The 72,089-nt window shown below is 42.0% G+C and overlaps 1 protein-coding gene across 1 annotated transcript; it reads left to right on the top strand.

Moving 5' to 3' along the window:
* Positions 1 to 17,339: 17,339 nt before the first annotated feature.
* LOC139220170 (heparan sulfate glucosamine 3-O-sulfotransferase 3A1-like) lies at positions 17,340 to 45,603 on the top strand. The gene is made up of 2 exons (XM_070852239.1): positions 17,340 to 17,872; positions 44,982 to 45,603. The coding sequence occupies exons 1-2, from the start codon at positions 17,340 to 17,342 to the stop codon at positions 45,601 to 45,603; spliced, it is 1,155 nt and encodes a 384-aa protein (XP_070708340.1).
* Positions 45,604 to 72,089: the final 26,486 nt, after the last annotated feature.

Genomic DNA, 72,089 nt, shown 5'->3' with positions numbered 1-72,089 from the left:
CACTGAGGAAAAGAATAAAGAAGAGTTCCTCGGCCCGCTGACTTACTACTCGACTTTAATTGGGTTGTAAAATCAAATCCAGGAATGCCAAAATGTGATTCCTTGGCTTGTTTACAAGAGGAGCCCAGCAGTCAAGGACACAGAGAGATAGTGAGAGAGAGAAAGTAAGATAGTCAGGGAGGAGGAGGCAAATTGATTGTGGGAAAGCAGGGAAGATAAAGGGCTTGTTAAAAGAGAGGGAGCAGGCAAAAGAATGGAGACAGATGGAGAAGAAGGGAGAGGAGAGGACAAAGTTGAACTAAGTTTGGCCCATCATTTATAGGCCTAGCCTGTACTGCTTCACTCTGATTAAAACCACCTGTGATTTATTTCAACCGATCTGCGCTGCCATGAAACAAGCAGCGCTTCTGATGTGTGAGACAGAGGAAGACTGACACAGACACCAGTAAAGCAGCGTGCAGCCATTGTCCAGGCTCAGCTGCAGGATACATGCACAAGTAGCAAAACATACGCACAGTCAGCTACAAGAACTGATGTTTTACTTGGAATTAAAAGCCTAGAGAAGAGGGTTTACAGTCCAAACGTTGCGGGCCCTTAACACATCCACAAACACAAACAGTGCATATTTTCCTCCCATGTAGTGAAAATAAATGATGATGGTGAGGCAGAGTTTTCCAGCGACACTCACTCAAGTTGTGTTCGCGGCTGGATGTGGCAATAGAAGCCGAAGGGATTTGAGGATTTTATCGGCGACGAGGGGCTAATTTGCACATGATTAAGAAAACACACAGTGTAAAGTCTCTCAGCGACACAAGAGATTCAGAGGGGAGTCCGGGCACTGGAGAGGCTGACACTGGAAATGAATAGGGGAGAGAGAAGGGGGGCGGACATGGAGACAACGGACCTGCTCTAAAAGACTTAAAGTACGTTAAAGCAACCATTACTTACATTCATTATGGGCGATTACCGTGATGGAGACACTCACAGAGGCCCCACAGTTCTTAGGAATTTGTGTCTGATTTCTGTTAACATGGAGAAATAGATTAAGGTAAATATTTATCTTCATCTAATCCTAGAATCATTAAAATGCCATTTGACAAGAATACAGTATTGGAAATCAATAGGAAAGCCATTGTTCATCTGGATTGGTAGATGCAGTGTAAGCACACAGACGTCTTTATTTTCTAATGCTCCTGCTGAACTACTGAACCCACTTTATCCATTCTCAGTCCAAAATATCATTCTTCCCCCTGATCATTTACATATGCATGAGACTGTTATTATTTCCATTATGATTATGAGACCCCTGCCTCACATCCGTTCCAAAGACCACTTAGGGGTAATTAAGTGTAAAGTTTTGCAGAAGAAATGCCTTATATGGAGTGATACTCATTTGACTTCTCAGTATTACACGTGGTTGCATGTTACTGCGGTTTACTCCCGACCCCTCCTCATCACTTTCTGTGTCCGTCTCCATTTCTCTGTAGGGTCTTACCCCTCTCTCGTTATTCCTCAGTCATTGAGAAAGAACAATGCATTTCACTGCGCATGCTGATTTAACCTGCCCCGAGTGACTCCTTTTAATATCCCTCTCCAACGTACACAGGCTCGGAGATATGAGAGGAGAGGCGGCGGAACAGGAGACAGAATGAGTGATTGAGACAGAGACAAAGAAAGAGAGGAGAAAGAAGTTTGGCATGAGAGAGCGAAGAAAATGGTCACTACAAGACTGGAAAAAACACACATCTCTCTGAGGGGTAGGAAATACTCTGCTGTATTAGATACAACTGAAAGTCTATGCAACACCCATCTCTGATGTCTCTTAATCAGCCTTTGCAGCATGATGGAGGGTGAAATACCCTAATCTACTGTACACCACTAATCTTTACACTATTCAACATGCTAGGAGAATAGCAGTACACAAACTAAATAAAGCCATAAAAGGACAACAACCTCCCTTTGCTGTAAAAGTTAAAGTAGGCCAACCATAAGTCCTAATGTCTCCACACTTACAGTATAGCAAAAAAAAAAAAACCCTGGTACTCCGAGCTGACACTGAGGCTCTGTGATGTGCTACAAAACAGTTTACATTAGAAACATGGCGTTTCATTTAGCCAGATAAGCTCGGTTCAGAGGTCTTTGCGTAGGGCTCAGCCTGCCTTTGCTGTCAGTACAAAGCCAAGCTCAGAGGAGGAGAAGAGGAGGAGAGAAGGGGAGGAAAAAAGGGTAAGACAGCCTCTAATTAGCTATGCAAATCCTATGCACTGGTGGATTGAGTTTTGAAATGAAATTGGTCCTTTGGATCTTCTCAGCGTCTTTTTTTTTTTTTTTTAATCTCTGCCAATGTGACCAGTTAAGCAGGGGTGGCTTGAAATGGTGAACAGAAAGGATGGAGAGGTTTGTTATTAGACTCAGTCCTTCTCAGTCTGGATATAAGACCCCAGTGAGCAGTTATTCATACACACTACATGCACACATACACATACACACACACCCTTTACACAACATAGGCCTAAACACTGGGCTGTCAAGGAATAGAGGTTTCATCAGTTTTCTGTCCATTACAGCTCAGTGTTCCCATGGGGCTCCTAACCAGAGGTCTGAAACTGTTGCTGCGTGCTTCTGCAGAAGAACACAAAGACATCGAGGTGTGCATGGCACAGATTTGCACGGTCTGGTGAAGCAATCTAAGCACACCGATACTACAATATAACAATATGTGGTAGACGTAGCATTTCATATTCTAGGTTGAATGTGGAGGCTATTGCTGATATCATTTTTCAACAGTAGACTGATCACATAACCGATGATTTTTCTTTAAGCTCACCGAAGCATAACCTCAAGTATTCTGCAACACAATGCATAATTCCGTTATGCAGGACGTATCTAACAACTTAATTTCACAGTCAAAACTGTTCTCTTTGCCAAGACATCATTAACCTCAAACAGCATGACTGAAATCCTAGCAGTGGCTGTGGTGGGTTTTTAGGGTCCTTATGGGCCAGGGGTTAGAATTAAACCATGTAACAAGCCAAAATATGGCTGTACATTAATAAAAACTGGCCAACTCAATTTTCCCCCCTTACGCCTAATCCTTAATACTTTAGGGTCCTGTCTAAGAAACAAGCCTCACTTTGTATTAAAAAAAGCTTAAATCCCGGTGGTTTTGAAAGAGCACGTTGTTGCCCTCTCATAAAAGCTTGAATGTAATTGGACCAGTGCATGTCCTAACCCCAACAGATCAAAGGTTAGCAAAGCAGGTACTCATTTAGCATGTCAGGGATTAGTTGGCTCACTACACTGGTTTGGCACAGAATATGTGTCTGGATCAAAGTTATGTCCTAATACATGACTGTAATAAGGTTTCTGAGAGGAGAGGAGGAGGAGAGAAGAGGAGAGGAGAGGCATTTCGGGTTGACATTGATGAGTTAGAGCTGTGCATGACACAAGGCAGCCCCAGTGGAAAGCCTTCAGGTTTGTTTAGGGAGAGCTGACATCCCTCGAAGTTGCCATATTGCAGCATTTGGAGATGTTCCATCTGCCTGCAACGCTGCACATTCATGCAAGTAATAAAGATTGATTTAAGTGTAATATAAACTGTGAGATGGCGAGGGCACAATGTAAACCTCAGCTAAAAAGAAAATATATCCATAGCGTACACAGCATATCTCAACCATAACATAACTGTGCACTACAACACATGCTCTGCCTCTGAAGATGCTCCTCCCCTAACATGCCTGTTTTATCATGTGGTGTCAGAAAGGCCATCTAATTCTATTATACATGACTGTTGCTCAAATGAAATGTTGGTAGTTTGTGCCCTACGCAGTCAGAATGATTTGGCGTAAACTCATTTAAACCAATCGTGTATGAGAACTGTCCATATGTTAATTAAATGACTACTGCAGTTAATTACAATATATTTTCATGCTTTTGATTTGATTTTTCTATTTGGTAATAAAGACCCTTTATTCACCAAGTTAATTGAGGTCTGAGAACATGGCATCATTAATAAAAAGAAGTCCAACAGGGCAATAAACATTACAGTTAGAAGATCAGCCATGCCTAAAAACAAACCCCCAAACTTATTTTGAGGGGAATATGAGGGTGAACTGTAAAATTACTCCCCAGACTTTCAGCTGTAAATATCCATTAGTGTTTGCACTTTGTGTTGACTTAGTTCAACTTAGCCTGATCTACCATACTTGTTGTAGTTGTGCACATTTCAGTGTAATCTCCAGAAAAAGTATTTATGGTTCTAGTAATCTGTCCAAACTGTGTTCGTTACTAATGAGACTTCAGATGATAAGTTTTAGTAAACTGGAATTATCCTTTAAATTGTTGTGTTTTATACACCCTCACTCCCTTTTTTAATATATTTATTCTTATGCAACAGTCAGAAAGATGCACCTTCAGTTCATTGCATTATAGAGGACATGGAAAATTTATGTTCCACACTATAAGTATATCAAGCGTTTTGTACCACTAAACAAGACTGACTCTCCAAGTCGGAACCTCAATAAAGCTGCTCAGTGGAGGTTTGACTTAAATGCTAACATCAGCATGTTTGCATGTTTACATGCTGATGTTTAACTAGCGCTAAACACAAAGTACAGCTGCTTGGAAGTGTTTGTTCACCAACCAAACGAGTTGAAGAGCCAGAGGATCACCAAAGTTGGCAAAATTCATCCTGTCGGTAACAAATACAGCAAACCATCCAATAGTTTTCGAGACACCATGTCTAAAAAGGCTAATTTAACAAAATATTTAACAAATCATTCCCTAATTGGACAGCTATGGAGTTGGGAGCACATTTAATATTACAAAGCAATTCCACAACCACTGCATGTGAGGCAGAATATTGTGTTTTACTGTCGCTGTTCCTACTTGAATGAATGTGTTGTCAAAACAAGTTCTAATCCAAGCTAAAAGCATCTCCTAAGTGGAACAAGTTTGAACTGCAAAATGTAGTCAGAATGGCTTCATATGTCAAAATAATATGCACCACTTTGTCTTCAATAATAGCACAGCAAACAGCACAAATAGTGCACCCTCACCAGAGAATATAGCATGAAGTAATTAGATGTTATGGTGCATCACTACCGCAGTTAAGAGTTATTTCTACACTCATTTTTACAATCAGAGGTGATACACAACCATCCTAAAACAAAGCCTTACCCTTCCTCTGCCCTGCTCAGTAAGTATATGGCATTTTCAAAGGCAAGACGGTAAATCAGCTGTGAGGACCGTGACAAGTGAGGTGGTGTGTGTGTGTGTGTGTGTGTGTGTGTGTCAAGAGCGGACTGGGTGTGGCCTCTAAGGCCTTCAGACGAGACAGGGATTCATCCTGTCTGACTGCAGCTTATCACTGGACTGGCTGTCACCTAATGAGATATCAGCAACCCTGCATTTAAAATGTGGAGGACAGAAAACATGTGCATAGACAGAAGAAAGACTCTTGACTAAGTAATGGCTTGTCTAGACAAGTTCAAAGTCTGTCCATAACAATGATTAAGTTGTGACTGCCTCACGGTTTCCTTGCTGATTTGTAAGAAAAACACATAGACATGCATATTGGCTGTGTTGTTCTGTGCTTTACTGCCTTATTTGCTTCAGATTTAGCATTTTTATTGTCACTGCTTGCATCAAGAAACAGCTGAGATCTGTCATGGGGAGACTACTCTGAGCTCACTCCGAGTTCAGTCATTACAAAAGAGAGGAAGCAGGACTACAAACGTTTGGAGTCCAATGAGCCATGTCCTAACACTGATCTTTCTAATGCCACCAATGCCCACACCACAGTGACAATGAGCGACAGTCCACATTCAGAGGATCATCTCCATTAGCCCTCATTCCGTCCGTATCCATCTCCACATTCCTCTGTAGGCCGGGTGTCAAGGGATGATAGGCTATGCTAAATGTGATGTATTAGGTGCCAGCGGGTAAACAGAGGCTACCAAAAATGTTATTAGTGCCCTCCACAACAGGATTTCATGGAGATCCAAATAAAGAATAAAGGCTACAGCATGTGTGTTGCAGTTTTTGGATTACTGACGTTGAGGGGCATTCTTTCCAAAGACGAGGAGACTAAAAGAGGGACACCGCCAACTGCAGTGAGATCCCACTTGATTCAAAACGCCTTAAAGAGTGAAGAGACCTAATCTGTGTTAAAGAACGGAAAAATGTGTGTGTGTGTGTGTGTGTTTGTGTGTGTGTGAAGCTGATGTTTTTCCAGCCCATATGGAGCCGTCATAGTCCTGTCTGTTGACCTCTGTCGTGAAACGGGCGGCTGTCTGCAACTGCGGTGCAATGACAGCAGCCGTTACGTTTGACTGACAAGGTGAAGTGGAAGCCGGGGCATGAAATAACACAGTCTTCAACTTTGGATCACACTATGTGAGTATTTATGGGATGAATAAATAAATAGCTCAGCAATTTATTGGATATTTCAAAGAAGAATGAATCTATTCTGAATACAAAGTATTTTAGGGGAATTTCGAGACTGATGTCAGTTTCGCTGTGAGATAATCAGTTTATAATATAATCGGTTTATTTTGGTGTTATTAATGACAATTCAGACTGCCTTGTCTCCCTCTAAAATCCATACGCCCACCCATCGCCCCCATTAATCATGGCTAGCAAGCATTAAGCTGTCCCCAAAGCACTGGGCATACAAGACGCCTGTGAAAAGCCTCATCCAAACAGACTCTGACATAAACGCCATGATTTCCCAGGTGTTTGGGAGGCATGACATCACGTTGCGTCCGTCTGAACACAATGAGGACTTTGAGAGGTGCCGGAGAGAACAGTCAGCAAAACAAGCTCAGCACCATACATCAACAAAAAGGCCCCTTCTAAATAATATGGAAAGTGGAGATGAGAGCCAAAGCAGTTCACAAGCAGCTGAATCCAGTTAACGCCTGGAAAAAATTATAGAAACATTTGACGGGGGAGCGGGGAGCGGAGGGAACACACCAATGTCTGACAATTTGGAGGGGCGTGTGTGTGTGATGACAGCTGAGGGGGGTATGCATATTCAGAGAAACAACATTCTTTCTCACAGCGTGACTGTGTAGACACGGACTCCTACCTTGTCTATTTTTTGATTCTGGGACTCTGGAAACAACTGGGAGTTTGTGTGCGAGCCGTAAGCTGTCAGCTTTACCTTATTAAAATGTCATTGACTCTTAAACTGCATATTTATGCAGTGTTAACCAGCGCCTGATGGCAGAGCTCGCATATAGTTTCGTTGTGGCTGGCAGGCTGAGTCAGACAGACTGTGTCACCCAGAGATAAGCTTTATTACACAATGTATGCACAGGGCCTGTTTGATTGATGCTCCGCCATTATTATTATGTTCTGGCAAGGTAATGTATTCCGGGCTTCCATAAAAGACCAGTTCTAAATTAGTTGTGTCAAATTGTGGCGGCAGAAGTGTTGGCCCTATCTCTCCTATCTGTACATCGAAATGAGGTTGCGCTGACATTGTGGTGGGGGGCAGAGGCGATGTTCAGTGCAGTAGCAGCAGCAGGAAGCTCAGCAACCCTTCGTTTCTTTCCCTTAAAATGATAGCGTTTTCAGTCTCCATGTAAAATAGACCTTCACTCCTCACAGTTGTAGGGTATCAATTAAAAAGAGCGGGGGAAGCAACCCTCTGCCTTGTCTGTTGGATTCCTCAGTGGCTGCTCATGTGTGTGAGGCTAATCTAGAAGAAGAATTACTTGAAACATCCTTGTTATCCCTTTCACTCCATGTTTCTTGGTGCTAAGTGTCTAAATCATCCCAATAATATCCAATTTTCAAAGCCATGAGACTGGTTCCTCTCATGCATCTGCATTCCCTGTCCTCATTATGTGTGAAAGGGAGTTGACGCAACCTTGGCCAGACTTTCATTTTATCTCTAGCTTTAGCTCTCTGTCATCCTATGAGTGGCAAAAGTGATATGAAAGGTTGTGTTACGACACCATGCTTTATTCTCATTTTCCCCCCTTTGGCAGCTCATCGGAGTGAGAAGGGGTTACCTCTTTGTCGGTCAGCTGTGTGGTAAGGCCTGTGGATGGACTGGAACACTTTGACCAGGTTGAGAATTGGATGAAAATCGATAAAGTATCGCATCTACACACATACATACACACCACATTGGTGCTGCGTCTTTAGCCTGTGTGGGTGGAGAGAGCAATACGTTTGGGGTATCGAGGGAAATACTCCTGGGAAACATCCACATACCTAACTATTAGCCCAGATGTGGTTCTTTTTCTATTGTCAGAGCAGTCACATCTGTCTCGGCTGTGCGATCGGTGTGTGTGGGTGTCTCCATGTGGATAACTGTGTATAAATATGTCCATGTGTGTCAGTTTCCCAGCATATGTGGCTGTGTATATGTGTCTGTCTGTGTGTACACATTTGTCTGCATCCTCACTGGTGCTGATGGATCTCTGTTAATGTTCTGCAGCACAGGGACTCTCATCCCTTAATAGCTTTAGCAGTTTCACCCAGTGCAGGGTCTCCCCTGACTTCAGCCAGGCCTGGGGTAGTTACAATTCCAACAGTTGAGCAACATTTATGGCTTTGATGACTTTACTTACTCTGCAGTGATTAACTTTAAGTGACTTTGTTGTAAAGATAGACATTTAAGACACAATTCCACAGTTGAAGGCTGGCTGCGCTCAAATGCAGACTGAATATAGAGCTTTGGTTGATCAGTGTGTTTGAAGTTTGCACACTGGCCACAGGCATCCTCAAACCCATAACTTTATGGAATTACAATACTAAATCCTTGATGTGAACCTCTCTCACAAAGATTTAAAAGACTGTAATTTTGAAGTTTATTATGAATTGAAAAGGAAAATATAATTCAGATTAGCACTCACTTTTGCATGTAGAGGATTTTTCTAGGTTGACTGATGATTCTTCACTGTCTTGGTGGTGTCTTCTTAACACACTTTGGATTCAGCAGCTCTATTTGAAGATTTTTTCTGGGGTCTTTGGTTTTATGCGTTGTGTGCAAATGTGTAATTTCTTGTGAGTTGGGAAAACGGCACGTTTGCAGGAATGTAAATGACAATGCTGAGTCAAGTAGCTTCTTGAGTCTCTCATTCTAACCTTGCAACTGAAGACTGAGGCAGCTAATTGGCACCTCATTTAAGACACTGTATGGAAGCTTTACCGCAAACCCGTTTTTAGGTGAATCAGTTGTCCTGATGCACGGTGAAATCACATCGTCTTAAACAGGAACAGTTAGAGTTTTCATATCCAGCATAACTGAAGGGCTGATGTGTTAGGAGCTACTTTCAGCTGCAATACTTTGATAGTAATTCAACAGACAACAATCGCTATATTTTTCATGCCAAAACAATCATTTTGAGGCAGTGACAGTAAAAAGGCTAGAAAAAGACACACAGTGGCAGCCATATGCAACCAAATCCTTGCCAATGCCTTTTGATAATGTACCGCAGCTAACAAGGTATCATCCACACATCGGCTGTTATCAATGAGTCATCTGAGGCAGAAATTTAATTAGACTTCTGAGGTGCCTGAAAAAAAAAAAGTCGGTAAATCGCCCGGGGCTCCGATTATTTCAAGAGGCACCACCATGCCAGACGCTGACATTAACAAATAGTCTTCATTACATATTTTCCATGTGATCAGGCGAGATCCTCTCTGATGTAAATATTGCCCTGCTGGGGCGAGAGGTTAGCTCCTCACCTCGGCATGAGGGATGGAAAAAGCAACCTTATCGGCAGTGAGAGATGGAAAGTTCATTGTCCGATTGACAAAGAAAAATCACCTCAGAACATCATTTCCTACCCATCAGCCCTGCTCAGAAGTGTAATTTAAAAAGAAAGTTTGTACCTACATGAAATATCTGCGTATATTTACCTCCCTAACTTATGTAATCAGATCTAATGTGGCATAATGATTAAATAACTACCGGATTACTGGATTATTTCAGCCATTAACCCTTTCATGCATGAATTATGATAACCTCAGTCAGGATTTTTTTACTAAGTGTTTTTATTCATCTTTAGGTTTAAAAACAAGGTTTGAACTTTTGTTTTTTTCAACCCATATTTTATAAATATATATTTGCATGTCCAGTAGTTGAAATATAGCAAGTGATGCATGATGTACAATTCAGTGGACATGTGATTAATCATAATTTAGCAATTGCATGACTCCTTATTTGTTACTTGATGTCACTATATTTTTCTTACCGGCAAGGGTTTCTTTTTATAGAACAGGAAAAAAATGAGCAACTGTTTCTGGCTGTCTGTCAACCATCTTAGTTTCACTCTTCTCACTTGCAGTGGCTTGCCACTGGGCAGCAGTGTATGAGATGATGCAGTAGCTTCCACTGCAGTGGCTGATGTGCAACTATGCCATCAAAACTCATGCATATACAAGAAAACAGCTTTTGAACAGCTGTACACTGTAGTGACCTCTATGCATGAAAGGGTTAAGATAGAACTTTTGAATACAACCAGGGAATTACTTTGTTGCCTGTTGCTTGTACTTATCAGCACTGCTAACAAATTGCTTAGTGTATTGATATTCCTCATGCCCCTCAGGATGTCTGGTGGTGACATCAGATGTAACAAGATCCGTTTAAACATCACCCCAAACATACTCACAGACACATTCTCTCCGCCAGTCAGCCCAGTGTGGTTTCCAGCATGGTTGCACCTGAGTAGGAAAAATATCTTGAATTTGACAGCCATAAAAGGTTTGAGTTAATGTCAAGGCACACCTCATAGATGGTCCAGGAAAAGATGGAATGCTTGTGGGGTGCAACGTAAGTAGATCAGTCACTCCAACCATCCATTTGTCATTAGCAATGGAGCCCTCTCCAGAGGTAAGGCAATATCCGCCACATCCAGCACCACAGTCTTGTCTATCGCTGCATCTCTGCTCATAAACCCTTTGGGGAGTTCATTAATGGGTATGAGGGTGGACTAGGATCTCCAAAAACAGCCTCTCTCCATACATCATGCTGCACACCGTCAAGTTTCCCGACTCTGACAGCAGCTGCTGCCTTCATCCTCAGCTTTGCTTTCACTGAGAATTATTCTAAGTATGCACAATAATCACACAAACTGAGGGGCTTGTTTGTCTTGGACGACGTTCTGGCTCTCACATGTCCATCACTGCAGAAGCCGGGCCTGACTCTCACCTCAATGTGGGCTGAAGACCACACAGAGCTCATTTAAAGGAAGGAGGTTTGAGGTGTCATGCCTGGGACTGATATCGCTTTCAAAGAAAACAGGTGAGAGGGACACCATGATATTGCTGTTGTGTGTGTGAGGCGTACTAACTGTGCAACATCGCAGTCTGAAAGGTTGCTTTAAATGGGTCTGATTGCTATGATATCATCAAAGAAGCGATTTCAATCCCAGTTGTGGTTGTGCAACATGCCTTAAAACCACAACATCACTATTCAGTGTTATAGCTAATATAATTTCCACATGGTCTGTGATACTGTATTATGTCAGTGATTTGACATGAAACATGGTCATTTGCCAAAACAAAGACTGTCGTTGCTCTGCATGTACTGTACTACATCAGGCCATGGCTATTCAGTGGAACACTAGCACCACAGAAACGTCATACTGCTATTGCAGCCAAGCAGAAAAACACCTGATTCAACAAATGATTGCTTTAATTGATTCTGCTTGGCTTCCATCATCTCATTACGACAGCAAACAGCACGAGGAGATCCTGGCCTAACCCCCAGTCCCACACAATCGCAGGCTCAGTTAGCAACATGCTTAATTCAAACTCACAGTTGGAGGATCTTTGTGAATACCCTGCTCTGTGGTGGCTAGAACAACCCACAGCCTAGCTGTCTTTTGTAGATGTATGAGCAGATACTTATCTGCAGGAAATGGCAGATCAGACCTCCACATATTGCTTTTTAATGAACACTGCACGCTGCTGTCCAGCAGGGCTCTAATTGGCTCACATGTGATGCATCATCTGCGCTGGTCATTTGGACGCCAATATCAGTCCCATATCACCCGACACCATCGCCACATTTTAGCCACGTCCCAGGCATGGAACAGGGTCAAGAGGTCAACACGGTGTGTGCCTTCGCTGCTAGACTTTGTGACTCTTTGTGTAAAGATGCTATCATCTCTAGCTTGGCTATAGAGGGCTATAATGAGGGATGAGATTCTTTTTAGATGTTTTCAGGATTTTCATGAATACAATTTTCTTCAGTTTTAGTTATTCTTACATGAGGGAGATTTCTGTATTTGTGTTTATGTCCTTGCTCTTCTCACTGAAGTGGACAAAACTGACACTGTGCACCAATCAGAAAGTGTCTATATGTGAATCAGAATTGGATGTTAAGGTTGTTTGCTTAGTTTCAAAGCCACTGCCACACCCATACATTCCTGCTGAAGCAGATCAGCTGAGTTTTTAAGTGCTAAACTCTTCATAAATCATACATCATGAAAATTGAATGTAATGGAGAAATACTTACCAACTTTCCAGAGGCTTTAAGGATTAAGTACTGCCAAAACAATGGTAAATGTCTTGTGTGGAGTAAGTAAGTCACTATATTACAATGCCAAGTTCATCTGGAGATTAATTTGGAGAATTGTTCTCCCCTTTATGATAGAGCATTGCCAGACACATGTGCCATTAACCTCTTTGTACCCACACCAGCTTGTCATTAAACTGGATTACTGGCCTACAGAGATGGACACACAGTCACACAGCCTTCTCACTCAAACAGCGCCTCCCTCCCCATCCAGCCAGCCTCTCTTATAATCAGCTGCAACCTGCTGCCTCTTGGAGGAAGGAATGCGACACAAAATGTAAGACACACACACACACACACACACACAATCTGCTGTTAGACTCATTTCCGATACAACAGCACAAGCTTTGGCAACTAGTACTCTACAAAAAAAGGTTGTTTAATTTTGAATCTATTCACCTCCATGTGTCCTTAAATTAATTCTGCGTTTGTTTAGAAGCATAATCAATGTCATCGTATCTTGTAGTAATATAAAACTGTGTTTCAAAGTAAAAGCTTTGCCTTGAAAATAATGTAGCATAAACTATTTATAAACTAAACCATAAAGGCCACACATTTTTTTAAAAATTAGGAAAAAAATCCTTTGTGAATTATGTGTCATCTCTTCCTCATCTGCTTGTAGCAAACATCAGCAGACAAAAATCTCAAGATAAAGCATTGATGAATGGAGTGTAATTGCTTGTGTGCTTAATTCAAATTGGTTGTATGTTGACATTTTGGGACTATTTAGAGAAACAGCCCACTTCAGATGAGCATTAATCTGATTAAGAGCACAATTTATTTGGGTTTCCGTGCTCAATAGAGACCCTTCCTGTTCAGCGCACAGCCTGCCAATGAGGCAGAAGAACCCAACCTCTGTGAATGGCCAACAGCTGTGTATATAGAACGAGTACATTTCCTCGCACAGTGAAAAAAAAAACAGCCTGTTTCAGTAAAACATTGAGTCATTGCTCACACACCATGTACATATGTGCAAGTACAGTGTTTGAGATTTGCCTGTATTCTGTGGCATCACACACAGGTTTTGTCCCAAGAGGGAGTTTTCATCTTTTTCTATATAATCATTGGATCTAAATGTATTTTTAAAATCTCTCACTGAATATTCGACATGTCTGAATTATATCACAGCCATCTGGGTGGTAGGTATTGTTCTTTTTTCTTTGGTTTTCTCAAGTTCTTACCAACATGCTGAACTGAGGTCTTAAGTGGGAAATGCCATTTCAATTTTACTCAAAATGAGATGGTTTTAGGAGATTAACTTATGGAGCCAAGGAGCAGCTCGGCCTGTGTGGAAATATGTGATGCTGATCTTAGTTCATTCATGGAACATGTCGTAAATTACATTCATGCAATTTCCATGTGTAAATCTTTCTTTTACTAGCTGCATCTGTTTCTAACCATGCTTGCCCCATGGAGCATTGTGCCCTTTTTTTTTTGACAATTATTCAATATCCAGCATAAATTTTTGCAATCATTGAATTTATATGCCACTAAAACAGGCTGGGTGTCTGAAGCTAAAGATGAATATTGTCCTGAAAATGAAAAAATATAGAATTTTATCACCACGGATTTCAGGTCGAGAAACGTAAAGCAATAATATTGGCAGTAAAGATGTCTCCTCTAAACTGACAGCTCCCAAACCTCAGTTCATAAACCTGTCTAGAGATTATGTGCATGGCTGAGACACGCAGTCTAACTACTTGGCAAGCTCGGCAATGGAAACAGTTTCTGCATGACTATATTCTCGTTGTTGACGGTGCATTTGAGAGAGCTAATGCACAAGCCTAGGTATGGTTTATACATTTCTATGCAACAACAATCAGATTCAAATAATTCAGCCGTGCCTTATTTGGTTTCGACTTGGCACATGTTTGCTTTCCCATGGCATGCCCTGAGAATTTATTCAATATTCAAAGTAAATGCATGATTATATTCAAAGGATAATAAACAGTTTGTGTTTGTACTCCCTTTAAACTTAAAACCCTAACTCTGCATCCAAGATTCCAAAAAGGCTGCGTCAGTGTAACCATAGTGGTGCAATTTGGATAAACGGTGAAGATGAAAGCCGAATTACGTTTTTACATGCCTTCTAGACTGCTTGCACATTTTTCTAAAAGCACCAATGTCTGGGTGTGTAATTACATACTAAATACTGTTTTTTTAAAGGAAGTATGTGTCGCTGCACAAACATTAAACCTGACTGAAAATGGGTACATTGCACAAGGCGCGCCTCAGATTTAGAGCACCTACTCAGACGCCACTGATGAGAACAGTACCATTAGACTAATCAATGGTTTTTATCAGCGGTCCCTCGTCACAGATGTAATGTCTGTGAGTCGTCAGCCACAGCGTTTCCTTTCTTGTGTTTCGCTTAAATTATTCGGAGAGGCCTTCATGGTATATAGTCAGTAACTATATCCATTTAGTCAAGTGTCTCAGTACTACAGCATTTCCATGTTTTGCTCTTTAAACTTCTCCACTAAACTAAACTATAGTCACTTTGCAGATTAAAACTTTTTAGTCAAAATGGTGATGATGATACATTGCTTAGAGATTAAAGTACTGAATAGGCAACAAAATAGTTAAAAGTGGCTCTACCTTGACCAACTACATTAAAATGCTGCTTACATCAACATTGGCACATCAATACTAATAATCCAATAATATAACAAATAATTGTTAAACACTCGCAGTGGCCATTTTTCTGCTGTAAGAGTCCTTTTCCTTTACAAACTTTGAGTACATGTTGCAGGTAATATGTATACTTTTGCTTTTATTACATTTTAAATGTAGTATTTATACTTAATGTGAGGAAAGGAATGGAAGCTGAATACTTCCTCCAACATAATGAATGAAGAAAATTATCCAATAATATAATATGTTCTAAACTGAAACACTCAAAAGTGGCCATTCTAAATAATGAAAACTTTAATTGGCTCCTTTTTACTTGTTATATTTTGGATGCAAGACTTTTATTTGTAACTGCTTATTTTTATACTGTGACATTAAAGTTTGTACTTAAGTAAAGGATGTGAGCACTTCATCCACCACAGGGTAAAACTAGCCACAGGTTCACTAAACAAGAATGACCAGCAAAGTCAGAAAAACAAACATTAATTTGTGTGGAAGAATTTTGTTTTGGATTCTCTCTTCTCCCATCAAACGTGTACTACGACCTCTTAAAGGGCTCCAGGCCAACAGACTACATCCGGGTAAATTCATACGTACATACATGAATAATTAAATAAATGAATAGATAAATAAAGTTCTTGAAACTTTCACCATTCAATTTGTTGTAAAAAGAAAGAGATGTTAATTTTTTAGGCATCATCACTTTACCCCGTATTCGTCTATAGGATGTGTGGAGTGTGAAGCCATTTGACCTCTGTGAGGGAATGCTGCATCACAGTCGGTTTGAGGGGGTTGAACATCTCTCCAGTGTCAGGGAGACAGAGAAAAGACACGGGGTGTGATTTGTTAAATGCGGGACACCCCCTTGTATTGTTTCGACAACATGGGGGGACATCTGGCACTGGCAATACAGCCCAGTGTTGAGGTCTCCATCCTCTTTCTCAAGCAGTGAGCTGTGCAGCATTGAAGCACTGCCTGCATATTCTCATGCTAATACCCAAAAGGCAGGAGCAGATGTGAAACATTTGGTTCTGTTCTTGTTCACTTGTAAAGAAATAATGTGCCCCGTTATCATTATTTTACTTTTTTGTTCTTCTGTGTGTCATAAAAGAAAAAAAAAAAGAGTTCGGGGTGGAGGCCATCTTCTTTGGTGGCCTGACTTCAGCTGCATGCGGCCGCTGTCAGTGACAGAGAAATGGTCTCTGGAGTGTTTTTTCGAAGATCTGAGGAGTAAAATTGGCATCTCGAAACATGCTGCTACAGTGGAAAATTTGGGGATGATGCACTAAACAAACATATCCATAAAATTACCCCTGCTGGCATGAAAACAGCTTCTGTCTGTTTGTTTGTACACTGAGGTGGTGTGTGTTTGTGTGTGTGTGTGTGTGTGTGTGTGTGTGTGTTTATATATTTGGTTTTTAGCATTTGAGCACTGAGAGTTATTTCATTTTATTTTATTCTATTTTATGTATTACATCGTATCCTGCTGTGAAAATTATCGATGCTTATACTTATATGTTCATTCTTGTGCTCAGGTTTTGAAAAATAGATGTTGATCTCAAGAAGAATACAATTTAAATAAAGTAAAGAGAGCACTTTAAAATGTGCATATTTACCTCTGTGTCATGTCTCTTTGTACATTATTGAAGTGTTTATTTCAGTGTGTCTGTGCAGCATTTTTTTTAATTAAATATATATTGTGTAGCTGAACATTTGCTCAAATTTAGCTGATGTGCTCCGTGGATCTGTGGCCCCTCCCACCTGGAATATGATTGGCTCCTGTCGGCTTCTCTCAGCATCTCATTGGCCAGGGAGGTGCCCGTCAAGGAGTCTGACTGGCGAGACAAGTTTACAACTCTATACACGTGTGGCTGGTACATCAGGGCTGGTGGTGGCATCGTACACAAAGCGGGGACAGAGGACACTTCTTTACCTGGGTGCACACACCGATGCACCCCGGCTGGAAGCACCTGTGGCCTGGGTTTTCAGTCACTTTGAGCTTCCTCACCTGCAGGTACCATTTGGCACTTTTTTTCCGGAGGAGACAGGTGTTATCCTCATCACACTGTGGATGAAGACTCACTCCTCGCTCTCTTAATGGCAAGAAGACTCAGTAATGTGTGCCTAGCATGGCTGTGGCTCCTGTGCCGAGCACCCAGGGACCGGTATGGCTTTTAGCCGCATCAGGACACTGGACCCCCCGTCCCGAGGCATCTCCAGGAGAGCGGCGGTCATGCTGGGCTCCCTCCTCACCTCCCTCCTCCTGCTGCACTGCCTCACCGACCGCTGCAGCACCACCTCGCCGGTCAAAGCGTCCTCCAGCCGGGCTGCGGGGCTCTTCGAGGACTTGAGGTGGCAGAGGACTAAAAGACTGGTGTACGAGTGGCCCGCCGGGTCGGAGCCGGTGGGCAGCGGGGCGGCCCGGCGCTCCTCTCGGGTCCCCGCGGATGAGCTCCTGGAGCAGGCTGTCATGCTGCCGCCTCCGGACTTGGTCGCTTCCGGAAAGGTGTCTCCGAGGTTTGCAGGTAAACTCAGCCCGCTCGGGGAGGGGAGCAAGAAGCTGCCCCAGGCTCTCATCATCGGGGTGAAGAAAGGAGGGACCCGGGCTCTGCTGGAGTTCCTGCGGGTTCATCCGGACATCAGAGCCGTGGGAGCGGAGCCGCACTTCTTCGACCGCAACTACGAGAACGGACTGGAGTGGTACAGGTGAATATCTGATCACTTTAATTATGGAGGGAGAAGAAACATGCCGAAACTCAGAGTGCCAACTATTTTTTTTTCTTTAGCATTAATTAATCAAAGCCACTGGAGTCAGGATTATATCCTTTCTGTGTATTAGTCACTAAATTACCGTGATGATAAAGTGTGTTTATGCAACTTTTTTATTTCGCCTACTACATCACTGATACAGAGTAGACTGCAGAGCCCAGAAATCTTTATTTAACATCTCATCGTGTCCAGAAGTGGCCTAATAGCTGCTGGATGAAGAGGCACCGTGGACAGCCTGTTGATTTATTAGGCCACATTAGGCCTGCTTTCATTAGATGTTATCAGGCTGCTCATTTTGTTGCACATTTTAAGGTTGACTGCTTTTAAGCTGCTGTGGTCAGGGCCATAGTAGAATCAAGGTTTACAGCTTAATGAGGCTGGGAAATAAGACAAGGATATAAAAAAAAAAAAGAAAAAATACGTATTTAAATTTTAACAAGCTGTAATTGATATTTTCTATTTTGAAGTAGTAATGTCTCATATTACAACATCTGCTTGTGAAACTTTAAACAAGTTTCTATTCGTTTAACTTTATTTGCTGTGATGAGTATTTATCGAGTAAACACACATTTTACATTCCACATAACTTTTCCAGAAGTTTTTACGAGATTTATTTTCTTAAATTAATTAAATTAAGACCAAAGACCAAATGTAGAAATGTATTTTTTAACATAGTTTATCTACACGTGCAAATCATAAACATTTTCTTCTGTTTTTCTTCTGATCTAAACAGTAAAACTTAATACTTCCCTTTTAGGAAAGAGCAAAAGACTTAACCATAAAAAGTTGAAACAAGAATTTTTTAACTTTCAAATCTAATGTAATAATATAGATGTGTTTTACGGTGTAAAGAGTGAAATGTATTGAAATCATAATTTAGTACATAAACTTTTTATATCGCTTCACAAAGTGTGTTTTTCTGACAAACCTGAACAGTGAAAACAAAAAAAAAGCTCACAGTCTTGTCGACCCTTTATAGCCTGAGTCTGAATTTGCTTTTACAGAATCAGTTTCAGTCTTGCCTGACAAAAGTGAAACTCTGTTCCCACATAAACACACATTTACTCTCCTCCAGCGTCTCTGTCTCCTCATGGAGGAGTATGCCGCGTTTGCCTCATTCACAGTCGAATTTGTGATTGATTTCATCTGTCACTGCGAGTGTGTGTGAGTGAGTGCTGTGTGTTCACATTTCCACAGGCCTGTGGGGAATAATGGCTCTCCCTCTCAGTGGTTCTCTGTCTAATGGGGCATTGCCGACATTGCAGCTCTGTTATTAAGAAGGATTAGGGCCATAATGAAAGGTTACCTGAGTGTCTCAGGAGGTATAATTCACCTTTTGATTGAGTTAACACTACACACAGCACCCTCTAAAAGCCTGGAGACAAAACTTTTACTCTCCCTCACCGACAACTCCCTCCAGACCCTTCTCGCTCACCCCCTCTCCTCCCCCAAACGCTCTGGCTCTCTCCCATCTCCCACTCACACACCTCCCTCTTTGTGCCTCTCTGAGAGTGAACATTCTCTTTTCGCCATCACTCTTTCACACCCTTCTGTTTACCTATTCATCCATTGTGGGGTTTTATATCCATGAGGGTCCCATCTATCCCGAGGAGTTGCCAAGATTCTCTGGAATTTGGACCGTGCCTCCAAGGACAGACCTTAGTGCTGGTTCCCCTTAATGCTGTCCATTTAAAACAGAAGAACCCTTGAATTGAAAAGAGGAATAAATAACTGTTACAGCGGCGTGGCCCACTCTGCGGGAGTTCATCATGTCAGCTCTCCTCGACAACGCCTGAGAGTCCTCTCCTTGATAGCCTTTGTGTTTTTGTGGGGGCTTTTGATTGAGTCGCATCTAAAGTCGTCGGCTTGCAGTCATATCGTGGTGTTTTTGTGCACTTCAAACGAGATTGTTTAAAGCAGGAAATCAGTCTGATTGCATCGCTAAACTTAACGGTGCCACAGTTACTGTACTGGTGTTTTAAGGACTTCAAGGCACCGAGAATTTTGAAGGCTGATGCGTCGAGGCTCAGGAGCAAACTTAAGAAGCAGCTCCACGCATGTCCACTACACGTTAAATGCTCACATTCCTTTAAAATAAAGCAGAAAATTGAAAAAAAAAAAACTATCTGCTGTTTTTGCAAAACAAGGCCAGATTTTCTGTGACTAATCACTGTGTCCAATTTGCTTGAATTATGTGATTCCTTTCATTAGTAACAGTGAACACTAAGAACATAGAGGCTTCCGTCTCAGGAGACTCTTTGTTTATTGTCAAGGCTGATATGCGTCCTCACCGTGAATCACTCGTCTCTGTCCCTATGGGAATGTGTGGAACATACTTTAACACCTCTAAGCTCTTAATGTGACGTGGCAACAGCCTCCCTCTCCAGCTCGCTCAGAATTATACTCGTCTGGCTCGTTATGGGAATTTCCATCAACTGCCCTGAAAAGTCAGTCGCACACCCAAAGCCATGATGCAAAAATCTGTAATTTATTGAGAAGGATAAAAGTTGCCGTCTTGACAACACGGCTGTCACAGCATGAAACATTGGTAGCTTTAAACTTTTAACTTCACTTTTATGTGTCCAAAGACTCCAAAGAGTTGGGCTATGTTCTGCTCACCATCTGCATTTATTCAAATCTTGGTCAGGACTTTATATATTTATTTTTTACGTTTCACTGAGATTCTTTGGGGTGTGGCACTTGCAACTAAACGCATGAATTTAGCTTTTTGAATTAAATGTCAGTCTCGCTTTTGTGCACTTTTTGTTTGGAGACTTTCAGTAAATTCAGGCCTTTTGTTAAACAGGAAACCAACACCCGACCCAATCACCCGGCCAGTCAGTGTTACATTTCACTACACATTTCTCAGCGGTGTATCCGTATAATCACATACAACCTGTTAGGCTTTTGTTGTGGAAATGGACACTTGGAGTGAACAAGGAGGTCAAGCACAAACACTCTGAACTAAAGCAGAGGTCCATGCTACAGAGTAGGCAGTATTATGTGTTTTGGCCTACTTGGGTTACTGAACACCCAGCGCTCACCTGTCTAGACCCAACCGCAAGTTCCTGTTTGATGTCTGCAGACTGGTCGGATTAGCCTTCACCAGATCCCTTAATGGGTTAATTACCCTTCATATAAACATGTGTGACCCGTTAAACACAAGGGCAAAGTGCCACCAACTATGCCACACACATATTCATCTAGAGAGAAAGACAGCCATGCTGAGTGCAGGAAAACACACACTCTTTCTCTTTTATGTAAGAATACATGCACACACACACACACACACACACAGAACTAGGATGTTTATGTGCCAAACAGTCCTCTCAGTTTAAAAAGAGACCTGAAAAGCAAATAAATATCAAAGGAGTAAAACGGTGTATGGCTGCTTATGCATCAGTAAATCTTTTAAATAAAGTTGATCAGACTTAGTGTGTCCAATTTAGCCTCTCCTGAAATATCTTTCTTCATGTATGCAGTTCTTAAAACCATGTGAAAGCAAATGAAAAGGGCACGCTCAGCTAGAAAAGATGATAAATCACATTAAATTAGGGGGTTCCCTCTTCATAAAACTGGCCCAATTTGAAAGGACGTTCTGTAATAAAAAAAAAAAAAAGGAGTCTTGATCATAAAAGCGGTGACCCAGTGGGGATTTATGTCAGAACGCGGCGGTGTTGATCCGATCTGTATTTCTGTGCCGTACAGTGGTCTGCGTGGTCAGACAGCTTCAGATGTGAATATACACAGAACAAGATTTTTGTTTCTCTTATTCAGATAGAAATCAAGATCCAGATGTAAATGTGTGTAATGATAATATGTGCCTTGCGTGTGTGTGTTTAAATTCCACGAATGCCAGTTTTTTTCTTCATTAGTGATTAGCATTTTACTGGTTGGGTTTGTTGACACAACTCCATTAAGAAAAGAGGAAAAAAACATAAAGAAAATAAAGTCACATTTGTCAAATGCTGACAGTGAAAAGCTGTTGAATTCCCAGCTTTTGAAATGGGGCCGACTTCCAAGTTTCTCATATGTTGGCTGTGTTTAGAGTGGGTGTCAATTAATTGGGTGGCAGAGTTTAAACTCTGGCCTTGTTTGCTGCTGCCTGGCATTTCACTTGTCATTTTAAGTGTGGCAAGGTTTAGAGGACCAGTGGAAAGCATGACTCCAAATGGGAGAGGCTAGATGTCACTAGTGAAGAAATAACTCTTCAGCTGTGTGTCTTATAGGACAGGAAAGTTGTTGTAGCAGTCGCTGTAAAGCCGCCAGTCCTATATACAGCTAAACCCTGGAAATGTGGAAATTGGCTGAAAACTGCACAACATGCGAAAGAAGTTGTAACATGCTTGTGTACATTGTTTATTCTGTGGCTGAACGATGTTGTCATGACGAAACCACACACCAGCTGAAACAAGATGCAAAATTTTACAGTGTGTACGTGTGTCTGTGTATACTACGTGTTCATATTCATGTCAGCATGCAAACTCTAAGTAACTCCGGCATACATTTGGCACTCGCTGCTGCCCTTGGATGTAACCCGGCCAGGAATAAAATGACGTGTTCCTCAGACTTTTAAAATACGGCAATTGAGTTGAAAATAGTTTGATCTTCACCACCCACTCTCTTTACACCACACTGTATACATACCTCACTTGTCTATTTGCATTTACATAAAAATATCTGCCAAAAATATAAGGAACATTTTTTTTTTGCTGGTGTTATGTGTCTGTGAGCAAACCCTTAAAACTGTATCTGTGGGGTCTCTTTAGTCACAATTTGAAAGGAGCCATTTGTTTTAGCATTTATCCAAGGCATAGTTGAGATATTTAAAACAGATTGAATCTATTTCCCTAAAGAAATCCCACGATTTATTTAACTTGTTGGAAAATAGTGAGGAAAAATGGAGTAATCTTAAAGCTCCCTAGAAATAGTTGAGGATGGTAATGTTCTAATGTGGTTAGACATGTTTTGTCATGAAACAGGATGTTGGAATGGGACTCATTTCGGAAAGGAGAGGTTTTGCATACTAGGAGGAGATTCCCAGTATATAAAACCTGCAGGTCTACCTTCAAGCTTTACGTGTAGTCCTCTCCAAAATAAACCATCCTCTTTAAATGTGCACTTCTTTAAATGTGCACTTGGCTAAAAATTGTCAGTGCTTCACAAGAGAAGAATGTCAATGTAAAAGTGAACTAAAATTATAGTTTTTTGCACAAATGACAAAAAAAAAGAACAGTTTTTACAGAATTAGGCACTGAGTGGCTCAATTATTCAGTTGTACAACTACATCTGCTAACATGGGAGCAGGTTTGCGGATGGCAGGTGGAGCAGAGAGGACTATCGGGTGGGTGGAGGGGTCACAGTTGGGGTTGTAGAGGGCACACACACAGCGGACGTAACGTGATCACCAGAGACCTCCTGAGCATGAGCTCTGAGCTGCCTTTGGATTGTGAAAGTGATTATCGGAGAGTATAATTGTAAAACCGGGACGCTCACCTCTTGCTGAAGGCATGCAACCCACCCATGACTGTCGTCCCCCCTCCTTGCCAACTCCTTGACCTCCGCCACCCCCTCCGACATCTTTGCATGCCCTTAGCAGCTGACCCTTGGAGGCCCCATGCAGGGGAGGTAGATAGAAGCAAGGGGACTATCCAAAGTAGTGCCTGTCAGCAGCTGCCCTCTGGCATCCTGGGAATCTGCCCCACGATGGGTGAGTGAGGACAGGCAGCAGGTGCAGGGGGCTGTGCAGACACCACCTGGATCTCCACCAGACGCTCACACCTGATGTATTCACCTGACACACCTAAAATAAGAGTTGTTAGTTGACTTCTTGAAACCTAGCAATAAACAAAGCGAACTGGTTACTTTCATACAAATATTTCGGGCCTCAGGGATCAAGAACTCCTGGAGCTTTGATGAACATGTGTGGAAAGGGAGTGTGATTGATCACGGTCAGGAGGGTCACTTAGTGGGCTGCCATAAAAAATGTGCCACCCTCAGAGTTCACAATGCAGCAGATGGTACTGTAACATTAAGATCAGGTTACATTGTTTCTAGGATTCAATTGTTTATTCACTTTTGGGTTTCTGTGTACACTAGTCAGCAACCTGTTTAACCCCGTTGTACCTCGGGCCCGTTCAGCCAAGCAGCTGTTGGTGTTTTTCTGAGGTATTAACCCATACGTTATGAAACATTTATTCTGGGATTCATATTTCAAAAAGAGCACTTGCAGTCACTTTTTTATTGTCCTTGAATGAACAAAAATACATTAATCTGTAAGGCTACAATGCACTGCAGTAGTTTCTATCGTCTCATCGTTGATGTTGAGATGTTTGACCTTTTCAAGACATTAGTTTTAGGTCTGTAGCTCTGTTCAGTTTTCAGGTAATATACCTCAGTCCCTTTACTAGTTTAGTTTTTTTTTTTTTTCAAGCAATGCCCACGAATGTCAGTGATGTTTATTTTCGTTAAACTCCATGGAAACCTACCAGGCAATGTTTTCTAACATCACAGCGGTTCTGCCTTGAGGCGCTTTACAAGCAGTATGGCTGAAATGAAAGAAAAAAGGCAGAATCATGTTTGCAATTTTCTTCCTGTACTATATTTCTGTTCCTCTATGTTTTAGTTTTTTCTTCTTGGCAGGCCAAGGTTGATGGAAGTTAAGTGTTATCCTTCCACAAACAAAGAGAGACTGTAACCCTATCATTTGGCACTCGAGACTCAAGGGGCTTTAGGCTACACTGTTTCGGCTCTCTTCGTAGAAGAGAACTAAACAAACCACAAAACAACCTCCAGAATTCATGCATATCAAGACTTTCAGAGGACTTGTGCTTTAGGATTCTAGAAACGTGCAGCCAAACCCATGTTATTTGGGCACACTAGGACTTGGTAAATGATGTATGGATGGAGCATGTACGCGTTACAGCCCTCAGTGGTGCGGATTGGCAGGGCAAACCAACGCCTTAGTGTGATAGATCTCTCTTTCCCATCTCACAGGCAACAGCTTTATCACAGGACAGGGAGCCCTCCATATTTTCCACCAGAGAGAAAAAGACAGAGACAGACAGAAGGAGAGGGAGAACCAGAGCTATGGAAAGCCTGGGAACCAATAAAAAGAAGGAAGCCCTCTTCTCTCGGGTCCTCCATTTTTCCGTTCCAGCCGTAGTGTTTTCTTTAAAATACTTTTGCCACATTTAATTTTTTCTGGCACATGTCTCTGTCATGTATTTCTATTCCCTGTAATTTTGCAAAACATCTAAGTGTTTACTACTCAAGGAAGCTGGACGTTCATCATTCCAGCCGTTTACTTCCTTTCACTCAGCAGGAAGGTCTTTCACTCTCTTCAAGGGCCTTTTTTGAGCTTACTGGCCAAACATGGGATTGTTTTCCTCTCTGCTTCTGTGCTTAAAGGCATGGACCCTGCCACCCTTGCCATGTGTGCTATCTGCAGCTGCCTGTGTGGTGATAGGATGGCACCAACATCCTTTTTGCCTTGCTCCATTGGGTCATGGCCAGTGCCAGTCGCCTTGGCAAAGTTCAAACTACAGACATGGGCCGAGGCTATGCCAGACGGCACCTCAGGCACAACCTCTATTTGACTGCCCAACCTCTGTCTCCGTGCAAAACACAGACTTGTGCTGTAGCTGAGCTTTAGGCGAAAGTGTGTGTGTGTGTGTGTGTGTGTGTGTGTGTGTGTGTGTGTGTGTGTGTGTGTGTGTGTGTGTGTGTGTGTGGCTCTTGGAGTCTATCTGAAATGAGGGATTGGCAGTTTTTTGGCATGGCTGACAAAGAGGCCAACACATTATTTCCTTCAGATGTTATTTCGAGCTTTCAGCACTTCTGCATCCAGTGTATTCTGTATATTCCTGCTAGATGATGAACAAAGAGTTGCATGGTAGTGATGAGGGAAATAAAACATGCTGAAGATTAGGGTTTGGCAGTACTATAGACCATGACCAGAAATCCTGCACAATTTTTAAAATAGCTAATAATGGAGGTGGTGAATGGAGAGAGAATGACAGAGTGGCATTTAATCTGCCTTGAGAGCTATTTTATTCAAACAGAAGCACCGCAGATCCGTTGCATGTGTGGTTTTGAAAAGCTACCTGGTTCCTCAAGTACAAATCCAGCTGTTCAAACACGTGCTTTACATAAAGTGTATTGTATTCTGAATTTGAACGATTGCATGGCACAAAAGAGCCATTCATGGTAGTCTATAATGAGATTTCTCTTTACAAACTATCAATTAAGATGTATCACAAATACTTCATGAACTCATACAGAGCGCAGGTTAACCTTCTATTTCTCATTCACAAAGTCAGTCAAGAGTCGTTAACCATCCCAGCTGCTCTATTTTTAAATTTCTCTAACATTTTATTCATTTGCAGAAAAGATGGTGGACATCTCTGAATGCCAGGCTGCTTGATTAAGGAGAGGAATGTGTAAGAAAATTAGTTTGCCACCCCAGACCCGTTTATTGATAGATGGAGTGCAACAGCACAGCCTGCGTCTTTTTACATAAAGATGGAAGAGGGTGATAAAGGGTCTGTGCAGTGCACAGGCCGTGATTGATATGCCCACAGAGGAGTGCAAGGAAGCCATCCAGTAATTCAATTAATCTTAACCTGAAGACTAGTAATTGCTACTGTAACTAGGTCTGACTGTACATTAGACAGGAGGGAGATTGCTGTCAAAGGAACATGTCCAGCTAATAGAGGTAGGAAGGAACATCCTCAATGCTCTGGAGTTGCACAAAAGGGCTTCCTTTTCTCACTGTTATCCTTTTTCCTACAGATGAGGATTTGCATGTTAATGAGAGGAGCAGGGAACAGATTTCCTCAGTTATGGACCAGTGTGAGAGATGTGAGAGATGAATCATGGCAGGGAAATTATGGATGCAAAAAGTGGGGGAAGCTTTTTACTGCCGTTCACAGGACACATTCCTGCAATAAAGTTATGTAATTATCTGGAAAAATGCAAATTCCCAGGAATAGTCCTACATTTTGTCAAATATGCTTATTCCCTTTCATGCCAAGAATGGGATGAGGAGATCCATACCACGCTAATAGCTGTCTGTTAATTTTGAAGCTACAGCCAGCAGCTGGTTATCTTAGCTTTGCATTAACAGTGGAAATACTGGGAAACAGCAAGCCTGGCTCTCTCCAGAGGTAACAGAATCTACCAACCAGCACGTTTCAAGCTCACTAATTAGCACATTTTATCCCATCTGTAAAATTTGCACACATTCAAAGGTGTTTTTCAATCTTAATGCTAAGATAGGCTAACATTCCCTGGTTGTTGCTTCAGATAGAGGTGTATCGATCTTCACATCGAACTCTCAAGAAAGCATATAAGTAGATTTAGTGAAATGTTTAACTATTCCTTTAAGGCTATAACTGCACTAAGGTACAGGTTTTGTGCTCATCAGTGCAAATCAGAGCTGAAAGCATTTCAAAATTGTCGGCTTCATGTTGTGCCTGTCTACGCTGCTTTTCATCAAACAAACACAGGTGTTGGCTTTATTGGCTTCAATGATCAGACCAGAGTCATTGTTTTTCTCTTCTTTTGTGTCTAGCACCTATTGAACTCTATAACAAATGGTTTGGGATTGTCAGAAATCCTTTGAACACACCCGAGATATTGATCCTATTGTTCCTTCAAGAGTGCGACAGTGTTTTGAAGGTGTTGACCCAGGAAGACAAGCCTTCTTTATAGGCCGGTTTTATGCATTCTCTGGGAACTGGACACCTCGAGAACAGCAGATAAATCAAGTTTACAGTAAAATCTATTTTTCTTACCCTCCTATGTCCCATTCTTTTGCCACACCTATTTCTTCTCATCAGCCTGTGTCATGCCCACCCAACACATCCCGCAACATTAGTTCCTGTCACTGAGTTCGAGCTGGATCACCAGCTCCATATCCAATGCCAAGCATTTGTAAAAACTAACCTTGTTATATCAGTACCTTATGTTTAATTTCTGCATTATTGCAGTTATTTTATTTACGCAGCTGGCTAGTTCTGGGTCAGCTACGGTCAAGTTTGGACTAAGGGTGGAACAACATTGTGGAGCCTGTGGGACTTGACATGAGCCCAAGTCATTTTAACCGTCAAACATGTGGTGGGGCCGGGACTCATTATATCATTATGTTGTCAGGACGATTGTTTATTCTGACATCTTCGTCTCACACAGTCACATCCTCCCCTGCAGTCATATCATCAATAGGAGGAGGAAGCGGGTTATTTCGAGCCAACCACCAGCATAGACAGATGTACGAGATACAGCATTCAAAGTCTTCTCTAACAAGACGGTTCCATGTTCTTTATCCACTGCAGCTCCCACCGCCCCCGCCTTAAACACGCCCCCATCAATTATTAATCCAGCCAATTAGAAGGGCTGCATTATTCACCAGGAAGCTGTGATCACATCCATTACCGGCGCTGCCTCGCCTCAGTGTGGCTCTCCCATGCGGCACTCACGGAACATATTTGACCACCAAATTGGGTTTTCAGCATATTATGTAGTGTTTCGTGATTATTTTCCTCTTAATTTTTCTGATATAGTAACATTAGCAATACCGGAGTTAATACTTTCATCATGAAGCCATTCAAATGAACACCACTGAATAATAATTCATAATTCCCCTAAATGTTCGTTAAACTTGACGACAGTAGCCTCAAAATGCTTGGAAGACATAAGAATTAAGACGTTACTGACTGAAATGACTTGATTAAAACTAAACAAAAACTTAAATTTGTCTAAAACTAATATTCATTTTTGACAAAAGACTATGACCAAAACTAAATCAAAATCAAATGCCCAAATTGGCATCATATCATTACTCACGAATAAAAATCTAAGAATGATTATGCCCTCCATCTTTAGCTCTGAAGAGGAAGTAATGTTTTCGCTGTCCTCCCACTGTTTCCCAGGGCTCTGCAGTGATCCTTATTGCTTGTCACTGGGATTTATGGACCCTCAAATCTCTGAACAAAATCACTTCCTGTTTTTCCTGTGTTTACCGGACACACAGGCGGGCGGCCGCACATTTGATAAAAAGTGATTTATTTTCATTTGCTTATCTGCTTAATTGATGTCCCCCAGGCCTCCCTGACAGCCATAATTTCATTATACAAACAATTTAGAGAAGTTTGATTAACACAAATGAGAGTTCAGGGCCTCCACCGGTTTACATGGTGCTCCTACACATTTGGAGTCACGCTTTTCTTCACATTGACTTACTGTCTGGCTCAGCTCTTGTACTAGTCATTAATAACCACTCCCTATCACAATAGACAGTGGCATGAAAAAGATTTTAATTATTATTCTATTTATCTCAATGAAATGTTGCTGTGCCATTTCACTTTGATAACCAAGCTGCTTCTTGTTAGAATTACACATTCAAAATGTCACAATGCTGTTTTGTTTTAATCATCGTACTGTAATTTAATGTGTTTCACACTTTACTGAGCTTTAGGTCACCAGAATGAGCCAATATGTGGGTAATCTAAAATCCTTGCCTTCAACCAGATTCTCATTATGGCCATTGAGACGCAACTGTATTGATTTTGTTGTTCAGGATTCACCACGAGCATTGATTTATGGCCCTCCTGAGACAACTGTGTGTAATTAGGCTCATATCGTCAAGGGTTCACCCACTATCGCCTCAGCTGTAGTGGTCCTCATTGATGATTCTGTGCTTTGTTTGCTCTACCAAATGTTATATGAGCGCTAATGGAGAAGCTTTAACACACACACACACACACACACACACACACACACACACACACACACATGCACTGGAATGCATATATGCGTTCACATGCACATACATGCACACACAGACCCAGTGGCTGTCAGGGGCAGGTCTGTTTCTGACATACATTTATTACATCATATTATTTTCCACTAAGCCCAGCAGCAGTGAATATTCCCTCTCACCGCCCTGTTTTTGCTCTTATGTTTCTTCTCCCTTTCTTGCATCCAACTGGCTTTTAAACAGGGTCGGGTCTGGCAAGGCGTAAATCCAGCAGGAGGGATTTCCCCCTCACCCACAAAGCTTTTACTTCTGGCAATCGAATGCGAGTGTGCCTTTCTAGTGCTCCCCGATGAACTCATGGATGTACATTATAACAAAGATTGCCCTTTAGAAGAGCTCTTTTGAGTCTCTAGGTGAATGTGCAGACTTGAGCATGGTGACAGACACACTAAAGAAGACAGACCATTACAAACACACGTTTGTTCTTAGCATATACCAAACTTTCCCTGACAAACATGCACACATAGACAGGTATTCACTCGAGCGAGTTCTCTTATGAAGTGTTGTATTAAACCCATGCTAGCTGTGTGCAACACATTTCACTTTTTCATTACCACCATTTATTCTATAGGTTTACTATTGCATTACAGGCCTGTAATGTAAATGCAAATGTGATTGAAAGTGGTTCATAATGACTTCCATTCAACTGTCATGAATATGAATGGCACTAATATACATTTCGTTTTGGTTTGCTTCTTTCCTCCGTAAATGTGCTCTCTTAAATGATCGTGCACAGCCGGCCCCCTCCTCATCATTGTCTTTACACTCTATTTATTTGTTTTCTAATTGTGATTTGGACGGACCGTATTTATTCATGCCACGGCCTCTCTCTGCATGTAAGGCACATCCGTCATTCAAGCCTGGCAGAATTTGACTCAATAACAGCGCAAATATCCAGCCATTATCTCTCTGCGGAGCACTCCCTCAATGTTAATGTGTTTTTAGGACGATTACATCAATGTGAAATATTGAAAAATATCCCTCTGATTGATAACATGAATCATCAAGCCTGTGTCCCCTCCCCCTTTCACACCTCATTTACCATCTCCAGGGCAACGTCGTGGGGAACTGCGTACATGCATCACCTGCTTACATGAGATCGGGGTATGTTGTAGGCTTAGTAATCAGACGAGCTTGGGCGAGAATTGGAGCGCTGGTTGTCGGGCTGATGCTGGCAAACAGCTGCACGGGCCACGTCTCTGTAATGCCGTACATAAATACGGATCCAGACCTGCTCGTAAAAGAACGAAGTGCAACATCGCTCTTGAGGATAACTGTTAATCTATAGCTGATCAAGTGTAAGAGCCAGTTTTCTAGCTCAGCTCCAAGGCATCAGTTCTTCAAAATAACCAATTCAACCGGATGCCATAGCGGTAGGAAAAATATCTGGCTTAAAACCGTTAGTGTGCCATGGTTTCTCTCTCTTCTTTCCTGTCACTCATGATTAGGGCTGAGCAATATGGTTGAAATCCTTGTTACGGTATTAATAAGTGTATTTTCTGATATCAATACACATCAAGATGTGGCTAATGTATGCAAAATTATGTATAAAATAATCAAACTGACATCCAAAGAACTGTATTTTATGCATGACATCAAACTCTTCAAGAAAAAAACTCAGCCAGGACCCTTAGTCACAGTTTGTAGAACAAAAATATGTTTTAAAAAAAGTATATAATGATATAACATAATATAATCTTGCTACAATATGAAAATTGTAGAATTTATCAGATTAATCAATTAGCTAATCTGCAAAAATAAGCAAAAGCAATAAGAGGAATCACAACCTTGTTGGTACACCAGCACTGGTTGGTCAAGGTACCTGCATGGAAGGATAGGGCAACTATCACTATTACTGTCAAGAGAAATTGGCAGGACAAGGACTGTGGTACCAAGAATTCCCCCAAAACATAATTAAGAATACAAAAGAGAGTACTTCATTAAGGTGAATGAACCAAATGCGATGTTTTAAATTATTTTAAAAAGACAGAACGTACATTGATGGTTTGTGTCAGTTTTGTCTCTTTGTGTAAACTCTTTGTTAGCAGGGAGGAAAAAGAAACCTTCACTACACTATAAGCATTGTACTAACCCCGACAATGAGGTTCTGCCCTGTAATTACGTTCTATTTCTAAAACCATCCATCTTTGCTCACAGAGAGCTGACAGGCTAAAACATTAGCACGTTGTCAGCGGCTCCTCAGACGCCACAGTTCTCCATTACACTTCATATTATCTTCCACCCTCTATCCAGCTTCCCAGATGGGGTTACCTCTCGGCAGTCTGGGGAGGAAGAGGAGGTGTTTTCCTGCTGTACGGCCAGCTTAGCTCAGCCGTAGTGGGGCCTCCTGGATCTCACTGGGGGTCTGTTGAATTCTGGGTCACAGCCCAGCCCCAGGCAACCGCTGGCTCCGCTTTAACCATTCTGTGTCGTTTTAGCCCCTGTGACATTCTGCAGTGGGTGATTTTTCACCTTTTCTTTCAGCGACAACCTGTTCTCCATCCTGCTCCATCTCACTGGCCCTGCATACAATCACTATGAGCTTGTGCAACTGGTACTGATAGCATGGCGATCTTACGCAGCTCAACATCACCTGTTCGTCATGCACGACACTGCTGCCTCGACAGAAACGAGCTGCACGAAGTTCCATTTTCCCCGGGCTATTTATTTAATGGATAATGCAAGCGACGCAAAATGGAAATCATGCATTCGACCATGTCTTTAACCCTGGCTCCTCCCTGCCTGCCTGTCCAAACTGCATTCATTCTTATCCCCGGTGAGCATAAATCATTTTGGTAACTTGTTATTACTAAGCTCATTATTTATTCTCCAGGATATTTAAGGAGAAGCAAAAAAAATCCTATCAAATATTTAAAACTTCTAGATGTGTGTAAAGGAACATAATCTTCACCTGCCTCTGTCCATATCTTTCTGGCACTACAGTCTCAGAAAAAAAAAACCCAGAGAGATTGAGCGAGCCTGTTAGTAATGGGTTTATGTCAAAAGAAGCGATAAGAGGGAGCAGTCATACATGCTAATCTCTGCCCCCCTCTGCTTTCTCTGTGGTGGCAGGACTGTGCAGAGGGTGCGAGCTCGCTGGTGCGCTCTGCTGTGGCTTGGCACAAAGATGAGGAAAGCGATGTGATGGTGCCAGGCGCTTTGTATTCTGAGCCTGGGAGTAGAAGGATGGAGGAAGGGAGGGAGGGAGGGAGGGAGGACGGAGAAAATGAAATAGGAACAGGCAGTAGACAGAGAGGAAGAGAGCACGGAGACAGTGTAATCACTTTTACACTCCCCGATACTGCTGTCTGCCTGATGCTTGACTCTTATCCCTACCCCTCTCTGCACTCCCCTCTCCCAATATCTCACACTGTCTGTCTACTTTCCCTTTTTACTCTGTGTACGCACAAACTTGAGCTCTCAGGTTCACAGCACTGTTGCTATCCTGTTATACTTTTTGTTCAACGAGGTAAGCGTAGACTCCTGACTTCATGTGCTCCTAAAACAGGTTAAAGTTAAGTGTCAAATATTTGGCTTTCATTATGTTACAGCTATCGAGTTTCATGTGGAAATGATGTTTTATTGCCCCCCCGTCCTCCGCTGCCTATAGGTCCTGAGACAAAGTACTGTAAGAGAGTAAAAACTGTAATGCGGTCCAGCATGATGGCAGCTGAAACTGACACAGAGCTCTCTGCTCTGAGGTACTCCACAATGTCTGAGAATAAAATACAATGATGTTCTGAGCTCACAGTGAGAAGATCTGCCAGCCCGTCTACTCCAGTCCTGTTGGCTCAGATACTACCTGACTAATTTTGGCTTCTCTATATGCTTGCATTTGAACAGGACAATGACTCCTTTTCAGAAGTTGTTCTATTTTAGAAAATCCCAGGCGGGTTACAGTCAGAGCTCTCAGAAGTGTGCCAGAAGACTCAGACTTGGGCTTTCAGCCTGTCAAGTTCTTACATTAATTGTGTGTGTGTGTGTGGTACAGTACAGTATGATTTTGAGTGCAATTATGCCACTGTGCTATTATCAGGACACTGATATGCTTACCTGTGCTGTGGGTATGAGATGGGAGTAATGCTAAAGATTAAAGCAGACATTCTGAAGATTTGGGTTTTGAAGATGCACATGACATCATCTCAACAAGGCTGATGTTTACATTTATAATGCAGCAGCAACCACACACACACATATTAGTCATGCCACCGCACCCAGCTCTTCCTCACTCGTTCCTTTAGTCCTGCCTTTTTTCGCTCCCCTGAATGGAAAACTGAGAGACTTGTTTTTTTGTTTTCTAGAAATTAACTTCTGTCTTCACCTCAAGGCTGTAAATATTAACATACGGTTTCTGTGCTGTCAACAAATACCATGAAAAAAACAAATTTATCCCACAAAAAAGTATTGTCTGTGTAGCTAAAGCCTGATATAGTGTGTGCATTTGTGCTGCAGACCTCTATTGTTCATAAGAACCTATAAAAACATCTCTATAAGCCACACATTACATAGGATGACATGTTCCTGCATTGAGATGGAGACGTATCTGGAATCAACCTCACGTACACTGTCCTATTGCTCTATTTCCTCCAGTAACTTTTGCTAAAAACTACAGCAATCATCTGTTTTAGGACATTGCTGAGCGTTTTTAACTGACCATATTTGTGATTCGTTTTCAAAGATTTATGTCTTCAATAGAAACCAATGGCCTTGGGGCCCATTGCACCACAGACAGGATGAGAGAACGCACGCAGAGATGGACTAACATGTTGTTGGTTTTAGTCTTTTCATGGGATTTGCTGACAAAAAAAAAAAAGAATATTTGCAGCTATAACTTTACTTTAACGGTACACAACATGGAAAACCTCTTAAATGCTTCTTTCTTTAGATAACCATGACACTCATTCACTCATTTTTACAGAAGCTCCCCACTGGATGCTAGTCGGCTGTTCTGGTGAAACACAAGCCATAGCAAGTCCTAATGCTATGCCTCTTACAGTGTAATGGGAAACAGATGCAGGCAAAAACTGCCCAGGATTCAATGTGGCTCAGAATTGTTGGTTGTACATTTGAATTTGAAATTAAAAGCTGCAATATGTCATTGTCCCCACTGTCTCAGGGAGTTTATAGAAGGATAGGTTAATGGAGCAACATTTCATAAGGACATACACAGGTTTTAAAGGGGCAGTTTACCCAGAAATCAAAAACTGAGCTTTGGAGATATCAGCCACAGAGATGTCCGGCTTCTCTCGAATACAATGGAACTGCATGGAAAAAACTGAACAGCAATGTCTCTTTCCAGAAATCATGACCCGAATACTCAAGATAATCCACAGCCTGTGTCGTGAGCAGATTCATGTAAGAAATATTTTCAACAGAACTACATTACCAACGAGAGGCTCGTGCTCATGATAGCACAGGATGTAATACTAGCCAGCTCCTGCACTGTCAAAAGCATAAGGGGAAAAATAGGTATTGAAAGAGAAATGTGTAGTTTTGATTTTGGGGTGAACTGTTCTTGGTGCACTAGATGCATTTCCTAGCTGTGGGTATATTTTTTTTAACAAACTACTGCTTGGTGCAAACAATAGCATTCCTGAGAGTTTAATGGCCAAATCTCTTTTGAGTATACTGTATGAGATGTCTTTTTGAATATGCACTGATAATTATAATAAAAACCTCAGCTCTGGTTTTACAAGGAATGCATATTAGATCACAGAGGAAGGGCACAGCTGACAGCTTTCCTCCAAACAACGTAGTGGAATAGAAGAGAACCTCTAAAAAAGCACCATCATGTCCTTGCGGAGCTGTTCCTTGTTTGAGGAACACAAAAAATCTTTAAGAAGAAAAATAAAAGTACAGTAGACCAACATATACAGCAGGCTGATCATTTGGGAGGTTTCAACCCAATAAAAAGAGAAAATGTGAAATGGTTTGCTGGTGAAATCAATATCACCAAACTGAACTGAGGATGTTCAGGAATGCTAGTGCCAGTGGCTCTCAGTCTACAAAAGGAGAAGGCAGAAGGGATTGTCTTTCTGCCAGACCATCATTTTGTGTTTGTAGAAGGATCTGAAACTGGGCTTTAGTTATCAGACTTTAGCCGTCATATTTTTTAAATCACAAGCTTTAATGTCTTTTTTTCTGAGCTCTAATATTTGAGTTGCTGCTTCGCTCAACAACCAGAGCAGCAGCAGCAGTGGAGGCACGCAGGCGGGACATGTGCCAGCAGAAATGTGGCTCATAACAGATATCTTTTTAGTGAGAGTCTATGTGGCATATTCAACAGACTGAAATGTTTATATTGAATTTTTCAGCAGCTTGAAAATCACCATGGTAATGGTCCCAAAGACAAAAGCCCTAGCCTTTTGTCATGGGTAATTATCGCAGAGCAGTACCCTCAAAGCCTTCCATTTGGCTCTGAACAAATTCACATTTAATTTTGCACTCATGCATTTGACACAGAGCTTTTTATTTTTTGTATTCAAATCAGGCTTAAATGTAGAATTTAAATACCCATTGAAATGGTTTCCATTTGAGGCAAGTGGTTCTTTTCTTTCCTCAGATTATTCCAATACTAGAAACTATAGTGAAAGGATAAGAAGGGCTGCGGAAAGACCACTTGAAATTTCCTAATGAAGCCACCTTCAGTATATGAGTGAACATTCAAAAAACACAATACCTTGAAAATGAGCTTTGGTATTAAACCCAAGTTTAAGTGTCTTATCTCCCACAAGCCGTTGAGACCCTAAAAACTGACTTGGCAGAAAGAAAAATAGCATTGAGCTGTTAGCAAAGCCGATCCCACTGAAGTGTCATCCCCATTTGCTCTGTCTCAAACTCCATCTAACTCTGAACAAGTGGGTCAGAGAAATATGAAAAAGTAATGTGAGCACTGTGTCTGAGAATCCAGTCAAAGATACTGTACATACACCCCATGCGATTATGTTAGATACAATGCAGAAGCGGGGGTTATATTTAGTGGTTAGGTCTAATAATTTGGTTTAATGGAACATGAATCACTGAATGTAAAATATAGTTTCATCTCTGCTGGCTAGATTTCAGTTTGTGTGGGTTTTTCAGACTCTCCAGGCAATAATCTGCATCGGTTCCGCATCTTAGCTATTTCAAACACAGGGTTTTACACACTTGGCTTACTCTCATCACATTTTACACCTGCCAGTGAAATGAAAGTCGAGTGATCACATGTAAGAGTAATTGCACCTTTCCACAAGAAAATCCAGGTGTAAATGCACCAAAGCAGCATTGTAGACAGATTAAAATTAAATTACTCAAACTACTGTGTGCTGTGAAAAAGAGCTAATTCTCTAAGCCACATGTGTATTTTTATAATTCACCCAAACCACTGTATTACCAGACAAGTAGTATTGTCTTGATCTGAGCAAAACTGAGAGAAAATATACGGCCTAACTACAGAAGAAGACCCATAAAGACTCCAGAGAGTAAATGAAAAGTCGGTCGGGCCACCACTTCATACTGAGATATCTCAACAACCACTGATTGGATTGTCATGACATTTTGTACAGATATTCATAATCCCCAGAGGATGAAGCCTACTGACCTTTCATCTAGCACCAGCGTGAGGTTGATATTTGTGGCTTTGAGTGAACTATGGGATGGATTGCAGATGTTCATGTTTCCCTCAAGTTGAGGCATCACTTGAAAAGTATGGTGGTTAAACTAGTAAGTCAGTCATCTGTAAACTGTGATGGATTTCTGCAACAGACGATAGGAAGCTATTTTACACCTCACCTTGACTTTCTCCTCCAGGTAATTTGTGTTTCTTGTCGGAATTTTCCTTTAAAAACTGCTTTGGGAAACAATTATATAATCGTATAAAAAACCAGTAGTAAATGGGATATTTTTGTCTGTTTTCTTTCTTCTGTCTATTTTTGATCTCTCTCTCTCTCTCCCTCTCCCTGTCCCCCATCAATCCCACCCATCTCACCCACTCCACTCCACACCTCTCCCCCCGTCCGCTCTGCTGATATGCAGTCTGGATGTGGAAGTGAGCAGACTCTGCTAGTTGATGTGTAAAAAGCTTTAGATGCTTTGAATGCATCCTGCAGCCTCTTTGCCTCCCTCAGTCTTCCACCACAGTTAGAGAGGGTGAATAATTCACAAGCAGGTTGCCATAAAGATAAAGCCTATTTTTTCCCCCTTATGCAATAAAGCGGGGACTTACACTCAGCACCGAGGAAAAAAGACGGATTCTGTTAAAAACACTGCTGATAAATTTATAAGAACATACCGCAAAGCTAACTCTATAAATACTTTATAAAATCGCATAGCAGTTGTACGGCAAGAAGAAAGAGAGGAAAAACCCAATGTTCAGTGGTAAGGTGAGTGTCCAGTAGGGAGATTTATTTATACAAGACTGTATGAAAAACCATGTTTTTACTACAAAGTATGATATAATATTATTCTTGTACTCCATTTGTAATCAAGTTCACCTAGCACCAAATAGCATAGTTTTGATTATTTTTTCTTTCCAGACATTATTTATGAGGTCTCGAATATTTTAGTATAAAAATAGTAAGTTATCCAAGTGTAGCCAGACATTTTAACTGAGATTAATTGTAATGGCAACAGGCCAGCACTATTTTTTTAACCCTATTTGAGGCTGGAAAAGTGTGTTTAAAAACTTTTTACCAGCTAATAGCCACTGTGACTGAATCTTAAGACAAGTGAGAATAAACAGCACAACTTTGAGGGGCTTTGTACCATTTTCAAAGTTGCATTTCCCCAATCTACTCTTGTGTTGTTGATTGGCTTTCCTTTATTGTTTTTCCCTCCATCTAGGCCTAAGGGAGGACAGCAGGCTTTATCCTCCACAAAATTTCCCACTTGTCTTTGTCTTTTAACATCACTAGGAAGTTTTTAACAAAATTGTTTTATTAATGACACTGAGGTTTAACTATGTTTCCATTTTTAGTCTTAATTTCCTGTTCTCCACCGTGCCAGAACCACCACAAGCTTTTGAAACCCATTCACAGCCTTTTCGTCTAATTTGAAACACGCATAATCATCAATCTGACAATGAATTTCCTGTTATTTAAAAGCTGACATTTTCAACGTTTTTCACCCACAGTGACATTGTTATCTTATGTGTCCCCAGTGTCGTGCAGGGTTTCTTTCCTTTCCTACTTACTCTTTATCAAAACCATGTCAATTTCCCAGAGGAAAACAGTACACCCTGTCCTCCCATGTTGTTTTCCAAGAATAGACGACTCTCTTATCTTGTAATTGTATGTCTCTCAAAATTGCTTCCTACCCGTTACTGTTCCCATGTACCACTCTGATTTCACTCTTTAATTCAAAAAGCACACCTTGGATAATTTCCACTTACCTCAAAATGCAAATGTCTGTAGAATTTGCTTTTGCTTCATTAATAAAATGACTAGGTTCTATATTCTTAACAAAGTCCAACTATTTTTAGCCAACATCCTCATCTTCATAGATGATCTTGCCGGTTGCTTCACTATAAAGCTACTTGTGACTTGGGAGTAAATTATGGGAAGGGATTTTTTTGTGTGTGTTGTAATCCCGGCTGTTTTTTGTTTTAGTAGACGTGTCGGACGCACATTCATGCTAGTGCATGTGAGAGTTCGAAGCATTCGGCTGACAGTCTCCACTGTCTCCACTTAAGCTGTCCCATTTGTGCACCTCCTCTCTGGGCCCCACCAGTTTGACTACCTCATCCGCTCTCTTCCTCTAGAAGGCTGCCGCTGGCTGTCACTGGCTTTGGCGGCAGGATCAAAATAGTAAAAATCAATATTCCAACCAGCGAAATAATAGCAAAGATGTACATCCTCTTCCATGCCTTGTGACATTGTTCGCATAAGGGGAATTTTATTCCATTGTTTATCTTGTTAGCTGTGAAAAACATGCGTCCAGGCAAAGGTGACACAGCACATGAGAAAAGGTCAGGTCTGCTGATCTCAGAGGACTGAGACTGTCAGGGTCATACAGTGGATGATTATCATGGTTGGTGACTGTCTGGTGATAAAGCTCACATCTGTAATGTAATTGGAAATCGTTGTGTTGAGGTCTTGCCATCCAGCCTCAGCTGACGACCTCACTGCCCAACCCTGAAAAATGTGATTCGGACAAAGGGAGGAGAATTATAATTTATGGCAAACATATCATTTTGTCATTCATTAGTGTTTCCATGGGAGTCCCATAATCATTTGTAACATCCCACATTAAATGTGTGTCATTGTATGTCTTTATGTGCAGCAGTGCTGTCAGGGATTGCAGCCCGCAGGGCAGATTAAGGGCTGTGTTGTTGCACAAGGTTGGCAAAGCAGCGGAGCTGTGAGCTCAGAGGAGTGGGCTTTCCCCTCACTGTGCAGCAGCCATTACTCTAAATCACCCTCCCTCCTCCCTCCTCCTCCTTCCTGACCTCCGCTAGCATCCACTGACCTGGAAAATATCTGGTGAGTTCAAGCCACCAAGAGCGGCGCTGGCCATTGCTTCGCCTGCAAGCAGGAGAAATATTGAGCCAATTACAAGATTATTATCTGGTGGTAGTGGCAGGGGAACGCTGTGGGAGTGTAGTTATGCCTGCCAGTGCTCCCTGCTGGAAGAGGAAAAATGAATCAAAGGGTTGTGGGGGAGAAGTGGACAGCACTCATGCCCACTTACCTCTCTGTCTTTGCAACTTCTGTCAATTGACAGACATTGGCCCAGACCCAACCTGCTGTCTAAAAGGTCCAGGATGACACAAGCAAATGGCCCATTCAGAGCTGATCGCTTGTTAGTTTTTCACTCGTCCCCAGTTTATATGTCATCTTGTCATGTTATGTGTGTACCCGATTCACAGTAAATAGGACGTTTATTGGTAGTCAGACTTTTTTTCTGCATTTATATTGCAGGCAGACATGAGTCACAGCCTGTGTATGAGGAGAGAGTTGAGTTGGTTTGCAAATGAAATTCGTTCAGTAGGGAAACGAAAGAAGTGATGCATCAGGCCCCTTCCTCTGAAGTGGTTACTTTATGGATGAGCCTACAAAGAACACATTGAGTGATGTACTGCACGTTACTGTGTACACTGGATTTGGATTTTTAATAGGGAATAGAGCTGCCTGAATGAGACCTGGCATCCTCTCCCAGCTAGTTAGTTCCATATGAAAGGAATGACGTACAATTACAACACGTGTTATGTTCTGTGATGTACACAAGCTGTTTGCTGTATTATAAAGTTCTTAGTCATTCTAAATATTTCTCTCCAGCCCTTAAATGCACGCCAAAGCAGTGGATTTGATTTAAAGAGAGACTGGGGTTCATGTGCTGTGTTTCTTATTTCGGTTTGGGTCTGTGTCTTGTTTCATGAGTGGATCCCGCAGCCTGTGTTTCATGCATCAGTGTGCTTAGGGAGTCATATTTTAGCAGTGCGATGAAGACATCAAAGCAGAATCTGGAGCTGCAGTAAATATCAAGTACTTGGATGGTTTGTCATCTGTTACATCACCTACCCTGCCAATAAAGTTTCATTAGAAAGCACTGCATGCTTCTGCTGTAAAATGGAAAGAAATACTCTAGTGTAGTTCACTTACTGTAAAAACCAAGTGTTCCTTACTCCTTTACTCTTAAACTTAAAAACTGAGAATTTAAGTTCTTAACTTGTCTTGCATTGGTCATTTAACTGGTTAGTTTTTATTTAAATCTAAACTCCACAATAGCGTGATAGAAGTGCAATGCTTAACTGGAGGAGTACTCAATCAAATAGTGTATCGAGAATAAATAAATCACAGTCATCACAATCAATGATTAGTCTAGTACATGTATGTATGTTTACTTTTCATTTCAAAATGGTGTGTAACCATTATCTGTTTCATGGAACCATTCTTCCAATAACAAATAAACAAATAAAATTTGCATCAACCTAAATACAAGAGCTTTATGACCTCGATACCTGGACTTCAAAACATGGCTGTGTTTGTGTTGCACACCATACCTCAAATCTCACTGACCCTGAAAATCCCCCCAGAGTGCCCCCCGCATCAACACACCACCGCTGTGAGTGCATCGACCCCAGAACAAGCTCGACGCATGCCATCAAATATGGATGCTTCCTTTAGTACAACCTCATTTCTTTTTCATAAAACAATAGTGTTCTCCTTTGCATCATAAAGTTGTGGTACTACTGTACAGGCGGTTTCCGAAGTCTGGTGGTTTCCAAATCAGCATGTCTCCAGTATAGGCAGGAAGACAATCAGGAAGAGTACCTGCATGCCAGCGTCTGTGATCCCCATTTATCAATAATTAGTCTCTGTGTTCTTTATTATTGATTCTACAGCTTAGTAGCCATTGCATTCCCCAGTGGCACCGAGGTTTGTTTTAAAGCACCATTATACAGTCTCACTCTGGACTATTGGGGCGATGGGGCAGAGCTAATGTGAGTGGAAAGGAACCTTGTCCATGCTCCTCTTTACACAGCTGTAGGAGAGGTCGCAGATACTGAGAGGACTCTGGAGGTCAGGTGACGGTCAATGCTGCAGCCGGATGTCGAGACATCCGCACCTGTGTTGCCACTCTTGCTCTTATCGACCACTTCCAGCATGTCCCCTTTGTGCTGACCTCGTGATCTGTTCCTCACAGAGAAAATCCACTCAGGATACTCAGCCACATAGAGTGGATGTGTTTTGACATTGGACTAAAGGTATCGACTCAAGGTTTTTAGATCCGTTTCATACGTTGAGCAGCTGTTTTCAAGCCTGGAACAACCATAAGGAAAACTGGCCAAGACACACTCGTGCCCTCAGCTCAGTAACTACGACTCTTCAGCAGTTTGGGATTCTTCCTCAGATGAGTGATCATGGGCTCGTTTCAGTCCATATCTGTCCTAAAAATAGTCTTGTCAAAATGTTTTGTTTTTCATTATGCATCCCCTGGTTGACTGAAGAAACGAGAATGTCCTCTCCCAAGAAAAGCAACATTATCATTTGTTTCAGCAAATGCCCAAAACTACACATTTAAATTCAAGTGACAAAGACCTTTAGGAGCTGTAGGAAACATCTGTCTGTTGTCTTGAAGGAAAGTGAGAGTGTGAGATAATGTGACATTGTTTAAAGCCACTAAGTCTGGTGTTCGGATGGCTCAACAGAACGTTGTAGTTTAACATAAAGAACAAGTGGTTGCTTCCCACTTTCTACCAACTATCAATGTTGGTTTCTTTTAACAGTGACATCAATCATTCCCTAACATTAAATAAGTCATTTGTGTGCCAAAACCTGTCGAAACCAAGCAGTATTTTTTAAGGCTTTTATTTGAAGCAACTTGCATAGTGTTTTCCTGATGATAGAGGAAGCAGATCTGGGGCGGTTTGATTCCCGCCTCCTCCAGTCAGTCTGTCGAAGTATCCTAGGGGAAGATACTGAATGGTTAGTCTCTGACTGATGAGCACCTTGCATGGTAGCCCCTGTCATCAGTATATGAATGGTGTGTAAATGGGTGAACGTGATTGTAGTGTTACTTTGCCAGACAAGTACATTACATTTATCAAAAGTGCTGCTATGTGTCATTCTGACGGGTAATTACAAACTATGCATTTAATTGTTTCATTTGGGGGAAAGTCATCGGTGAAAACCAGTCATCATTCATCATCAATCATGACAGATGGTTTCTTTTAGAAATGCACTCTGTTTGTGTTAAGCTTGTCCTCAGCAAAGATCTCAGTGCCCTCAGTCTCATTTCAGTCTGTGTTTGCTAAACGGAGCATGATTGTTTACCAGCCTCTTTCTGCAAGACAGAAAAACGGTGCCCATCACATCAGAAAGACACTTGGCGGAAGGAAGAATCTGTTCTTCGATCTCACATGCGAGTGCTTGCCACTGCTTGCACGGTCTTACAAACAACAGACTGAAGTGTTGAGTGCTCTTCAGTCGTTCAGAAATTTCAGAGGACCTCCCTCCCTTTGGGTCTCAGTGGTTCTGTCACGGGCGGCAAACTGCGTCTACCCTGGGAGCAGCCGGGGCCACTTTGTCAGCAGCGGTCCTTGCTTTAAGCAGCACCAGCCAAGTAGATGAATAATTGACGCCTGCATTCTGTACTTTGGTGAATTTTAAAGCTGTATTCTGCAGAGGCTCTAAATGGCAGAGGGAAGGCATGTTAATCATTCATAGGCTGCTTTTACCCACTTTACTTAAGGTCACTGTCCTGAAGGCAGCTGGGCAGAAGGAAAGCAGAGAAAGAGGAGTGGGAGAAGAGGGCTGGTGTGGCCGAATGGATTAGCTTGTTTCCTATCTCTTTTGTGAGTTCATGGTGGGAGGGCCTCAAGCACACATAAGGAATTTTTTGCCGAATAAATGATATAACCCGAGGTTATGCCAGTTGAACTTCGCTGGTGTAAATGAGGTGGGACTTATGAGTATACTTTCATCACTTGGATTTAATTTCATAGAGGTGAACACATTTAGAATACAAATCCACGGCTGTAGTTACTCTGTGTTCGGATTGCTCAGTTGGAACTGTTTATAACACCTACAAACAGCAATTCCCCAAATCATGTTTCAAATAAATTGAACTGTTTGGTGAAGAGTAAAACAATCATTTCTCACCATCCACCAGAGGGGAAATTTACAATGCTGAAATATTCTTCTGATGTGCTTCCAACTTCATCGCATTCATCGCAAAAAGTGAAAGACAAGAAGATGATCAATTATGCTGAGAGGGCCTTTGGGCTCAAATATTTAATATTTTATAACTACCACTACCACAGTATGGGTATAGAGATTGGCATTTTTCTCTTCGCGCCATATGAGAGTGAAAAATATCCCCTTTCAAATGCACCCAGGGGAGCCCCCTTCTTGATTTCATAAGCCCTCAGGCTCCATTAAGGAACACTTGAGGTAACATCTGCATACTATCACCACATCTTTACCTCCAGAGCATGGTGCGGTGCCAAAACTGCAGATCAACATTTGGTCACACCTCGGCAGCTAATTGAGCTTGGAGAAAAAGACACTTGATTGAGATCAAATAAATAAACTCCAACAAACAAACGGTTTCCAGTGTTATTCTTGATTGATTGGACTCAAAGTTTTTGATGACATAGCCTGAGTTCATCCAGTTGTAATGTTTATTGTAATAAGAGCGGTTCTACAACTGTGACAGTTGCTCTGTGAGATTCAGTGAGGAGTGCGGGTCAAACAAATATCTTGCTTCCTTTTTCACTCCCTTTTCTATTTTTCTTTTCTGCAGGGAGCTAATGCCCAAGACCCTGGAGGGCCAGATCACCATGGAGAAAACCCCCAGCTACTTTGTGACCAGAGAGGCTCCAGCCAGGATATCCGCCATGTCCCGGGACACCAAGCTGATCGTGGTGGTGAGGGACCCCGTCACCAGGGCTATCTCGGACTACACGCAGACGCTGTCTAAGAAGCCTGACATTCCCTCTTTCGAGAGCCTCACCTTCAAAAACAGGACTACGGGGCTCATCGACACCTCGTGGAGCGCCATCCAGATCGGCATCTACGCCAAGCACCTGGACAACTGGCTGCAGTACTTCCCCATGGACCAGATCCTGTTTGTGAGCGGCGAGCGTCTGATCAGCGACCCGGCCGGAGAGCTGGGCCGCGTGCAGGACTTCCTGGGGCTCAAGAGGATCATCACAGACAAACACTTTTACTTCAACCAGACCAAGGGTTTCCCGTGCCTCAAGAAGGCAGAGGGCAGCAGCAAGCCGCACTGCCTGGGCAAAACCAAAGGGCGGACCCATCCGAACATTGACCCTGAGGTGGTGCAGAGGCTACGGGACTTCTACAGGCCCTTCAACATGAAGTTCTACCAGATGACAGGGCGTTTCTTTGGCTGGGATGACTGAATGTGACTCTGTGACACTGGGGACCATCAGAAATACTGCAACGGAGTATCATGATCACTCAAAGGGGAAAAAATTTGATTTTGAGAATAAAGTTGTGCTACTTCAAGAAAAGTCATAATATTACAAGAAACAAGTGTAATGTTACAAAAACGTTATAAAAGAATGAAGTAGAAAAATTAGTGAAAAAGAAACCTGATAATCTGTTGTACAGTCACGAGAGTCAAATCAATAACATTTGGTTGTTGTATGATTGGAACACAACATTTACATGACTGTAACTTAGTGCCCATAATATTATGATGTTTGACTTCATTCCTCTAATATCATGACGTTTTTCTTGTAACATTGAGACTGTAATCTGTTCAAATTGCATGAAATGGCATTTTATTTAACTTTACAATGTCATTCTTGCAGTATAACTTATTTCTTGTAAAATTCCAACTTTATTTTCGGATTTCTAGAATACAAGAATATAACAACCAAAGTGTTGCAGTACAAGCACTAATTTATTCTCAAAATATTAACACATTTTTGACATCTGATGATCGTTTCATATTGTGGTTTCATTCTTGAAATATTACAACTTTTTCTCAAAATGTTATGACTTCATTTGTGGAGTTTATGTTTTTTCCAAAACAGTGTTCCTATTAATCCGTCCGCGGTACTAACCCTAAGCAATATGTGGCTGCTACAGGAGAGTAAGAGGCCCAATCTCCCCTCTGTGGCACCTCAGATATGCAATATTTCACTGTTACTTTTTTCACCATCAGAGCTGCCTCTAATCCACAATCAAGGAGATAGTTTCTTCTAAAAAAAACATATTGAGTTGTTCAAGGATTTGAGTCATATCTCCCTGCACTATCTGGACAAACGTCTTGGGGTTTTTTTCAGTTTGAATATCGTATGCAGTGCTTCTCTAAGAAGATGGGTGAAATCACATTGTGTCCAGGGGCTTTTGATAAAAGCCGGTACTGATTTAATGCCATATTTTAAACATACATAGCTGCTTTTTCTAGCAAAAAGAATATGAAAAGATAAAAATATATGTATTTTTGAAATTTATTTATTCAAGCAGTACACAAGCAGTGCAGTATGTATGTATTTTGAATAACTCCTCAGTGATTATTCGCGCTCTTATTGTTATGCTCCCCATGCCTTTTAGAGTTTTGTTTTGTTTTATACCGAACACTAAAAACATGTTATCCTCATTTTAACTTCAGGTCATCTGTTCTAATGTATTTACTACATGCGGACGAGTGTGGGAGCACTTGTCTTCACTTAGCCTTCAGTTGCAGTGCTGTTAGTATGTTCAAGGGTCCTTCAGTTAATGATGTTATGGGCAAAGATAGCACTCACTGTTACTGAAGCAACAGCGACTCTGGTGGAGGGAAAAGGCCTCCAAACTGTGACTCAAATTTCCTCGACATGCCTCCTTGTGAACTGAATACACTTGATGTCACTGGCCTTCCTTGCCTCCAGGCAATGTGTGGAAGTCTTTTTAAACCCAGGGAGCATGAGAACAATGGCTGAGTTGTGTTCCTAATTTCTGTCTACTTGTATTGTGAGCCACTTTCTGAAAGCAGATGTGATTCAAAAGACACAAAATCAACAGTGTTTTTTGGTGTAAGCATCAGAAAAGAACCTAATATACTGTAGATTTGGGGGGATTACGTTACCAACCTGATTGTGCTGTTCTGGCTGTTTTCTTAAAGTTGTTGGCATTTTTAAGGCACTCGTTGAATAAAAGATGTTATATGTAAATATTCTATTTACGCTGGCCTTTATACATATTTTCTATTTTTGGTTTTTCAGATGATTTCGCTTCAAAAATGTATACACACAGTTTAATAGTTAACCATATCCCCAACATTAAGGAGAGAACATTAAAGTCACTTCAGTGCTGCTCACACATCTAACAAGCTCAGCTTCCTGCTGAATCGTTAGAGCACTCCCCTGCTCCTCTCCTATCTCCACTGTTACACCTTCACATATTGTCTCTGCTTATCTCCCTCCAGCCTCCAGGGCAGAGTGTCAAACGAGGCACCGAGGATTTTAAAAGATGCTGGCAATATAAAAGCCTTATTCTGGGTCTCCTGGCAGCTCCTTGGCAGCTTGAAGACTCAGAGGTACGAGCTTTTTCGGTGGACAGTGTCAAGAAAGTTGGAGTAGCACTCCTGGCAGGAAGAACTTAACACAACATACAACTATACTGAAGTAAACAAAGCAAATACGCTGCTACTCAAGCTGGATAGGAAGTGTTCTCGTACATGTTGAAACTCACACTACACGTTTTAATGATCCTTACTGCATCCCATATCTAAAATTAGTGGCTGGATACATGTGTGTGTATATGTTGGTCACCCATCTGACAAGTGAGCACTGTTTAGCCCTGACTGATAACACTGAGCAATTAACAGGCACACTATGTTACCTGCACTTCCTCCTGACGATGGTTTTTATGCTGAAACTGAAAGCAACCGTGCCTCTGTTACTGTACAGAATGGCTGTAGCGTTAACGTAATGGTGTATATGCATTAAATCAATCACAGCTAGCGCCTGAAGGGACAAGCTGTCAGCATCTCCGTGCTTTTTTCTGTCTCTCCTCCCCAAACACACTTGTCCTTTCCTCCCCCATCCCCATCTTTTCTTTCCTCCTCCACTGCACCTGTATGTTTTTCTTTCTCTTGGCCTTTTCCTCTGCCGGCTGATTTGAAAAATTGCACTGACAGGCACTTAGTAGATGAACCTCGATGAGAGGGGGGGAAACCTGTTGAAAGTCTGCACATTTCTGAGGCTTATTCATGCCGATCGTCAGCGTGCTGAGATGATGTTGTGATTCAGCAACCTGCGCTGGGGACGTGGGAGCAGAGGGAAGGGGAGGCTGATGTCCATTTGTTGACTTGTTCAATTTGCTTGTTATTCCTTTCTGAGTGGGTCAGCGGGGCCTCCTCAGCGACGGTTCCTCACAGTAATAAACAGAGACAGTTTTCAACCTCCCGCTTAATTCTCTGAAGGGCAGCTAACTATGAAAGAGAAAATGGAGCGGCAACATCTGCTGCGGGATGGCGTACAGACCACTCCTGTCAGAGAGCATACAGCTCAACATCAACAGCACGGACCAGGGGAGAGCTTGAAGTCTGTCTATTGAAAAACAGCTGACCGCACTTGCTGTTTTTTTTTGGTTGTTTTTTATGAGGGTGGGGTGAACTGCAGCAGAAAGACTGGTAGCCTTGCAAACCTCTTTGATCCAATTTCTCTCTTGTTATATTTCCCCTTCTATGCTTCTTTTGCTCATTCCTTCAATTTGGCACAAACACATCAGACAGAGGCAGGAGCACCTGTGTGTGAGTCACCTGTGCACAATTAGCTTGCACCCAACCTCCTTTAACTCCAGCTAAGCCACCAAAGCCTCCACTCATCCCCACCCCCCCTCTCCATACACGCAACTCTGAGCCTGTTTTTGCACACATAGACATTACAGAAGCACAGCGAAAGATGGGCGGGCTGTACGATAACAACCACCAGCTCTCTGGATAGGTTTTGAGTGTGTGTGTGTGTGTGTGTGTGTGTGTGTGTGTGTGAGCTTGCGTGTGAAATGCCCTGAGCGACATATAGGGCATGTAAAATGATGAAGTAAAGGGATCAGAACGATTGCTTTGAAGAAGAAAGCAGCAGCGAGAGCATTCACGCACACTCAGGAATGTTTGTGCATCTTTTCCTGAAGTGCACACAGTCACACGCTTACATACAGACAGGGCTGTGTCGCATACATACAAAATCACTCGCACACATATATGTTGAACCACTGGGATCCACACGCAAAAACAGTCGCCACCCACTTGTGCCCCGCAGTGGGACATGGAGGGGATCAGACCTCTGTTTTCTCTGGATCCCAGAAGAGAAGCCCTTAATCCCTGGCCAAGTCTGTGCAAATATCTCCGCCAGGCACGCTCCACACACAGCCTGAATCAAAACAGCCAAGAGGGTGTCTGAGTCACACTTTCAATTTCAAGATTGCTTTATCTGTCATGGAGTCTGTATTTTAAAGAGAGATCTATACACTTCAAAGCAGAGTGTTATCTGGTGCACTGTGGCCAGATGTAACCGAGATACCTGTGTTTCAGAGTTAGTTTCCAGGCTGTTAAAACATACCTGCGTTGACATTAAATAGACAGCATAGCACGCGTTAAACATCAGCCAATACGGTTTGATTCGTTAAAGTGATTCAAATGGGGAAAGACAGACTTTCTTTTTCTTTTTGTTACTATATTTCATTTTTGAACCACACTGCAGATTTTGCCCACTGTGACAGAACAGAGAGATTGCGGCCTTCAAAAATTGGACAGAAAGAAATGTTTAGCCGTGCTGCTGCAAAATTGTTGGTTTTAAGTTTAAAGACATTCTCGTGAAAATGACCATGTATTTGTTTGTGATGAAAAGGCATTTCACCAATGGTTTGCATGCCAGTAATAAAGCAAGGGGCTCTTTGAACTGTCACGTCTGTGCCCTGAGTACAGCAGACAACACGCAAAATTAGCAATTAAGATTGTCTGGGAGCAGGACTCTTTCCAGACATGTGTGCTTCGACTTCGAAGTTTTCACGCATCTCTGCTTAAGAGAAACTCCTTCAAAAAGAGCTGCTGCTTTTCAAAGGGTGATAATTGATCCTGACACATGATTAAAGATGTGTTCATGTTAAGCTCAAATTTTCCTTCTCGTGGATGAAAAGCAGGGCGACAGAACTCTAAACAAGACGGCCAGATCATCTGAGTGGTAGAGCCCAAACGTCCTCAAGGGAGGAGAGGTTTGCCCTGTTAGTGGAAGGCTCTGTCAGCCCTGCCACTCAGCAGTGGAGCCTTTTAGTCACATAATCACGGTGGTACAGCAGAGTGCATTTTTGCTGTTTTTGTCTGTTTGACATCATTGTGAAATTAAAGGAGTAATTCGACATTTAATAAAAATACATTTATTATGACCCATATATCTGTGTGTTAAGTCTGAGGCTACATTAGCTTAGCTTAGCATAAAGAATGGAAATAAGGTGAAAAGCTTACCAGTTAAAGGAATAGTTCAACATTTCAGGAGTGTTGTTATTTGTTAGTGGGTTAGCTTACCTCAGCATAAAACCTGGAAGCTCACTAATAAACACGTGTCACGTTCAAGGTTTGTGGTTTCATGAAGAGTTACGTGCTCAAACTGTTTCTTAGCAAACAACAGCCAGGTGCAGTGACTTCCCTGAGTCTTTTCTACACAGTGAGGCTGCCAGGAAGCCAGCAGAGACACTGCACAGAAGTGCTGCGCAGACGGATGAACTGTTTTATGTCAACTTACAGCTCACTCCCCCACAGACTCCCCCCCGAAACCACGAATTGTCATTTTAGCAGCAATTTGTGGTTTTAGGGAGACGAAGCATGTAATAATGCATGCAGATGTAAACACCCTTGGAGGAAGGCTGTACTTATATTTTTTGATTTTTTACTTGAGAGATTTTTCTTTCCATCGCATTAACTGGTTTCCTGGGACTTTTGGCCATAATTATTCCTCAGCGGTGTGTACATTAGCATTAAACTATGGCAGCAAGAGTGAGATGGTACAAATAGCTCTGTTTGTAATTTTGAAATAGTCAAAGTGGAGAGTATCGCCGGAGACAGAGGAGGACAGAGTTGAATAAAAGTACTAGTTGTCTTAGTGGGAAATTAGCCTGTGTGGCCTGAAACAAATAGGTCTAAATAAATCATGACACACTTATTCCCATTCACTTCACAGTCTCTGTTTGCCTTATGAATAAAAGAGAACTCGCCCCTGTTTACCTCCCACTCATTACAGACATAGGCCCATCATGCTCAGAGGACCTCATACACGCGAATGCAAACACACACACACACACACACACACAGTCTGCATTATTACTGAAAAACTCACCAACCGCTTAACACCTTGGTTTACTTTGAGCCCAGAGACAACACAAAGTTCCAAACACGGAGAGAGTACACACTGAGGCAAACAGCGGCTTGTTAATAATTGACACTGTCGGAGTGCCACACTGCTGAGTGAGGGGACAGCATGCGAACACCAGAAGAAAAAGTCAAGGCTCCGACGAGTAATTATTTATCACCCAAGGCTATAGCAGTGGAGGCAAAGTGTTACTGGAGGGAGCCAACATAATGAACTAGCAGAGAGGAGAGCCTTATGAGGTGTTGCAGACAGACTCAATATTACCTCTCAGACTGTGTATTTTGGTGGAGCAGGTCACGGCACACTTGGGATTGATGTAAAGATAGAGAGCAGCGGTTGGGAAATCTGAGTGGTTAGTTTTCACTGCAGTGAATCTGTCCTGTTGGTCAATTGAATTAGATTTAGGCAGTTGCTTTTCAACCTGTTTTGGGAGTGAGGTTGTTAATACTAAGCACCCTATGACATATTACACTGTGCGTGTTTATCTAGCGTCACTCCCCGTTCTGTCACTCCACCCAACTTGGGGGGTTTCTCCACTCCCTCACTTAGCCTTTTAGTTCAGGTTTGTCTTGCTCTGACAAATGAGAGTGCCATGGGGGTCATTGTGTGAAGTAAGTACGAGCTCTGGCTGCTACGAACAGAGGCCCGTGCACTCATAAATATGACAGGTATGGCACTTTGTCACTTTTGTGTATGTTGCCATGGAGGTTTGGGAGTAATCAAGTGATGGATTTGTTTCTGGTGATGCCACAGTAATCAGCGAGGTTGTGCGGAGGATCATTTACATGTGCTGTCAAGTATTTCGCCACACACTGACGGCTGTGAGCTATGTTTGAGTGTGATGTATTGCTGCCCATAGAGCCGGCCTGGCCTTTAAAAAACAGTCATAAACTTTGTGGACTTTTCTTAACATGGTGCTCTTTTCTCAGCATGCTTTGTGGTCATGGTGGTACATGGGATTTAACCTTTTTTCAACAAGGAAAACCTCAGTGAGATTAAAAATGTCTTTTTTCAAGTGTGTCCTGGCTGCACAGCAACACTGAGTTACAGACAATGATTTACACAAAAATATATATATACCAAGTTCAGAATTGGGGTCTTATTAATTATTTTAAATTGCAAAAGAAAAATGTCCAATATAAGAGAGGCATGGGGTTTTGAGTTGTACTAGTGGTACAGTACCTCTCGTTTTGTTGCGCATTCCAGCAAACAATTGACCAATTTCACTGGTGGGAAGCCAGTGAGTGTTAGTGTCCTGACCCCCATTGTTTCCACTGTAACTGCAGCAGCTATTCACTGCTGCTGCCTGAGATCAGGATTCAACTTTCTGGCAACCACAGAAACCACTTTGAGGGAAACGATAGTGGTAATTTTACGGGTGTCTGATTTTCTGAATTATACACCTACAGCAGAAACAAAGCAGACCAACTACGAGAAACTGTGTTGGAGCTTCAAAGTTTGACTAACAAGTCTCGTCAGTAAACTACGATTATGATGTTAGTTAGCAAAAGTTGCTGTATTAATCATCCCATATTGCTAACCGTTTTCTGTATTTTAAGCCTCAGCCCTCTCTACAGGCCACATGATGAGATTACAGATGGTAGATAGCTGGTGGCAAGGTAGCAAGTTGCACACTGCTGCTGCTGATTCAAAATACACAACATCAGCATTCCCGGGCAGCTTTGGAGCATGAACTTCCATACCTTATCAAGGCTCTAAGGCTAGAGGGTGTTTACAGATTGTAAGGCCTCCTGAGGCAAACTGCGATTTGTGATTTGAGGCTATAGCAATAAAAATTGACTTGATTTGACTTATGATCTCCTGGTGAAGGTCATCACTGGCAGGGGAAAAGAAGTGGCTGCTAACACCATGTGTTATGAAGGTAGCACACGGCACGAGTACCTGTCCCCGGTCCAACAGTAGTAGTAGAGTTAGCTGTGAGAGGGATGGCACTGAATAGAAAATTAGACTTTCCAAATCAGGAGTCTGAGAATGTTGGACCCTAAATACCACCTTGAAGACAGGCTAAGCCCCGAGTCTAAAACCCCATAACGTTGACCGCCAGATGAGACTGCATTGAGTTTCCACAGCAATTTATGTTCCCTGAAAGAGAGCAATGTGTGTGTGTGAGACTATACTGTACAGTAAGAGTAAGAAAAGGAGACCGTTGGCATTTGCATCTATATCTGTGTGTGTGTGTGTGCAGCATAGTCTATATGTGTGTCAGGTAAGCGATCCAGGTGGATGGCAGCAGAGGGGCTTGGGTGTCCTGTTTCAGGCAGCAGCTGGTGAGCGAAGCCTGGCCGAGGTCACCCTCAGGGACCCTGCCCCCTCGTCACCTACCCCCGGGCTCCGCTCCACACTCGCCCTGTCATCGTCATCTGATCTCAGCTCTGCACGCATCGGAACAGCAGCTCTGCCACATGACAATGGAGCTCTTTTAATTATCAGGGACAGTGTCCTCGCTCAAGTGATGACGGCTAAAATGTATTCGCCCCAGTCATGAGACGAGCAGTTCAGGCACTCAGGCATGTAGCCTCAGAGGCACGGTGATAATTGATCACATTGTAGAGGCGTGTATGCGATACAAAGGCCATGTTGGTGAGTAGTATTACTTTTAACCCAGATTACCAGTGTCAAGCCTCATGCAGTGAGTGGATTTACAATAACTACAGATAAAATACATCCTCAGATGTGACCAGAGATCTTCGGAAAAAACAAACTCTGCAGTGTAAACCAAAGTGGAACGTGTAGCACCAAGAAATAACCAAGCTTAAGGTTAAAAAAACAGCTGGAGTAAGACACTTATACATGTGTCAACAGCAGACTCATTGCATTTAATTTTTCATATGACCTATACGACACGACAAGAGACAGACAAGAGGTTGCTCATCTCGTTCTTGGAAGGAAAGCAAACAAGTGTATTTCTCAGAACTATTCCTTTAAAAGTTAGTGTTTTAAAGTGGAATTTCCCCACACCTGACACAGTATGTGATGGAAAAGTAAACTAAAAAAAGACCAAGGCAGACTGTAGAAAAAAAAAGAAGGTAAGTAATATACCACACGCCAATATTCTGGCATGTTTGACCTTATATTACAGATAGGGGCATGCACCCTAAAACACAGCATGTATGGTAACTGTTAGGTGCTGTCATGTAAAATAACACTGGGGAACATATGGTAGTTGATAATAATAAGAAACAGGGTTAATTTGTTTGCCCTCATTTCCTTTGCTGACAAATTTTCCACATTAAGATAACAGCATGAGGACAGGATGACACAGAATCGTGAAAAAATACAGAGTTTGTCATTATTATCGTTGCAACGGGTCAAGACTTTGAGAAAAATAGCTCAGTGAACATTCCTCTGCTCAGCTCATTCAAGCAGGACTTTGTCTGTACCAGAGTGAGAGGTTCAGGAGGATACTATATGTGGGACAAATTAAACAGGCTTTATGCTCTGGGTTTTAAAGCATGGCCTCTTCAGCTTACCAAGGAAATTGAGTTTGTGACCAAAAAAATGCACTTTCCTCTTAACCCCCTGACCAGCCGTCACAGACACACAAACTTTCTCTTTGAAGGCTAAACGGGCAGAAACGAGGGAGGATTGGCTGTTCTGCGGAGTTATGGAAGCCCTGATCCTATTACCCGCCCCCCTGAAAAATGTGTCTGCAGGCCCCAGGAGCTTTTAACCTTTCGCTGCTCTGCGCTTTGATTCATGGGGGCAGTGGTGCTCTCATGTGAGCGTTGCTCTTTTTAATCAATACTGCGCTCGGTGCTGGAAAATGTGGAACCGGTGCATTTTTGACCAAAAGGTAAGTCTGACACTGTCCTTCTGTTAGTGCAGGGATTCCCTCTATTCAGAGAAAAGGAAGGAACAGCGAATCAGGAAGTTCCACTTAAGTAAATGAAAAAAAGAATGCCTGCAGTGTTATTTTGGTACTGTATGTCAACAATAGAGACAGGAAATGTAGATTTGCACTAAGGCACACTGCGCTTTGGAAAACATGTATTCATCTAAACAAAGGAGATGGAACCCTCATAAACTAATCAACGCTACAGGCAACCTTGCTCAACAATGTGTACACTAAAAATTGCATTTGTTTTAATTAAAGCAAGCACATGCACCTGCAAAACATGTTTGCTAATTACATTTAGACACACAAGTGTCGACCCATTCGGTAAACACATATTCATGAACCTGCGAGAGTGGCTGTGAGACAGAGACAAAGAGTTTCAGACTGGAAGGACAAGAAGTCTCAAGTGAGACGGCAGAGAGGGATTCTGTAATGACACACACACACACACACACACACACACGCACACACACACAGACAAACACAAGTACATGCAGATGCCAACAAACTCATTCATTTTAGAATGGTTCATTTCACCCGTGGTGTCTCAGGACTTAAGAGAGCAGGAGAGTGTTTCCAAACAAAGATGTCTCGTCAGGCACAGAAATAGGAAATGAGGCTTGTTTGTCAAAGGACAATAGGATTTGTCATATTTAATTCATCTAGCATTTAAACTGTACAGCTCTACAGATAAGCACTCCCAATTTAGCAGTTTAACATGCGATTCTTAGCTATAACAAATTTACTTCCACAACATTTAAAGCAAAGAGCCATGACATTAGGAAGAGCTGACAAAAGGCTCGGTGTCCCCAAAAACTTGAAGGCACACTGCTTTGTTGTGGAACAACAAAGGAGAGCCTCTGGGTTCAACCAATATTTCATGACAATCATGCATTCGTTGGCCTCTGCAATATCTACTTGTGTGGCAGTTCTTAACTGGCCATGCACCTCAGCTAACGTGTTGGCTCAAATACCACAGAGAAGCTCTGAAAACAGGCATTAAAGTAGGCTAAATCCCCCAAGTAGCTGTGTGCTTAGCATGGTCTCTGAAAGGTATCCAACCGTTTATGTGAAACCTAAGCACTTCTTGATCAAAGGCTTTCAGAAGACTGCGAGGTGAATGAGGAGCCTTGTAGAATTCTCAGCTGATTACTTTTTTTTCAGTCAGCGCAAGCAAGAGAGAGAGAGAGCGAACGTGTGTGTGTGTGGGTGTGTGTGTGTGTGTGTGTGTGTGTGTGTGTGTGTGTGTGTGTGTGTGTGTGTGTGTGTGTGTGTGTGTGTGTAGTGTCTTGAGAGACAGGAATCTTTCACCAAGGAGAGCGGATTAACACATCAAATCCAGCCCTTCAATCAATAGGGAGGTAATGGAGCGATAGAAAATATCTGCACACTGCCTGCCTGCATGGTAGATTTAAGCAGCTTTCTCTTTCGCACAACCCAATTTACACACTTCACTGTAATCTCACAAAATAAGGCACGCAAAGACTTACAACACTTTTCATTCAGGAACAGGAAAGTCGAGCTAGATGATGTTCAGTAATAATAATGATGAGTTTCATGTGGAAGATGATAGAATATTTGAAAGAATCAGGTGTAGTCGAGAGGAAATGTGAATAATTCTTGCATTGTGCTTTTAACCCACTTTTTACATTGATATTTTGATGCTAGCATCATAAATAACAAGAACTGTCAAATGTAGTTGCTCTCGTGTCTCCTTTAAAGCATCATGTAAAGAAAAACGTATTGAAATATGAGGCTGTTACAGAGCAGGAGCCTGCACAGTTCCTGACAGTAGCTGCAACATGGTGAGCTTGTGTTTGCACAAACTTGACCCTGACCCCTGACCTCTTCCTGCGGCCTCACAAACCATCTCACTGACCCATCAACAAACTAATTTGTCAGCAGTGACCTTTCAGGTCCGGACCAGTCACCATGACTTCACTCCAGCCTCTGCAGATAGCACTCTCCTCACAATCAATAGAAGAACTTTGTAAAGACTTTGACAAGAGATAAAGAGCAGAGCCTTTAGTGCTGACTCATAAATATTAATGCACGTGGCTGCTTCTGTTTTATACAGGTTTGGTCCCAAAAGTTAATGTGGTGTTTAACTTTAAGCTTGTGCGACACTCAGCACTTCCAATAGCACCGTATCTTTTTACCATACAATTTAATCATTGGCTTGTGTACTTTATAGTGTAGATAATATCAAATAATATTCTCTACTACAGCAGAAGTCACATAATTTTTACAAGGCGATAAAAACTATTATGCGTACTGGTGAACTTTCATACGTTAGGCTCAAGGTTTAGTGATGTATAACGATATACTCTCTAGTCACAGGTTCCATATGAGAACAGGATCATTTAAAACACTGGTTTTAACCTTTTTTACTTGTGACCCATTATAGCGAAACAAACCTTTGATCACAGGTTGCATGTGTAGTTGCACCTTCAAGCTCTGTACTTCTTCATTAATATCTGCTTACAATTACATTACAGTGTGTTAAAAGAATACATTACTGATTAGAAATGCTAAATAGGGGGGAACATTTTTGCCCATGTGAGACATGTGAGATATGGGCTGCTTGTAGCTTTATGTTAAAAAAGAAAACGATAGGAATGCAGGCAGGAGATCAAATCCGTGATTGGCACAGAGGAGGAAGCTAAACGTATGATTGGCACATGCAGTTAATGACTGATCGTGGATCCTGTGGCGTGGCCACAATCCACCTTGTCGGGCCCCAGCATGAGGCCAGCTGTGGAAACACTTTGCTCCACAGTTTTTCCATGGCTCCTATGACACGACGTATTAGCAGCCCCCTCTTCATGAATCTGTGTCATGCATGAAAGCAAGAAAAAGAAATCAAAGAAGCCCTGTTAATGTAGAGCGAGAAGACCATTGATAATTTAATGTTCCTTTCCCTCACCCTCTCTTCATCATCTCTATTCCAGTACTTTCTCATCACAATTTCCCCTCTGTGTTTCCCTGTCTTCCTCCCTCTAGTCTCTCGCTAATGGAAACACTGCCAATAAAATCATAAATCATACCTATCAATCTAGCTCCTCTTACTTCTCCTTAATCCCAGACACCACAGGACCAAAGTGTGGCATCAGTTATGCAGTAGCTGGAAAGCTCACTGACAGGCCGAGAATGTCGAAAACAGGAGATTATGTGGAGGAAAACCAGCAAAGTGTACATCATTGCAGCCCATATGCGTACTCAGTTGGATGGGAATGGTGCTTTAGACTATGAAGCACTGGCTGTTGGTCACTCTGATTTGGTCTGTTTTTGGTAAAGCTGGACATGATTCCGCATAGACACAACAACATGTAACTGTTGGTGTAGTGGGTTACTTGTGGTGGGCCCAGTGCCTCCTTGGCAGGCACCACAGCTTCCAGCAGCAGATGGAGAGCGCCTGCATTAACGCTGATGGTACTGCGATTCTCTGAGGCCTCGTTCCTCTCATTCTCTCTTTTCAAGCACTTCGAACAAAAGCGGCTTTTTAAAATTGTCAAAGCTGCAGAGGGGACTGTGTGAAAATGTGATAAGACAAAACGCCTGCGCTAAGCACCAGGGCACAAAGGAGATTCTGGAAGGTAAAAAGACAGACCACTCTGGGTTTTAACTCTTGACAGATTGTGTTTGTGAGGTGTGTCAGGAACTAAAGTGGACAGAAATTTAAAGTACAATATGATATTGAATAGTGTATTTTAAAAATGCTATATGTTGATTCCTGTAACAAATCCCTACAGTTGATGAACATAAATTATAATGTAGGTTAGCTATACAGTTTATGGTACATTCAACTTTACCGTAGTTATGTTTTATTGCCAAGTCAAGGCAAAAGATTTAGACATAATGTGCAATACCTATTTACTATTCAGATCCACACCTACTGTTTCTCAATACTGGCATATTTGCCCTACAAGCTACTAGGAAATCGTGTGCCCTGAACTTTTATCATCACACAAGGCATGGCTAGTTTGATGTATCCATTCAATCTTGTTTTTTTAAACTAAATCCTGCAAGAAACAGATGAAATGAAAACATTGGAAAAAATTAAAGACCCTCCCTTTCTCTCCCAAAAATTTCAGACCACCCTCTCCTCAGCAAAAAGAAAATATACAGAACCTCCTTCTTTTCTGAAACGTCAGATAACATTCGTTCAGTCCCTCAGGATTCTAAATCCACTCTGTTTGTCCACGATCCCTAGAATGGCATACGAGCTGGATGTAAACCCATGTTGTTTCGGGCTCTTGCTGAAACAACTACTTCTCCTCTAAAAGTTCTCCACCAGTGCTGTCCTTAAAAAAGCATTTGAATCCATTTGTGTTCGACTAATTTCAGAACAAGACTCTTCCTTAAGATATTGCAGAGTATCAGCTAATGGCCCAAGAACTGCTAAATATCTCAGAGGGTGTCAAAGTGAACATATGGCCGAGGAGGTCAAGGGAAGACAAGAAGAACATTAAGAGGCATTAAAAGGTGCAATTTTGAATGTGTAGCTGGATGGAAGAGAGTGAGAGCAGGCTGAGAGGCAGGGCCTGGCACCGGCACACAATCCATTTGTTCATGGCACAGGCGTTAATGGTTGAGCAGCTCTGAGCCAAAAAACATAAGGGAGTGCTTTAATCAAAACTTGCATGCATTACCTCCGCAGATCCAGGCAAACATTTGCACAGGGTGTCCAGGAGGTGAGCAGAAGCCAGTTCGGTCTCTCGAGTCAGGGGATGATGGGGGTGTAACTCTAAAAACAACTCAGATCCCTGTGCGTGGACCGCATGTCGGGGGAAATGAGGAACGTGTGCAGTATCAGAATGGTGGCAGGCGATGGAGGTTTGAACACGAAGGTGGGATTAGGGCTGTCAATAGACCACAGTGTGGCTGATCCTGTCAGAGCTGTGCCAGGGGTTAAAGACCAGGAAATCAGTCTCACAGCATACATACACACACACACACACACGCACAGCGACTTAATGCCATGTGGGTGCATGCTCTTACAGACCTTCCTCTGGTGGCTGATGAGGTGTCTTAGCTGATTAATGCCACACAGAACTTTGGAGGTCATTTCCAGGACTTTAATTAGGCCAGGCACTAACTAAATCACACTTACACAATTGAGTTCTCAGTTGAGTGTCTTCAATTAGACTCCACTGAGGGCCAGGAAACCTGATTACCGTGTTTACTTGAGGAGTAGTCCCAAATTTAAAGGTCATGGGGGAATAATGGAATATCAGTTACCTACTGCACATACAGGAGAGTCAGACAAAATGAAAAGTTATGCAGGCCCTTTACAGTAGTTGTGATAAGTGTAGAGGTTGTTTGGGAGACTCATGCTAAGGGCAGACACACCCAAATCAGATTAACAAGCCAAATTCAAGTAATTTGACCAACTCCATGGAGAGGCTGATCCCATTACAACAATGACCCCTCCTCCCTAAAACCTACAGGAACTGGCTATTTATGGCCTCTAATTAATTGACCATCCAATCTGCCCACCAGCACATCTGTGACAAGTTATCTTATTTGCCGATTCATAGCTCTTCCTGTTTGCAGAGCTTTGTTCAAATAAACTGGGCTTTGTGTCTCATTACATCACAGAGCAGAGATGAGGGGGACTGTCTCGCCTGAGGCTTCAACTGGAACCTGCACACAGAGTGAACTGAAGGAGCTGATGTTTGTCAGTGATTCTGTATAGATAGTCTGTATTTATCTTAAAGGTCTATAGTAAAAGCTGCACCAACAACAATAATTCTCTGTTAACAATAGATTAAATGAGTAAGGCACTGTTTCTTGTAATGTAACCACGGGGAATTACCTGCCTCGACAGTTTCCCTGAGAGAGTTTAAGCATCTTTCAACAAATTGTTTGGTTTCATGGCCCATAGCTTTATTGTTTTGGTTCAGTCTCACTTCTCTAATTAGCATTTCTAGCGACAGACAGCTTTTTTTATTTTATCAAAAGGGGTTGAAAAAAGAAATCACTGTACACTTACTGCTGAGCAACAAACAAAGTTTGCAAGTAGCTGGTGAATGTAGTGGAGCTATTAGCAGCTAAAGAGCCACATATTTCCCTCAGAAATTTTTTTTAATTTCTGCATTATCCTCCACGTCCTGATCAAACAGTGCAGGTGAAGGCGATGTGGATCTAGAGCTACAGTCCTCGTCAGCTCCACTTCACTGTGGTTCTCCAGAGACTGCTAAAATATGCCCACTGTTGATCAATGAAAATAAATCATTTTGGAAATAAGTCATGTTACGGAAGCTAAAGACACCTTAAGTGCTATTTCACTGTGGCTTTTGACATTCATTGTAATAAAGTAGCACAAAGAGCTGTGACAGTGAACGGCAGCTGAAAGAAAGAATGAAAAGAACATTTCAATGCAGAGATTGTCGCCTTGCTGATGACTGCTGTAGATGGGTTGCGTTAGTCAGCACAGCTAAGAGCAGACTGATTAATGAAAGCTGCCGCCAAACAACATATTGGATTAAACCATGTGGATGATGAATCTGGCCAAAGTACTTGTGGTGCCCACCTCTCTCTCCCACCCTGTCTCTGTCTCCGTCCCACGCCCACACACAAGAGTTCATCAAGTCCCATCAAAGCCTTGTGCGGTTGGAGGGAACATGTTTTCTTCCCTGCTTTCACCATTTTATGAGCGACCGCAACGTATTTCCCATGTCTAATCCCTCTCCCCGTCTCTCCTCTCTGCCTCCTTTTTCCTGTTTCCCTTCTTCAATCTATCCTCCTCTGTCACTGATGGCATAACGCTCCAAGTATCTGGCTAATGTTTTAAATGTTCAGTTAAATACCCACACTCTGGTTAAAGCCAATGCTCTCTGGGAGAAGGCATTCATAATTTACACAGCGAAGATGTTTGGGAGGAGACAGCGAGGAGAGAGGGAGCAGCAAACAACAACACATTAGTCTGATCACAGAGGGATATTCCATCTTGTTGAGAAGCGGTGTTTTCTAATGCGCCATCATGGGATGTTTTAATGCTGCTCAGAGGAATACACATCAAGAATGGTTTGTGTGTTGCACTGAGGTGGGTGGGCTGTGATGGGCAAAGGTGAAAAGGAAATAAATATTGCAGAGGAAACAAAGAACTTCTACAAAGCTGTGGGCTGCCAGAGTTACTATGCAGCTTTCCTGAGAAAGAACTATGAAGGAAAATATGCAGATTGCATGACGGGAAGCCACCTGAAATAAAGCAGCTCCTCTCTGCTCACAGGTTTCCTGTTAGATGGAGTCAGTTTTGTGCCTCCAATGTAAATAATTAAACCTCGACTTGATCACAGGTTGTAATAAGTCAAATTATACAGTTCCCCTTTACCTGAGACGGATATATTGCGTTAGTCAGCGTTGCGTTATATATATATATATATATATATATATATATATATATATATATATATATATATATATATATATATATATATATATATATATATATATATATATATATATATATATATATATATATATATATATATATATATATATATATATATATATATACATACAGTGGTTTTGTCACATTAATTTTCTAAATGTGTGATGGAGTTTGAGAATATGTCAAAACAAGTGTACAAACTGGGGCCTGTATCACAAAGCAAGTTACCATGCGACCTATTCAGCCTCTTTGGCTTCATCAAGCCGGACATTTGCATCTCTGCTTGTCTCACTGGCTGTGTTAACTCTGGGTTTTCTAATCCAGTTATGAGTGCGCTGACATGAAAGAGTTCTTAATTACAGGCAGCATCTTCATAACCATGAGCAGAGTGCCAACAATGTTACGAGGTAGCAACAAAAACGGTTTTTCCTGTCTCTGATATAATTATCATGCTCAGCAATGTGATTCTAGTAATCTGTAAAAATGTATCTTCGTTATTTGTCACTTTATTGTAAAATCTATACTTTTTTGAGTATGTCAGGATCCTGTATGGTGGCTTATTTTTTCCTGTGGTCTGATTGATCAGTAGGCATGTTTCAATTGATTTGATCTTATTTTGCTCCAGAGCAGGTTAGCGATGCAGCATAGGTTAGCCTGACTATCTACTCTAGTTAAATCATAGTTCTGTGAAAACCCAAAGATGGCCTGCTAACCCACTTGCTTCTTTATAGAGGGCCCTGGTGTCCTGTGGGCAGAAAAAGAGGGGAATGTGACAGAGGAAAAGGATGCTGCTGTAATTCTCAAACTGCTGTAATGACAGGTGGGGTATTTTAATTGGACACAGCAAAGTCGTGACAAGGAAAACAAAGCAACTTAGTGACAGAATGTCTTGTAACATTTTGCTTGTAAAACTGTTTTCCAGCTCTTTGCAGTCGAAGGTCATCGGCCATGTGCTTGTCCTGCACTTGTTTTCCAGACGACTCTTGGAATCCCAATAAAAGTCATCACATTTTTGTCTGTGCTCAGTATCCTGTGCTTGGACACAGCAAGGGGAGTGGACCCGCTGAGATCTCTTTCACTAACAGATGGGAACTTGTGGGTCCATTAGGCTGAGAAGCACGCTTCAGCAGGTTCAGTCAGGAGCCGCTGCAGAATCTATTGATTCTCTGGTGAAAAGAAAATTACAATCCAGACATCTAGTTTACAATTCTTAGGAGCTTGCCGGAAAAACCGTCCTATTTATGAGATACTGCCTTGCTGAGAACTTTTCTCATCTGCAGCTGTGTGGCTTGAGAGCTGAAAGATGATGGATGTACTGCAAATTCGCCACCTGTGCTTCCACAAATAAGACAATGTTGATCTGTTTCATATTAAAACTCCATTCGTTAAAACACACTAAATTAAGTTAAGCCCAATTTGCCCTCTACAGTTTGCTGTTGTTGATCCAGGTTGATCCTCACACGCTGTAGAGGACCCCAGCAGGCCTGAATCAACCTCATGCCCTGACTCCCCCACTTCTGCAGGCTGTATGCCGTTAATGGAGGGTTAATGGGGCAGAAACTGAGAGTCTGTTTGGTAGGTAAAAGTAACCATGGGGCTGCTGCACATGCAATCACAACACAGCAATGCAGCAGTCTTGCAAAGGGTTCAGTATGCTGTAACCGAACCACTACGTGCAAAGTGTTGTGCAAACACATCTTAAGGCAAGAGTGTTTTCAAGATTCAAGACCTTTATTGTACCTGTGTTGTACCTGTCGCACTGGCCACACTCAAATACACGACAAAAGGCTTGTTATTATTGGAAACTCTTGGTGAACTCCAAGGCCAGGGTCATGTGACTCACAGTGAAAGACTGTAGCCTTGCTAGCTTTTGTAATGTCATTTAAGTACTAACAAGTATTTTACCAAAACCATGAGATACCATTAATTAAGGTGCAATGTTCTACATTATATTAACCGTTAGCTCCTCTAGACAGTAAATCATATGAATGAAGCATGCATGCAATATAAGTTTAGTGAAACTTCAGCTACTCCAGTGGGTAAAACACAATTAAATGTGGTTTGATGCACATAGAACGTGGTCACATGAGTGATCGGATGGCAGTGTATCCTCTATGCATCCTCACTGTACTGACCGTAGTACTGAGCTCTCCACTTGTGATCAGATCACAAAGATGCATGTTACTGCCATGTCTGAACGGGGCCAAACGTACACTACAAGTTCCAGATTTTACCAAAAATAATGTACCAAAAGAATAAAAAGCAGTCCTCAGTGCTAAAAGAACTTATCAATGAGTGACATCAGACTAAAGTAGTAAACTTATCCCAAGTTAGAAGCTGGCTAAATACATGCAAACAACAACTCAGTACAGATGGACAGGTGTGCATCTCCAAACACACAACTCATAAAAACTTGTAAAGTAGACAAGCAACTGCAGCAGGAAAATCATGCCATCTGTCAGCAAACAATAAGAGGATGAAGCTACAGTGAGCATGTGATCACCAAAACTGGATGAGTGGAAAGTAGGAAAAGAATGAGTCTTCCACTGTTGCACAGCACAGTTTGTGCTGCAGTTTGCTGATGGCAGGGTCACAATTTGGCATAAACAGAATAAATCCTGGAAGCCACTCTGCCTGGTGCCAACAGTACAGTACAAGCTGCTGCTGGCGGTGTAACATTTTAAATGTCTTATCACATATTTTAGGTCGATTAGCACCTGTTTTTATGTAAACTGTTTATTTAAACATTACTCAACTCCACCAGTTTTACACAAAGTCTTTTTATAGGTCTTGGTAAATGCTTGAGTTACTTTACTGGGGGTTGCTACTGTCAAGTTGCATTGTGGGTAATGTAGGAACCTGGTTTGGATGATTTAAATGATGAACGCAGACCATGTGCTAATTTGCCGTTGCCTGTAGTCTTTGTCGCGTGTTCAAGTGCAACATTTCAGACCAGACACAGGTGACATGAGCCGATGCAACAATTATTAGCACTGGTTCTTAAACGTTGCTAAATCAAAGAACTCTTTTTAAACATGGTAAACAGGGTTTCTTGATGGCTGATGCCTTTTTCAGAAGAGTATCTCCATTAGGAAAATAGATGATGCTGAGATAAAATGTTTGGTCTGAGCAAGAATTCAGATTGACAAATTCACACACTATTATTTGAGATGAACTTGATAAAGTGGATGTTGATTTTTACTGCAGTTATATGGAATAATTGGGGTAGCAGACTGAATAAAGATGATTTTTGCTACAAATTTGGAAGAAGAAGGTTTCTAAATGTTTCCTTTTTCCCTCTTTGTTTGGATTGATGTACCTTTATGGTCTGTTTCAAACTCTTTGTTGGTGTTGATCTTCAACACACCTCACTTCTTGTCCTCACAGGTATAATTGTTTCTCTACTGATTGCTGATTTTTAGTTCTGTTGTTCTGAGAGCTCACTGATGCGCACTGATGAAGGCATAGTGCCGAAACACTACAGCAGATCTGTTTTGGACCAAAAATGATCTAAACCTGAGCGTTCCCACTGAAGTGCTGCCTTTTCCCCAATTCCTTCTCAAGAAAACAAATACTTAGTTTGCTGAAAACAGGATATATTTTGTCAGACATGCTCACACAGAAGCCTAGAAAATCAGTTTGGGTATGTTAGTGGCCCAGAGGAAAAACTACCACCGTGGTGGGACATGTTAGAGAGTGGCGAAGCAAAGACAGGCTGGCTAGAAATCTAAGTGAGGACAGCAGCTTGTTTGAGAATCCTATCTGCTGTTGGAGCTCCTGCATGAGCTGCTGCTGTGAGAGAGATAATAGTTTTGTCCCTCCTCCAGGCTCCCTGTCTGCTTCTGGTAAACCAGACTGGCCCATTTATGAGACAGGAGGAAAGTGGGGGGACTGACGAGGTGGAGGGATGGATGAAAAGATTGGAGAGAGGGTGCTGAGAATCTGGCCTCGGGCACTGAACAATGTCATACTGCCATGATTCATGTGCTGGCAGTCGGGAGGCAGTATTTCATGCCTTGTTTTGTGGTGGTAGTAGTCGAAGCGGTGGTTGTATCAACCTGTATGTCGCTCATGTGTATGCATGTGTGTGTCTGCGGTTGCCAACGCAGGTTTAGGTCTAGGTTACTGTAGGATGTAGCAATTACGAACCAGCATGTCTGTCTCATCACGGCTCACCTCTTGTCCCGTCAGTCTCACGTCCTTGTGGTTGCACTTCAGTAGTTAAAATAATAAATAAGACCCGGAGAAATTGATTTACTGTGATTCAGTGTGGGAAAAGTGCACCAAAATGACAAGCTGGAACAGTGCTGGAATAATTAGACAGATGTTTGATGAAGACAGACTATGATAACTGAAAAGCAACAGTGCCAAAGGAGTTGATTCGGTATTAATCACATTAAGAAAAGTTATCACAGATTTACTAACTAGTTATTGTAACTATTTGTTAGCTTGTTACACTTAGTAAGCTCTGTCTGGATCACATTAGTTGACTGGTGTATCACTACAAATGGCACCACTCATCCCTATGCGTCATCTCCACATTGCAATTTAATAATATCCCAATAAGATAGTATTTAAAAAGGGACATAGAATACAGCTATTACTTATTCAGGGTGACTTAAGTAAGTTTCCCTACTGCAGTACATTTCACTCGTGTTCTTCGCTGCTGATGCAAGTTTGTAATGGGTGTGTGTAGTGCTGCAGAGTGGCCAGCGTACAGCATACCTGTGGTGTTTCTTCTCACTGAAAAGTACAGGGTGGTGCAGCTGCTCCAAAACAGAGAGGTTAGAGCAGGCTGGAGTCCAAAACTGAGGCTAACTCTCACTCTGGCACCAAGCTTTGGATTTCTAGTACAGCATGTGGAAGTGCTTTTGGCTTGGAGGAGATCTAGCAGTAAAAAAAAAAAAGAAAAAGAAATGAAACAAATGGTGGCAAAAGCGGCCTCTGCACAAGGATAAAGGAGCTGGGACAAAAGCACATTACTCTTCATTTTTGTCACATCCAACTTGCCAGCAACCATACGGTGGAAAAACAACAAGCCACAGAATTATAATGAATGCAGTCAAAAGGGGAAAGCGGCTGGATGCGTACGATCCTTAAATTTAGTTTCATTCGGGGGAGCAGAGCATTTTATATTAGATTAAATTTCTGCTGTTGCCAAATTAATCAAATTTCCTCTGTGACTTTCTCACACTGCTCTTATCATTTTTATGTCTGGTGAGATAGTACCAGTTTTGAAAGCACGTCATACTGGATTTTATACAAATATTTAATGAGCCACTGGTAAAAATGCTGACCTTTAAGGCTGCTCCCTCTCCTGACTTGATCTCCTCCCCGTGACACAGCCAACACCCCGGACTATGACAGGCTTTCAGCAGTGCTCAGGGTTATCATCAAGCCCATCCACCAGTCTCAAGGCTAATATCAATGTCTCAAGGGTGTGCAGATAACCATCATTTTCCTCCCTCTTAACCCTCCTGTGGTCCCCAGAGTGGAGGCTCAGCTGTCTCCTAAAGCCTGTTTTTACTTCACCCCTTTGCTGTTGTCACAACATTTTCATTACATTGCAGCTTAAGCCCTTAATGACCCCCTTCTAAGACTAAACATGAGGTCAAACAGGGTGTTGCCTGGACAAAAAACAGGAGAGGTGACACAGGATCTGGTTTAAAGTCACCCCCTTTACGCCTCTAATGAAATCAGCTTGATAACAAATTCTTCCGAGCTGCAGATAAAATATATGATGTCTGTCTTTGTAAAATTATCTCAAATTGTCACATTTGAGTTTGGTATTTAAATGCAGATGACAGGTGACTTCTTTCTGTCTGTATGGTCTCCAAAGCTATTCTGCTTTACAGCTCTGTAAAACAATTGTTAAAATGAGCACTAAGCAAAGTAAAAGCCACCTCTTACACTCACTCAGCCACCACTCCAGGTAATTGCTGTCGGACCTGACAAGAATTCCCCTTCAAAATAAAAGCAGCACAAACCTGCTATCCTCACAATCACAACTAATGTTGAGACTGAGCGGATTTCAAGAACACCCTGCGCACTGGCATTTCTCTAGGTTGCCACCAGATTGTGCAGGTGGCTAGCCAGACAGCCTGCAGCTTTTTTCATCCTGAATAAATCTATAAAGTAACCTCAGATCTTTGTAAAACAAACTGTTTTAGTTATCAGACTGAGAATGTTAGAACTGGAGGAACTAGAGCAGAGCATTATGTAGCCCAGGGGCAAGTGCTGCCTGAGGAGACAAGTTCAAGGGAAAAGGCCCCTTTGCCAAAGTTTCAAGTTTGTTTGTGAGAATGTTTGAGACTTGATGTTTGATATTCGATTGTGGCTTTTGGCACTTAGAAGTGCTTCTATATTGGATTATTTTTGTGTGGAAAGCTGTGGTGAATAGCATGCATTTTTCCAGTTTGAAAACTTTTGCAGAAAATCAGTGGGATTGGAAAAAGAATGCTCACAAATCTCACAAATATTGTGATGACTGGTGGAATTTGTGTTCATATGCAAATTCCTGCAGAGACTGTTTTGTATTACGTGTCGTGACAACTATTTGAATCCGAAGTGATAACCATGAAGCCAAATCCAGCAAGACAAAATATGGCTAAAGGGAAAATGCCAACGATTCAACTTTTATTAATCCATAGTGATTATAAGAACTATTGAACTAGGATGTTTTGTTGCCTCTCAGATCATGATAAACGTGATGGACAGAGTGACCGGGGCATTTACCACAGATCAGCCTTCCCACAAATACGAGCTCGATAATTATCCATATAAACTCTTGACATGACGGCTCATGTTTCTCCTGCTGTCTTGTTGTCTGTGGTGGGAAGACATTTGGTTGCCGCTGTCAAACTCAGTCTCTAATTGTGTCAATTTATTTTGTGTGTCGGGTCTATATGGCTGCTGGTTGTGCTGCAGCCAGCTCTGTGGTGCCGAGTTCAGCACAGAGAAGAGCTAGCTAAGCTCAGAGCTGGGTGTGATTTTTGCATGTGTTTGCTTGGTTTTCTGCTGAAGTCCAAATGAGATGATTGATGGCTGTGAAGACCCAGCGTAGGGCCAGGGCTTGTTTCACAGCCCACAGGCTTCTGAGTCTGATTAACTTGTTTATGCAGACAGAGAACAGGAATGGGTGTAGGCGTATGTAGAGACATGGAGTTTGGACGGAGCAGATGGACAGAAAGTGTCTTTATTAGCGAGAGTTCCAGTCATTGCTCCTCCCTTTGGAGAAAGTAACAATTCATTTTGGAAAGTCAGGCAGGAAATTTAGCACATTTAGCTGGTTTTTTTTTTTGTTTCTCGATCAACAAAGGGAGCATCTACCCAATAACCAATCCCATGACAAATGTGCAAAATAAAGTGAACAATAAAGCGAAGAGTTATAAAATGTTGCGGCCAAGACATCAAGGTCTGACAATGACATTCAGCTTTAGTTGTTAGGTGTTTGTGTGGTGTCTTTGGCAGAGACCGAGGCTCTCTCTACAGACTGTTGTCTTGTGGTAAGGGGTTTGCAGATGAGATAAACCATAGCCCACAAAATAGGCTTCACAGCTGCCAATCACATTTTTCCAGTCAGTATGATGTAGCCTGTCCTCTCTTGTCTTCTAGGAGATTAAAAGCCCTAGTGTGTAACCAAACATCACATTTTCTTGCCATTTGCAAACCAAAGAAAACTTTAAATTCAAATTAAACATTAAAATGCAATTAGCAGTGGATCCTTTTCGGCATTTCTCTTACAGTAACTGCAGCACTGAAGGGAACGTGGTCTCAGAGGACATCACGTAAGCATCCTTCTCTTTTGTATGACCAATCCCTCAGGATAACAGCACACTGTGGTGACATTGGAGCAGTCATTTTAACAACTACCAAACAGCTTCAAAACAACTTGCGATGTTATTTATGGAGATCTTTATGGTGAACTTGCATCTCGTTGATGCTTTAAAGCAGCAGAGTTCCAGTATTTCCTTTATTGCTCTCCAAATATAACTCCATGGAGAGTTATCGTAATGCCCTTGAGCATTTCCTAATGCAGATAAGAATTCTGCACTGGCATAAAGAAGATAAGAAATACCTCAGGGCACCTGCTCCCAGGGAAAAAACTCCCCTGTGTGTAGGTTTATGAATAGCCTTTCGTACCTGTTAACATTACAGTCCCTTCTCCCGTCCTCAGCTACAATTAGCTCACCTTTCAGTATAAAAGTCCTTCTTGGCCTGCTGGCCAAGGCAGCAGATGTTATGTTGGCCTGTTCACGCAGACATGCTTGATCCAAGATGATTGGCCGTAATTATAGGCTGTAAGCTGATAGTGGGGGAATAAGCAGCCCATTGAGATGTCAGTCCTCCCAGTGTTTATGAATGCATTCAGGCACTGTCACGGGTACAGCCTCAACAGCACGAGGGTTGATAGAGTGAGGGGAGGTAGCTGTGATTTCAATAGGAACACCTGGTGAAGAGGACCAGGTTAAACAGTGAAAGGTTTGTAAGTGTGGGTGTTGAAGGGGGACAGTGTTACAGCTGGTGTCTGTTAGAAAATATATTTTGTAAATTTTTGAATTTCTCAGGCACCGTTTGTAAGAATTTGTGCTGTGGAGTTTCATCAGACAGGCACATCCATACATTTGTTTATACTTTAAATCTAAAAGGAAAATACACAGTCAGCAGCCGATTAGCTTAGCTTAGCACAGAGACTGGAAGCAGGAGGACACAACTGGTCCGATCCTGTCTAGAGACTATAAATTCACCTACCAGCACCCCTAAAGCTCACAAATTGACAGTTATGAGTTATCAATACCATATATAACAATCGATTTTAGATTTAACTCTCAGCAGGAAAGCGTATTTACCAAAATGACAAACTGTTCCTTTAACTGGTTGTCTGACGATACCTTGCTGTACATGCTGTGTCCTTACATGACCAGAAATGTAATTTATCTTAATGAGCTTTGGTCCCCACAGTAAAGAAAGTTTTCCACCTGCTGCAAGAAGCCATCAGCTATTTGTCATCAGCTCACTGAATGAATCACAGGCTTGTTGCATTGTCCCTTTAGACACACAACAAAACAAATGTAAGCAAATCACCTCAGAAGAAAGAAAAAGAGAGTATAAAGGGAGAGAAATGTAGAGGAGAAGAGGAAAAAAAATCAGAGAGGGAGGTTTGGTGGGAGGCACCTAATTGTCTACTGCAGCATGTAATGACAAGCTTACTTCACATCAATCTTTCATTATTAAGAGCTATTTCTGCCTTGATGCAACGGGCAAACAGATTCATCTTCA

This window comes from Pempheris klunzingeri, chromosome 20, assembly GCF_042242105.1.
Source record: "Pempheris klunzingeri isolate RE-2024b chromosome 20, fPemKlu1.hap1, whole genome shotgun sequence".
NCBI lineage: Eukaryota > Metazoa > Chordata > Actinopteri > Acropomatiformes > Pempheridae > Pempheris > Pempheris klunzingeri.
The sequence above is the reverse complement of the archived record's forward strand: the minus strand, read 5'-3'. Positions and strand labels throughout refer to the sequence as shown.

Coding starts and splice junctions, on each gene's coding strand:
- LOC139220170 (XM_070852239.1), top strand. CDS start 17,340: ATGGCTTTTAGCCGCATCAGGACACTGGACCCCCCGTCCCGAGGCATC. Junction 17,873..44,981: donor TACGAGAACGGACTGGAGTG/GTACAGGTGAAT, acceptor TCTTTTCTGCAG/GGAGCTAATGCCCAAGACCC.